This window comes from Siphateles boraxobius, unplaced genomic scaffold (assembly GCF_051911475.1).
Source record: "Siphateles boraxobius isolate OS27281-9 unplaced genomic scaffold, OSU_SipBor_1 66, whole genome shotgun sequence".
In the NCBI taxonomy this organism is placed as follows: Eukaryota; Metazoa; Chordata; class Actinopteri; order Cypriniformes; family Leuciscidae; genus Siphateles; species Siphateles boraxobius.
In genome coordinates this window covers 27,973,110-28,038,057 of record NW_027509193.1, presented here as the reverse complement: position 1 = coordinate 28,038,057, position 64,948 = coordinate 27,973,110, and the positions used below count along the sequence as shown (strand labels likewise).

At 39.0% G+C, this 64,948-nt stretch overlaps 1 protein-coding gene and 1 long non-coding RNA gene across 2 annotated transcripts; both read right to left on the bottom strand.

Moving 5' to 3' along the window:
- Window positions 1-21,783: 21,783 nt before the first annotated feature.
- LOC143722442 (uncharacterized) lies at window positions 21,784-32,974 on the bottom strand. Its single transcript, XM_077213842.1, has 5 exons — window positions 32,240-32,974; window positions 25,507-30,100; window positions 25,323-25,401; window positions 24,955-25,145; window positions 21,784-21,974 (listed from the first exon to the last, which is right to left on the bottom strand). The coding sequence occupies exons 1-5, from the start codon at window positions 32,972-32,974 to the stop codon at window positions 21,784-21,786; spliced, it is 5,790 nt and encodes a 1,929-aa protein (XP_077069957.1).
- Window positions 32,975-48,144: 15,170 nt separating this feature from the next.
- Window positions 48,145-48,780, bottom strand: LOC143721449 (uncharacterized). Its single transcript, XR_013196737.1, has 3 exons — window positions 48,681-48,780; window positions 48,484-48,594; window positions 48,145-48,264 (listed from the first exon to the last, which is right to left on the bottom strand). It is a non-coding gene; the product is annotated as an uncharacterized LOC143721449 (long non-coding RNA).
- Window positions 48,781-64,948: the final 16,168 nt, after the last annotated feature.

Here is a 64,948-nt window from a genome sequence, read left to right as displayed (position 1 = left end):
TTTTTTAGCCATTTGCCTAAATTCATCTTTAAATGTCTTTAATTTCTCCTTGCTGCTGTCGGTCTGAAACTTCCAGCCATGTTGGCATGTCTTGTCGTCTGCGTTTGCGCTTGGCCCCGGAATGGCTGCTTGCAGCTATATTTAGGGGCCAAGCACCGAAGGTGCGGAGGCACCTATTGTATCTGTTCCGGTTCTTATTATTATTATTATTCTTCTTCTTCTTCTTCTTCTTCTTCTTCTTCCGACTGGGCGTCTATGGCAGCCCATAGAACCGTGTCCGGGAAAGTTGTTTTGGTTTGACATTCTGATAGAGGACAGTCCCAACATCAATTGCACCAATTTTGGTGTCTCTAACTCATTGCCTCTAGCGCCACCACCTGTCCAAAGTTTCACTTTTATTATGCTAATAACTTTTGAACCGTTAGGCCTATCAACAAAATTATTTTTTCCTCTGATTCCTGAGCTCATGATGATTCGATCGCACCCTATGACGTCATTTTCCGTCATAAAAATATGGCCGCCATTTTGAATTGTCCAAAAAACCTACTTTTGCGAACTCGTCCTAGACGGTTTGTCCGATTCTCACCAAAATCGCACCAGATCATCTCCAGGCATTGGCGACAAAAAGTTATGGAATTCAAGTCGATTCGTCAAACCGCTTTCGATAAACGCGCAAACAAATTTTACGTAGCGCTTGCAAAAACAGACGTAAGGCTGTATCTCCGCAACGCTTAATCGTATTCAGACCAAACTTGGTACATGTCATCACAAGCATGACCTGAGGCTACATGCTGCGTTTCGGCGCAGCGCCACCTACTGGTCCGGAGATATGAAAAACGGCTATTTTCGCTCATAACTTCTGAACGGTTTGTCCAAAAATCATAAAAGTGGTCTCTGTAGATTCAGGGCGTCATGCCGAGTCGACTGATATCAAATTTTCCCAGATCGGCCATTTTGGCTGTCGGCCATTTTGAATTATGTGCTAAAATGCTGTATTTTTTGAACGCATGAACGAATTGTTACGAAACTCGGTATGGTTCATCGGTACGATGCCCTGAAGGAGCCTGAGAAGTTTCGAAACAGCGCCACCTAGTGGTAAAATTTATTTTTCAAATGCTTATAACTCTGGCTGTGGTTGACTTATTTTCACGGGAGTCATCTCGTTGAGGTCCTGAATCCTTGCCGAGTCCACAGATACCAAACATGCTAGGTTTCAACTTACGGTTTGTGTAGCGTTGTGATTTAGCGCTTAAAAAACATTTGCCGATATCTTCGAAACCGCTAGTCCGATCGAGACGAAACCACCGTCAGAAGTTTGGAACCATAGCTTGTTAACTATATGTGAGAGCCCAAATGCCAAAATATTGATGGTAAGGGGTAGTAAAATCAAATCAAAGTCACGTGTCAGTCATTTTTGATGCTTTTTTTCATATAAATGTCTAAAACTCCGAAGCGAATTGAGATATTTTCACCAAATTTGGCACACACATGTATGGGCTCATTCCAAGGACACATGAAAAAAAATTGTGAGATTTTGCCTCTTGGTGGCGCTATAATAGAACAAAACATGAAAATCCCATTGATTTCAATGCAGTTTTGTGATGTGAAATGCTATACTTAATGAACACATTGCTGTAACATTATGAAACTCAGAATTTGTTACCAGCACCTTGCCTTGAAGGTACTCAAAAGACTTCAAGACAGCGCCACCTGTTGGTCAAAAGTTAAAATTACATTTCCAAAAATGCTAATAACTTTTTTTAAAATGTGCTTATTGTAATGACACTGGTCTTAATAGATTCCTTGGGTCATGCCGAGAACATAGATACCAAGTTTGACGTATTTGGACGAACTTCCTGTCCGCCATCTTTATTTACTTTCAAAACCTTCTTTTTCGAACTTCTCCTAGACCATTCGTCCGATTTTCACCAAAATCGAATCGTGTCATCTCCATACCGTGCCGATTAAAAGTTATGGATTTCGTGTTGATAGACGAACCCTTTTTTTCGTATACCACAGCATCAAAGTTGAGGCATGCTGCCAAAATGACTATTCAGGCTTTATCTCTGCAATGCCTTGACATTTTGACACCAAACTTTGTATGTGTCATTGTCACCTCACTCTGACCACATCAAATCGATTTCGTAACTGCGCCACCTATTTGTTGAAAGTGATAAACCATTAAATCATCTTATAAGTTACTTTATATATGATTTTTCAGCCATTTTGCAAAAATTCTCTTAAAATGTCTTTAATTGCTCCTTGCTGCAGTTGGTCTGCCAATCCCACCCATGATGGCATCTGTTTCCGCTTCTTGCGCTTGGCCCCGGTAATGGCTGCTTGCAGCTATATTTATTATTATTATTCTTCTTCTTCTTCCGACTGGGCGTCTATGACAGCCCCTAGAACCGTGTCCGGGAAAGTTGTTCCGGTTTGACATTCTGATAGAGGACAGTCCCAACAGTAATTGCACCAATTTTGGTGTCTCTAACTCATTGCCTCTAGCGCCACCACCTGTCCAAAGTTTCACTTTTATTATGCTAATAACTTTTGAACCGTTAGGCCTATCAACAAAATTCTTTTTTCCTCTGATTCCTGAGCTCATGACGATTCGATCGCACCCTATGACGTCATTTTCCGTCATAAAAATATGTCCGCCATTTTGAATTGTCCAAAAAACCTACTTTTGCGAACTCGTCCTAGACGGTTTGTCCGATTCTCACCAAAATTGCACCAGATCATCTCCAGGCAGTGCCGACAAAAAGTTATGGAATTCAAGTTGATTCGTCAAACCGCTTTCGATAAACGCGCAAACAAATTTTACGTAGCGCTTGCGAAAACAGACGTAAGGCTGTATCTCCGCAACGCTTAATCGTATTCAGACCAAACTTGGTACATGTCATCACAAGCATGACCTGAGGCTACATGCTGCGTTTCGGCGCAGCGCCACCTACTGGTCCGGAGATATGAAAAACGGCTATTTTCGCTCATAACTTCTGAACGGTTTGTCCAAAAATCATAAAAGTGGTCTCTGTAGATTCAGGGCGTCATGCCGAGTCGACTGATATCGAATTTTCCCAGATCGGCCATTTTGGCTGTCGGCCATTTTGAATTATGTGCTAAAATGCTGTATTTTTTGAACGCATGAACGAATTGTTACGAAACTCGGTATGGGTCATCGGTACGATGCCCTGAAGGAGCCTGAGAAGTTTCGAAACAGCGCCACCTAGTGGTAACATTTATTTTTCAAATGCTTATAACTCTGGCTGTGGTTGACTTATTTTCACGGGAGTCATCTCGTTGAGGTCCTGAATCCTTGCCGAGTCCACAGATACCAAACATGCTAGGTTTTGACTTACGGTTTGTGTAGCGTTGTGATTTAGCGCTTAAAAAACATTTGCCGATATCTTCGAAACCGCTAGTCCGATCGAGACGAAACCACCGTCAGAAGTTTGAAACCATAGCTTGTTAACTATATGTGAGAGCCCAAATGCCAAAATATTGATGGTAAGGGGTAGTAAAATCAAATCAAAGTCACGTGTCAGTCATTTTTGATGCTTTTTTTCATATAAATGTCTAAAACTCCGAAGCGAATTGAGATATTTTCACCAAATTTGGCACACACATGTATGGGCTCATTCCAAGGACACATGAAAAAAAATTGTGAGATTTTGCCTCTTGGTGGCGCTATAATAGAACAAAACATGAAAATCCCATTGATTTCAATGCAGTTTTGTGATGTGAAATGCTATACTTAATGAACACATTGCTGTAACATTACGAAACTCAGAATTTGTTACCAGCACCTTGCCTTGAAGGTACTCAAAAGATTTCAAGACAGCGCCACCTGTTGGTCAAAAGTTAAAATTACATTTCCAAAAATGCTAATAACTTTTTTAAAAATGTGCTTATTGTAATGACACTGGTCTTAATAGATTCCTTGGGTCATGCCGAGAACATAGATACCAAGTTTGACTTATTTGGACGAACTTCCTGTCCGCCATCTTTATTTACTTTCAAAACCTTCTTTTTCGAACTTCTCCTAGACCATTCGTCCGATTTTCACCAAAATCGAATCGTGTCATCTCCATACCGTGCCGACTAAAAGTTATGGATTTCGTGACGATAGATGAAACAGTTTTCGTATACCGCAGCAGCAAAGTTGAGACATGCTGCCAAAATGACTATTAAGTCTTTATCTCTGCAATGCCTTGATATTTTGACACCAAACTTTGTATGTGTCATTGTCACCTCACTCTGACCACATCACATCGATTTTGTAACTGCGCCACCTATTGGTCGAAAGTGATAATCCATTAAATCATCTTAAAAGTTACTGTATATATGATTTTTTAGCCATTTGCCTAAATTCATCTTTAAATGTCTTTAATTGCTCCTTGCTGCTGTCGGTCTGAAACTTCCAGCCATGTTGGCATGTCTTGTCGTCTGCGTTTGCGCTTGGCCCCGGTAATGGCTGCTTGCAGCTATATTTATTAGGGGCCAAGCACCGAAGGTGCGGAGGCACCTATTGTATCTGTTCCGGTTCTTATTATTATTATTATTATTCTTCTTCTTCTTCCGACTGGGCGTCTATGGCAGCCCCTAGAACCGTGTCCGGGAAAGTTGTTCCGGTTTGACATTCTGATAGAGGACAGTCCCAACAGTAATTGCACCAATTTTGGTGTCTCTAACTCATTGCCTCTAGCGCCACCACCTGTCCAAAGTTTCACTTTTATTATGCTAATAACTTTTGAACCGTAAAGCCTATCAACAAAATTCTTTTTTCCACTATTTCCTGAGCTCACGCTGATTCGATTGCACCCTATGACGTCATTTTCCGTCATCAAAATATGGCCGCCATTTTGAATTGTCCAAAAAACCTACTTTTGCGAACTCGTCCTAGACGGTTTGTCCGATTCTCACCAAAATTGCACCAGATCATCTCCAGGCAGTGCCGACAAAAAGTTATGGAATTCAAGTTGATTCGTCAAACCGCTTTCGATAAACGCGCAAACAAATTTTACGTAGCGCTTACGAAAACAGACGTAAGGCTGTATCTCCGCAACGCTTAATCGTATTCAGACCAAACTTGGTACATGTCATCACAAGCATGACCTGAGGCTACATGCTGCGTTTCGGCGCAGCGCCACCTACTGGTCCGGAGATATGAAAAACGGCTATTTTCGCTCATAACTTCTGAACGGTTTGTCCAAAAATCATAAAAGTGGTCTCTGTAGATTCAGGGCGTCATGCCGAGTCGACTGATATCAAATTTTCCCAGATCGGCCATTTTGGCTGTCGGCCATTTTGAATTATGTGCTAAAATGCTGTATTTTTTGAACGCATGAACGAATTGTTACGAAACTCGGTATGGGTCATCGGTACGATGCCCTGAAGGAGCCTGAGAAGTTTCGAAACAGCGCCACCTAGTGGTAAATTTTTTTTTTCAAATGCTTATAACTCTGGCTGTGGTTGACTTATTTTCACGGGAGTCATCTCGTTGAGGTCCTGAATCCTTGCCGAGTCCACAGATACCAAACATGCTAGGTTTCAACTTACGGTTTGTGTAGCGTTGTGATTTAGCGCTTAAAAAACATTTGCCGATATCTTCGAAACCGCTAGTCCGATCGAGACGAAACCACCGTCAGAAGTTTGGAACCATAGCTTGTTAACTATATGTGAGAGCCCAAATGCCAAAATATTGATGGTAAGGGGTAGTAAAATCAAATCAAAGTCACGTGTCAGTCATTTTTGATGCTTTTTTTCATATAAATGTCTAAAACTCCGAAGCGAATTGAGATATTTTCACCAAATTTGGCACACACATGTATGGGCTCATTCCAAGGACACAAGAAAAAAATTGTGGGATTTTGCCTCTTGGTGGCGCTATAATAGAACAAAACATGAAAATCCCATTGATTTCAATGCAGTTTTGTGATGTGAAATGCTATACTTAATGAACACATTGCTGTAACATTATGAAACTCAGAATTTGTTACCAGCACCTTGCCTTGAAGGTACTCAAAAGATTTCAAGACAGCGCCACCTGTTGGTCAAAAGTAAAAATTACATTTCCAAAAATGCTAATAACTTTTTTTTAAATGTGCTTATTGTAATGACACTGGTCTTAATAGATTCCTTGGGTCATGCCGAGAACATAGATACCAAGTTTGACGTATTTGGACGAACTTCCTGTCCGCCATCTTTATTTACTTTCAAAACCTTCTTTTTCGAACTTCTCCTAGACCATTCGTCCGATTTTCACCAAAATCGAATCGTGTCATCTCCATACCGTGCCAACTAAAAGTTATGGATTTCGTGACGATAGACGAAACCGTTTTCGTATACCGCAGCAGCAAAGTTGAGACATGCTGCCAAAATGACTATTAAGTCTTTATCTCTGCAATGCCTTGATATTTTGACACCAAACTTTGTATGTGTCATTGTCACCTCACTCTGACCACATCACATCGATTTCGTAACTGCGCCACCTATTGGTCGAAAGTGATAATCCATTAAATCATCTTAAAAGTTACTGTATATATGATTTTTTAGCCATTTGCCTAAATTCATCTTTAAATGTCTTTAATTGCTCCTTGCTGCTGTCGGTCTGAAACTTCCAGCCATGTTGGCATGTCTTGTCGTCTGCGTTTGCGCTTGGCCCCGGAATGGCTGCTTGCAGCTATATTTATTATTATTCTTCTTCTTCTTCTTCTTCCGACTGGGCGTCTATGGCAGCCCCTAGAACCGTGTCCGGGAAAGTTGTTTTGGTTTGACATTCTGATAGAGGACAGTCCCAACATCAATTGCACCAATTTTGGTGTCTCTAACTCATTGCCTCTAGCGCCACCACCTGTCCAAAGTTTCACTTTTATTATGCTAATAACTTTTGAACCGTTTGGCCTATCAACAAAATTCTTTTTTCCTCTGATTCCTGAGCTCATGACGATTCGATCGCACCCTATGACGTCATTTTCCGTCATAAAAATATGGCCGCCATTTTGAATTGTCCAAAAAACCTACTTTTGCGAACTCGTCCTAGACGGTTTGTCCGATTCTCACCAAAATCGCACCAGATCATCTCCAGGCATTGGCGACAAAAAGTTATGGAATTCAAGTCGATTCGTGAAACCACTTTTGATAAACGCGCAAACAAATTTTACGTAGCGCTTGCGAAAACAGACGTAAGGCTGTATCTCCGCAACGCTTAATCGTATTCAGACCAAACTTGGTACATGTCATCACAAGCATGACCTGAGGCTACATGCTGCGTTTCGGCGCAGCGCCACCTACTGGTCTGGAGATATGAAAAACGGCTATTTTCACTCATAACTTCTGAACGGTTTGTCCAAAAATCATAAAAGTGGTCTCTGTAGATTCAGGGCGTCATGCCGAGTCGACTGATATCAAATTTTCCCAGATCGGCCATTTTGGCTGTCGGCCATTTTGAATTATGTGCTAAAATGCTGTATTTTTTGAACGCATGAACGAATTTTTACTAAACTCGGTATGGGTCATCGCTACGATGCCCTGAAGGAGCCTGAGAAGTTTCGAAACAGCGCCACCTAGTGGTAAAATTTATTTTTCAAATGCTTATAACTCTGGCTGTGGTTGACTTATTTTCACGGGAGTCATCTCGTTGAGGTCCTGAATCCTTGCCGAGTCCACAGATACCAAACATGCTAGGTTTCAACTTACGGTTTGTCTAGCGTTGTGATTTAGCGTTTAAAAAACATTTGCCGATATCTTCGAAACCGCTAGTCCGATCGAGACGAAACCACCGTCAGAAGTTTGGAACCATAGCTTGTTAACTATATGTGAGAGCCCAAATGCCAAAATATTGATGGTAAGGGGTAGTAAAATCAAATCAAAGTCACGTGTCAGTCATTTTTTATGCTTTTTTTCATATAAATGTCTAAAACTCCGAAGCGAATTGAGATATTTTCACCAAATTTGGCACACACATGTATGGGCTCATTCCAAGGACACATGAAAAAAAATTGTGAGATTTTGCCTCTTGGTGGCGCTATAATAGAACAAAACATGAAAATCCCATTGATTTCAATGCAGTTTTGTGATGTGAAATGCTATACTTAATGAACACATTGCTGTAACATTATGAAACTCAGAATTTGTTACCAGCACCTTGCCTTGAAGGTACTCAAAAGATTTCAAGACAGCGCCACCTGTTGGTCAAAAGTTAAAATTACATTTCCAAAAATGCTAATAACTTTTTTTAAAATGTGCTTATTGTAATGACACTGGTCTTAATAGATTCCTTGGGTCATGCCGAGAACATAGATACCAAGTTTGACGTATTTGGACGAACTTCCTGTCCGCCATCTTTATTTACTTTCAAAACCTTCTTTTTCGAACTTCTCCTAGACCATTCGTCCGATTTTCACCAAAATCGAATCGTGTCATCTCCATACCATGCCGACTAAAAGTTATGGATTTCGTGACGATAGACGAAACCGTTTTCGTATACCGCAGCAGCAAAGTTGAGACATGCTGCCAAAATGACTATTAAGTCTTTATCTCTGCAATGCCTTGATATTTTGACACCAAACTTTGTATGTGTCATTGTCACCTCACTCTGACCACATCACATCGATTTCGTAACTGCGCCACCTATTGGTCGAAAGTGATAATCCATTAAATCATCTTAAAAGTTACTGTATATATGATTTTTCAGCCATTTTGCAAAAATTCTCTTAAAATGTCTTTAATTGCTCCTTGCTGCAGTTGGTCTGCCAATCCCACCCATGATGGCATCTGTTTCCGCTTCTTGCGCTTGGCCCCGGTAATGGCTGCTTGCAGCTATATTTATTATTATTATTCTTCTTCTTCTTCCGACTGGGCGTCTATGGCAGCCCCTAGAACCGTGTCCGGGAAAGTTGTTCCGGTTTGACATTCTGATAGAGGACAGTCCCAACAGTAATTGCACCAATTTTGGTGTCTCTAACTCATTGCCTCTAGCGCCACCACCTGTCCAAAGTTTCACTTTTATTATGCTAATAACTTTTGAACCGTTAGGCCTATCAACAAAATTCTTTTTTCCTCTGATTCCTGAGCTTATGACGATTCGATCGCACCCTATGACGTCATTTTCCGTCATAAAAATATGGCCGCCATTTTGAATTGTCCAAAAAACCTACTTTTGCGAACTCGTCCTAGACGGTTTGTCCGATTCTCACCAAAATTGCACCAGATCATCTCCAGGCAGTGCCGACAAAAAGTTATGGAATTCAAGTTGATTCGTCAAACCGCTTTCGATAAACACGCAAACAAATTTTACGTAGCGCTTGCGAAAACAGACGTAAGGCTGTATCTCCGCAACGCTTAATCGTATTCAGACCAAACCTGGTACATGTCATCACAAGCATGACCTGAGGCTACATGCTGCGTTTCGGCGCAGCGCCACCTACTGGTCCGGAGATATGAAAAACTGCTATTTTCGCTCATAACTTCTGAACGGTTTGTCCAAAAATCATAAAAGTGGTCTCTGTAGATTCAGGGCGTCATGCCGAGTCGACTGATATCGAATTTTCCCAGATCGGCCATTTTGGCTGTCGGCCATTTTGAATTATGTGCTAAAATGCTGTATTTTTTGAACGCATGAACGAATTGTTACGAAACTCGGTATGGGTCATCGGTACGATGCCCTGAAGGAGCCTGAGAAGTTTCGAAACAGCGCCACCTAGTGGTAAAATTTATTTTTCAAATGCTTATAACTCTGGCTGTGGTTGACTTATTTTCACGGGAGTCATCTCGTTGAGGTCCTGAATCCTTGCCGAGTCCACAGATACCAAACATGCTAGGTTTCAACTTACGGTTTGTGTAGCGTTGTGATTTAGCGCTTAAAAAACATTTGCCGATATCTTCGAAACCGCTAGTCCGATCGAGACGAAACCACCGTCAGAAGTTTGGAACCATAGCTTGTTAACTATATGTGAGAGCCCAAATGCCAAAATATTGATGGTAAGGGGTAGTAAAATCAAATCAAAGTCACGTGTCAGTCATTTTTGATGCTTTTTTTCATATAAATGTCTAAAACTCCGAAGCGAATTGAGATATTTTCACCAAATTTGGCACACACATGTATGGGCTCATTCCAAGGACACATGAAAAAAATTGTGAGATTTTGCCTCTTGGTGGCGCTATAATAGAACAAAACATGAAAATCCCATTGATTTCAATGCAGTTTTGTGATGTGAAATGCTATACTTAATGAACACATTGCTGTAACATTATGAAACTCAGAATTTGTTACCAGCACCTTGCCTTGAAGGTACTCAAAAGATTTCAAGACAGCGCCACCTGTTGGTCAAAAGTTAAAATTACATTTCCAAAAATGCTAATAACTTTTTTTTTAAATGTGCTTATTGTAATGACACTGGTCTTAATAGATTCCTTGGGTCATGCCGAGAACATAGATACCAAGTTTGACGTATTTGGACGAACTTCCTGTCCGCCATCTTTATTTACTTTCAAAACCTTCTTTTTCGAACTTCTCCTAGACCATTCGTCCGATTTTCACCAAAATCGAATCGTGTCATCTCCATACCGTGCCGACTAAAAGTTATGGATTTCGTGACGATAGACGAAACCGTTTTCGTATACCGCAGCAGCAAAGTTGAGACATGCTGCCAAAATTACTATTAAGTCTTTATCTCTGCAATACCTTGATATTTTGACACCAAACTTTGTATGTGTCATTGTCACCTCACTCTGACCACATCACATCGATTTCGTAACTGCGCCACCTATTTGTTGAATGTGATAAACCATTAAATCATCTTATAAGTTACTTTATATATGATTTTTCAGCCATTTTGCAAAAATTCTCTTAAAATGTCTTTAATTGCTCCTTGCTGCAGTTGGTCTGCCAATCCCACCCATGATGGCATCTGTTTCCGCTTCTTGCGCTTGGCCCCGGTAATGGCTGCTTGCAGCTATATTTATTAGGGGCCAAGCACCGAAGGTGCGGAGGCACCTATTGTATCTGTTCCGGTTCTTATTATTAGGGGCCAAGCACCGAAGGTGCGGAGGCACCTATTGTATCTGTTCCGGTTCTTATTATTAGGGGCCAAGCACCGAAGGTGCGGAGGCACCTATTGTATCTGTTCCGGTTCTTATTATTATTATTATTCTTCTTCTTCTTCTTCTTCTTCCGACTGGGCGTCTATGGCAGCCCCTAGAACCGTGTCCGGGAAAGTTGTTCCGGTTTGACATTCTGATAGAGGACAGTCCCAACAGTAATTGCACCAATTTTGGTGTCTCTAACTCATTGCCTCTAGCGCCACCACCTGTCCAAAGTTTCACTTTTATTATGCTAATAACTTTTGAACCGTTAGGCCTATCAACAAAAATCTTTTTTCCTCTGATTCCTGAGCTCATGACGATTCGATCGCACCCTATGACGTCATTTTCCGTCATAAAAATATGGCCGCCATTTTGAATTGTCCAAAAAACCTACTTTTGCAAACTCGTCCTAGACGGTATGTCCGATTCTCACCAAAATTGCACCAGATCATCTCCAGGCAGTGCCGACAAAAAGTTATGGAATTCAAGTTGATTCGTCAAACCGCTTTCGATAAACGCGCAAACAAATTTTACGTAGCGCTTGCGAAAACAGACGTAAGGCTGTATCTCCGCAACGCTTAATCGTATTCAGACCAAACTTGGTACATGTCATCACAAGCATGACCTGAGGCTACATGCTGCGTTTCGGCGCAGCGCCACCTACTGGTCCGGAGATATGAAAAACGGCTATTTTTGCTCATAACTTCTGAACGGTTTGTCCAAAAATCATAAAAGTGGTCTCTGTAGATTCAGGGCGTCATGCCGAGTCGACTGATATCGAATTTTCCTAGATCGGCCATTTTGGCTGTCGGCCATTTTGAATTATGTGCTAAAATGCTGTATTTTTTGAACGCATGAACGAATTGTTACGAAACTCGGTATGGGTCATCGGTACGATGCCCTGAAGGAGCCTGAGAAGTTTCGAAACAGCGCCACCTAGTGGTAACATTTATTTTTCAAATGCTTATAACTCTGGCTGTGGTTGACTTATTTTCACGGGAGTCATCTCGTTGAGGTCCTGAATCCTTGCCGAGTCCACAGATACCAAACATGCTAGGTTTCGACTTACGGTTTGTGTAGCGTTGTGATTTAGCGCTTAAAAAACATTTGCCGATATCTTCGAAACCGCTAGTCCGATCGAGACGAAACCACCGTCAGAAGTTTGGAACCATAGCTTGTTAACTATATGTGAGAGCCCAAATGCCAAAATATTGATGGTAAGGGGTAGTAAAATCAAATCAAAGTCACGTGTCAGTCATTTTTGATGCTTTTTTTCATATAAATGTCTAAAACTCCGAAGCGAATTGAGATATTTTCACCAAATTTGGCACACATATGTATGGACTCATTCCAAGGACACATGAAAAAAAAAAGTGAGATTTTGCCTCTTGGTGGCGCTATAATAGAACAAAACATGAAAATCCCATTGATTTCAATGCAGTTTTGTGATGTGAAATGCTATACTTAATGAACACATTGCTGTAACATTATGAAACTCAGAATTTGTTACCAGCACCTTGCCTTGAAGGTACTCAAAAGATTTCAAGACAGCGCCACCTGTTGGTCAAAAGTAAAAATTACATTTCCAAAAATGCTAATAACTTTTTTTTAAATGTGCTTATTGTAATGACACTGGTCTTAATAGATTCCTTGGGTCATGCCGAGAACATAGATACCAAGTTTGACGTATTTGGACGAACTTCCTGTCCGCCATCTTTATTTACTTTCAAAACCTTCTTTTTCAAACTTCTCCTAGACCATTCGTCCGATTTTCACCAAAATCGAATCGTGTCATCTCCATACCGTGCCGACTAAAAGTTATGGATTTCGTGACGATAGACGAAACCGTTTTCGTATACCGCAGCAGCAAAGTTGAGACATGCTGCCAAAATGACTATTAAGTCTTTATCTCTGCAATGCCTTGATATTTTGACACCAAACTTTGTATGTGTCATTGTCACCTCACTCTGACCACATCACATCGATTTCGTAACTGCGCCACCTATTGGTCGAAAGTGATAATCCATTAAATCATCTTAAAAGTTACTGTATATATGATTTTTTAGCCATTTGCCTAAATTCATCTTTAAATGTCTTTAATTGCTCCTTGCTGCAGTTGGTCTGCCACTCCCACCCATGATGGCATCTGTTGCCGCTTCTTGCGCTTGGCCCCGGTAATGGCTGCTTGCAGCTATATTTATTATTATTATTCTTCTTCTTCTTCCGACTGGGCGTCTATGGCAGCCCCTAGAACCGTGTCCGGGAAAGTTGTTCCGGTTTGACATTCTGATAGAGGACAGTCCCAACAGTAATTGCACCAATTTTGGTGTCTCTAACTCATTGCCTCTAGCGCCACCACCTGTCCAAAGTTTCACTTTTATTATGCTAATAACTTTTGAACCGTTAGGCCTATCAACAAAATTCTTTTTTCCTCTGATTCCTGAGCTCATGACGATTCGATCGCACCCTATGACGTCATTTTCCGTCATAAAAATATGGCCACCATTTTGAATTGTCCAAAAAACCTACTTTTGCGAACTCGTCCTAGACGGTTTGTCCGATTCTCACCAAAATTGCACCAGATCATCTCCAGGCAGTGCCGACAAAAAGTTATGGAATTCAAGTTGATTCGTCAAACCACTTTCGATAAATGCGCAAACAAATTTTACGTAGCGCTTGCGAAAACAGACGTAAGGCTGTATCTCCGCAACGCTTAATCGTATTTAGACCAAACTTGGTACATGTCATCACAAGCATGACCTGAGGCTACATGCTGCGTTTCGGCGCAGCGCCACCTACTGGTCCGGAGATATGAAAAACGGCTATTTTCGCTCATAACTTCTGAACGGTTTGTCCAAAAATCATAAAAGTGGTCTCTGTAGATTCAGGGCGTCATGCCGAGTCGACTGATATCAAATTTTCCCAGATCGGCCATTTTGGCTGTCGGCCATTTTGAATTATGTGCTAAAATGCTGTATTTTTTGAACGCATGAACGAATTGTTACGAAACTCGGTATGGGTCATCAGTACGATGCCCTGAAGGAGCCTGAGAAGTTTCGAAACAGCGCCACCTAGTGGTAAAATGTATTTTTCAAATGCTTATAACTCTGGCTGTGGTTGACTTATTTTCACGGGAGTCATCTCGTTGAGGTCCTGAATCCTTGCCGAGTCCACAGATACCAAACATGCTAGGTTTCGACTTACGGTTTGTGTAGCGTTGTGATTTAGCGCTTAAAAAACATTTGCCGATATCTTCGAAACCGCTAGTCCGATCGAGACGAAACCACCGTCAGAAGTTTGGAACCATAGCTTGTTAACTATATGTGAGAGCCCAAATGCCAAAATATTGATGGTAAGGGGTAGTAAAATCAAATCAAAGTCACGTGTCAGTCATTTTTGATGCTTTTTTTCATATAAATGTCTAAAACTCCGAAGCGAATTGAGATATCTTCACCAAAATTGACACACATATGTATGGGCTCACTCTGAGGACACATGAAAAAAATTGTGGGATTTTGCCTCTTGGTGGCGCTATAATAGAACAAAACATGAAAATCCCATTGATTTCAATGCAGTTTTGTGATGTGAAATGCTATACTTAATGAACACATTGCTGTAACATTATGAAACTCAGAATTTGTTACCAGCACCTTGCTTTGAAGGTACTCAAAACATTTCAAGACAGCGCCACCTGTTGGTCAAAAGTTAAAATTACATTTCCAAAAATGCTAATAACTTTTTTTTAAATGTGCTTATTGTAATGACACTGGTCTTAATAGATTCCTTGGGTCATGCCGAGAACATAGATACCAAGTTTGACGTGTTTGGACGAACTTCCTGTCCGCCATCTTTATTTACTTTCAAAACCTTCTTTTTCGAACTTCTCCTAGACCATTCGTCCGATTTTCACCAAAATCGAATCGTGTCATCTCCATACCGTGCCGACTAAAAGTTATGGATTTCGTGACGATAGACGAAACCGTTTTCGTATACCGCAGCAGCAAAGTTGAGACATGCTGCCAAAATGACTATTAAGTCTTTATCTCTGCAATGCCTTGATATTTTGACACCAAACTTTGTATGTGTCATTGTCACCTCACTCTGACCACATCACATCGATTTCGTAACTGCGCCGCCTATTGGTCGAAAGTGATAATCCATTAAATCATCTTAAAAGTTACTGTATATATGATTTTTTAGCCATTTGCCTAAATTCATCTTTAAATGTCTTTAATTGCTCCTTGCTGCTGTCGGTCTGAAACTTCCAGCCATGTTGGCATGTCTTGTCGTCTGCGTTTGCGCTTGGCCCCGGAATGGCTGCTTGCAGCTATATTTATTATTATTATTCTTCTTCTTCTTCCGACTGGGCGTCTATGGCAGCCCCTAGAACCGTGTCCGGGAAAGTTGTTCCGGTTTGACATTCTGATAGAGGACAGTCCCAACAGTAATTGCACCAATTTTGGTGTCTCTAACTCATTGCCTCTAGCGCCACCACCTGTCCAAAGTTTCACTTTTATTATGCTAATAACTTTTGAACCGTTTGGCCTATCAACAAAATTCTTTTTTCCTCTGATTCCTGAGCTCATGACGATTCGATCGCACCCTATGACGTCATTTTCCGTCACAAAAATATGGCCGCCATTTTGAATTGTCCAAAAAACCTACTTTTGCGAACTCGTCCTAGACGGTTTGTCCGATTCTCACAAAATCGCACCAGATCATCTCCAGGCAGTGCCGACAAAAAGTTATGGAATTCAAGTCGATTCGTCAAACCGCTTTCGATAAACGCGCAAACAAATTTTACGTAGCGCTTGCGAAAACAGACGTAAGGCTGTATCTCCGCAACGCTTAATCGTATTCAGACCAAACTTGGTACATGTCATCACAAGCATGACCTGAGGCTACATGCTGCGTTTCGGCGCAGCGCCACCTACTGGTCCGGAGATATGAAAAACGGCTATTTTCGCTCATAACTTCTGAACGGTTTGTCCAAAAATCATAAAAGTGGTCTCTGTAGATTCAGGGCGTCATGCCGAGTCGACTGATATCGAATTTTCCCAGATCGGCCATTTTGGCTGTCGGCCATTTTGAATTATGTGCTAAAATGCTGTATTTTTTGAACGCATGAACGAATTGTTACGAAACTCGGTATGGGTCATCGGTACGATGCCCTGAAGGAGCCTGAGAAGTTTCGAAACAGCGCCACCTAGTGGTAAAATTTATTTTTCAAATGCTTATAACTCTGGCTGTGGTTGACTTATTTTCACGGGAGTCATCTCGTTGAGGTCCTGAATCCTTGCCGAGTCCACAGATACCAAACATGCTAGGTTTCGACATACGGTTTGTGTAGCGTTGTGATTTAGCGCTTAAAAAACATTTGCCGATATCTTCGAAACCGCTAGTCCGATCGAGACGAAACCACCGTCAGAAGTTTGGAACCATAGCTTGTTAACTATATGTGAGAGCCCAAATGCCGAAATATTGATGGTAAGGGGTAGTAAAATCAAATCAAAGTCACGTGTCAGTCACTTTTGATGCTTTTTTTCATATAAATGTCTAAAACTCCGAAGCGAATTGAGATATTTTCACCAAATTTGGCACACACATGTATGGGCTCATTCCAAGGACACATGAAAAAAAATTGTGAGATTTTGCCTCTTGGTGGCGCTATAATAGAACAAAACATGAAAATCCATTGATTTCAATGCAGTTTTGTGATGTGAAATGCTATACTTAATGAACACATTGCTGTAACATTGCGAAACTCAGAATGTGCCATCAGCTCCATCCCCTGAAGGTACTCAAAAGATTTCCAGACAGCGCCATCTTTTGGTCAAAAGTTTCAATTTAATTTCCAAAAATGCTAACAACTTTTCAATACATTTTCCTATTGTAATGACACTGGCCTTACTAGATTCCTCGGGTCATGCAGAGAACACAGATATCAAGTTTGCCGTATTTGGCTGAACTTCCGGTCCGCCATCCTGATTTTTATTCAATACCTACTTTTTCAAACTCCTCCTAGACCGTTTGTCTGATTTTTACCAAAATCGAATCGTGTCGTCTCCAGACCGTGGCGACTAAAAGTTATGGATTTCGTGACGATAGACAAAACCGTTTTTGTATACCACAGCATCAAAGTTGAGGCATGCTGCCAAAATTACTATTCAGGCTTTATCTATGCAATTCTTTCACATTTTTACACCAAACTTTGTATGTGTCATTGTCACCTCACTCTGATCACATCAGTTTTGTAACTGTGCCGCATATTGGTCGAAAGTGATAATCCAACGACTCATATTTTTAGTTACTGTATGTGATTTTTCAGCCATTTTTCAGCCAGTTGGTTTGATTCTACTTACAGTGTTTGTTTAACTCATTTAACATTTTGCCACTGCTGTGAATTTTGGATGTAACTTTAGAAATGTTGGTCTGGCTGATTTAAAATTTGGTGTTACTATTTGTACATTGTCTGCATTGTCATGTACTTTGAGAAACATAGCTGCTATACGTCAATTACATTTCAGCACTTATTGGACAGGGATAATAAAAGCTGAATAGAACAGTCATACTGTCTAGCATACTTTGTCTATCATGCAAAAAGTGACCCTGCATTACACAAAAAATAGACAATAATGAACAAAACACTATAGTGCCTACCTTGCAGACTTGCACTCCAAGTGAAGCACATGGATTAATTATTTTATTCTAAATATCTATGTTTTTCCAGCATGCATCAACGTCAAAATATATATTATAGGCTAGTCTCCTTTAATAAAAACTGCCAGTAGGTAGTAGCAATTTTTAATGAGTGAGTGATTGAATCATTCATTAAAATTGCTGATATTCAATGAAAACAGCATTCTTGTTCACGTGATAATGCTTTACTGTATCTTATGTTATTAATATAAAAGTCATTACTAGGGCATTTTTCCCACATAACTTTACATGTAGCCAAAAGAAAATTGTTTTTATAGAAAATGTATATTATAGAGACCAATACAATTGTATATTTATTTTAAATGGACAGCAATATATTTAATCATGTCAACTTGAAAAATATGAATATTGAAAAAATGTTTTATTGTTTTATTTTATTTATAAAGGTTTAACATCTAATTATTTTCCAGCATTTTATAGATTATATGAACACTAGTTATATAAAACAATGTTTTCAAGTTATACAAATTAATTAAATCTATGCATTTATTTCCATTTAAATGGACGTTAACTGGTTTAAAAAAAATGAACAAACATTGGGCTTAAAAGTTTCCTTATACTGGGGCTTCCTCTAGTGGGCAACATTAATACCACAGCCTTTATATTTTAGTTGGAATGGCTGATATTCATTAGGGATTAAATTCTCCCTTGGTGCATGGAACCCCCATTACAAAATATGTCTTAAATACAAAATATGTCAAAATATGTCTTAATACACCAAGACACTTACAGTTGTATTTTATACTGGTATTTGAGGATGGCAGTTGCCACACCCGGTATATGCATCCCTGCGGTTTACTAGCCTGCTGATTGTTCATATAAAGACTGTTTCATCTAGGTTACAATTCCAATATTATCAAAAAGAAGGCAAAAGTCATAACAGTGAAGGACATGAGTGTAGGAGGAGTTAATTGTTACAACCCTCAGAATTATAGTTCTTAAGGATTTTTGTTTGTTTATACCGTAGTCCAGTGGTTCCCATACTTTTTAGAGTGTATGGTATTTTTACCTTTATAAAATAAATTATATTTTAAATAAAAAATATTCAATGCAGAAATATGCAATGTATGATTTAAAAATGAAACTAAAAACAGTACGTGGCAGTAAGTCGCTATATTTATAATTGAGTCATCAAGTAGATGTAAAGTAATGTAACAAAGCAAGTGGCTGTATTAGTGAATGGTTCATTAAATCATTGACTCCAGGATTCTATCAATGTTTGGATTGTACTATTTTTTATGTTTTTGAAAGAAGCCTGTTATGCGCATCAAGGCTGCATTTATTTGACCTAAAATACAGAAATGTTTTTTTTTTAATGAATCCTGAAAAAAGTATCACAGGTTAAAAACAATGTTTCTAACATTGATAATAAATCAGCAAAATAGAATGATTTCTGAAAAAAATTCACGTGACTGTTTAAATTGGAATAATATTTTTTATCAAATAAATGCAGGCTTGATGCACATAAGAGACTTTCTTTTTTTTTTAAACATAAAAATAGTAATGTGTCCAAATTTTTTACCAGTAGAATGCTACTGTAGGCTACTATTGCTGCCTAATTATCTAAAATGTTAAAGTTCTTCAAGTCACCATTTCGCGTGTTGTTGTGGGCCTACACTTCACATAATAGGCCTGTAGGTGGCACCTGGGCTTCATTTAACCAACTATGATAGTTTGATCAAATGGGAAACGGTGTATCAATAAACATAGAATAAATAAAAAGTGACGTTAATACTACCATTAATGCGACTTTTGGTGCTGGTTTTGTGCAGAGCTTTGTAGTCAATTAACATCCTTTGATACCAACGACGTAGATCCAGATATCATAAATGTAAATTTGTCTGCCCATCTAATTTTCAAACGATTTATGAATGACTGGAAAATTACTGCTCCACTTCACATTTCAATTAAATTTGAACTTGAGCCAGGTGAAGATTGGTCGGTGTATTATAAATGGCAAACAGGCTTCAATTAATTATGTAATATTTTAAAACATATCATAAGTGGATTTTTTATTGAATCGACACACTACCTTTATATAAAAAAAATTGTTTGGTTTATTCCTTCCTGCCGTCGAGCCATAGGTCTACTCACTGAAATACCTATATATTTGGCTCGAGAGCATCGGTTCCCGAGCAGGCTGTGGAATACAACTAGCATTTTCATTTTAAAATGCATTACTTTTGCTACGGTTACGCCTGCCGTCCACACAAACTATTACGGAGTTTTGGACCATCGTCTGAAGCAAGACAGACGCAAGTTGACGCAAGTGACGCAAAATATAGCAACATGTTGTGGCAACACGAACAAAAAACGGACAATACTGTAGCGTGCGTGCTTGTGTAGATCCAGTCACTTTTTTTTTACCGCAAAATAAATTTGATGAAATGTCATATTATGGCATTTTGCCAGTTAGAAATACATAGTAAGTTTTAATGTTATATGGTGGATTAGAATTAAATGAATGGTAAAAATATAGTCTAGATTCTATGTGGAGATAATGATTTGATGTAAACAGCAATGCATGGTTTAAACAGTTTAATGTAGCTACCATCAGTTTAATTGATGTTATAAATGAATGTGCTGCCTTCACTGAAGCACACACACACAGTATATAGATAGTCACTGGATTTATGGCTGCAAATAAAACATTGAAGATCACAAAATAAATGCAAAGGCAAAAAACCCTCTTCATATAAATTATAATAAAAAATAATAGAATTCTTAGTATGCATTAACAATAAGTAGCATTTCTGAAATGAACATAATAATGAAAATACATACATTTGTATTATCAATCTGTAGAGCCATGAAAGTTTTAAGTACAATGTAGCTCTAAAAACTTGAAAAAAATGTTTTACATTTTAAAAAATGCATATTGTTAGTAGACTGCCAGTTTATGTTTTAAAGTAAAATCATTTTATAATGCACCGTTTCAAATACAAAACTCCTGTATCCAGCCATGTTTAAGTGCCTTGCTCAAGGATACTGTAAAATACAGGCTAGCAAGGGGACTAGATACTTACTAAACAGTAATTTTATTAATCCGATACACAACAGATGATTCAAAGTATAGGCAATAGAAACCTAACCAAAACAAAAAAGTTTAGCAAAGCTAAGACACTGATAATAAACAGGTGAAAAAATAGTATAAATACATATAGATAACAATGAATTGACCAGACACATGTGAGCACAATGGACAACAGATGAAACAAATGACGCTAGAAAATAGGCACCTCAGAAAACAGGAAATAAACATAAGTAAAAACTTTAAGTATAAACATAAGTATAATTTTTTTAAATCAAAATACCAGTCAGTCCTAGAAAAGAAAAAGAACATGACAATACATGCACTTCCGAAAGGCAGCTCTTCATGCCTAAATACAACAGCAGTATGGTGGTGGAGAGAAGAGACTAAGGTGCAGCAGACCGAGGAAGACGAAGAGCCCATGGGTGTGCAGTGGAGGAAAGACTAATGCAAAATCAATGGAGCTTGCCTCGGCAGAAATGTGCATAGTGAGATGCCTTGATGAAGGCGCAGGAATAGAGGCTCATGGTGGAGGTGGTGCAGACCAGTGCAGATCATATGGAAGACCAAGGCAAACTCAGGAAGGCTGGAGAACCAAGGTGATACCACTTGACTGGAGGACCAAGGTGGACGTAGAAGATCTGCAGATTGAGGTAGAGCTGGTGGGAGTGAAAAAGATGGTGGAGCTGGAAGGATGGACTACAGGAGCCAAATTATTGGAGGGTGCAGGCAGAGTCTGTTGTTTTAACTAGAATGTGACAGATGATGTCATAGTCCTACAACACAATAAAACAACATTTTGTTGTTTATTGCAGTTTTATACAGTGTTAAACAAATAGTATGCAAATTATATTATACTAATATATGCAAAACAGCAATTATAAATACTAAATATGCTCAGATCAAGTCATTTTAAAGATGTTTTTCAGTATGAATGACAGAGTGGGTTACCTTGATGGAGCCAGAGGGTTGGAGAACCAGTGTGATACCAGTGGACCAGTGGGCCAAGTGAAGACGGAAGATGTGCGGGACAAGGTGAAGCCGGTGGGAATGAGGATGATGGTGCAGCTGGAGGGATGAAGGTCCCCGGTGGAGCTGAAAGATGGGACGGTGCAGGCATCGCAGTAGGCCTGGAAGTCTGTTGTGGAACCAGGGGGATCTCAGACCAGGACAAAGTCTGAATGATGAGGGATATGTTGAACCAGAGGGACAACAGCCCATATAGTAGAGCCAATGGAGTGAGCAGCAAAGGTGCAGCCAAGTGAACATAAATCAAAACCAAACAACTTAGCCAACTAAAATAATCGCTACCAATAAACTGAAGAAACAGAGGAGTTTGAATAGAGATAATAATGAAAGAAAGAAAAAATAGACACAAGTAAGCATAATGTTTAACCAAGGAAACAAAATAAGAACACTACAAACCTAGGTAACACTGAAAACAGTATGTAAACAGGAACATTTGAACAAAATTAACATTAAAATAGGAGTCCTAAAACAGAAACAGAACAATACATATATAATGTTGATGTCTAGTGGCTTCCTTGACCTAACTTAAGCTTGAACCAGCAAGTTTTCAGTCCTACTTTTGAGCCTTGGCAATTATGCAAAACCACACGTATGGGAGTTGTCAATACATGTTAGGTACATTTGTAATTTAGTTAAAATAAATAGTATATACACTTGTAAGTGCAATATCATTTTGTTTACATTGTACAAAGTATACTACCAAATTATTTCTTAAGGCATTGAATATACGTTGTATTCACATTGTAATACAAAGTGTAATGAAAATGAGTTATTTCTGGTACTACTGTCCGGTTGTGAACAGTTTCTGCTGTGAATGGAAGTATCAATGTTGTCATGACTATGCCACATCTGCGTTTAATCTCGAAATGTCCTTATAGTATTCCTACAAATATAACAGATTTTTTTTTAATATGTTGTAACTTAAAAAAATTCTGAATATGCAAAAACTATAAATACTCACATGAATTCTGTATTTATGAGCATAGTTTTAGCGAACTGCAGTCTTGTTGTCTGCTGTGCATCAAATGAAGTAGGTTTTTTTCTCAAATAGATGAACAGATGGTCAGTTGTTTTAAACCAGAAGATGATGGTAGTGTCCTCATAGTCCTAAAAAACAATAAAACAAAATTTTGTTGTTTGATGTAGTTTTATGAAATATTAAGAAAATGTATGAATAATGAGGTTATGAAAAGCACATTCAAAACAGCATTTAATAAATAATAAATATACTCACATCAGGTCTCTCTGAAGATGATTCTTTGTTCAACTTTTGTTGTTTGTGTGATGGTAAGAGATGACATGTTCTTTTTTAACCGGAGTAGAGGTTGCTTGTTTAATTCAGATGAAGGATGACATGGTAACATTTTTGAATGAAAATTGGGAAGTTAAATTGTCCATAAACTCCAGATTGTGGCTTGAGAAATGTTTCTGCTACATAATATGAAAGTAACAGTACAGTTTTGGCATCTTTTTTTTAACACCATAATTTACTTAAATTAATAAATAAAATTAGCTGTACACAACATGTATAATGGTATTACACAATAGGGAAGGAAAACAGTGCTATAAGTAGAACCACACAACTTCAAAGTACTCAGCATAAAATGTGCTGTATAATGGCAACATTGAAGAAAAACACTTTAGCTAGTTCTGGAAAAATATTTGAATTTGATGTCAATTTATCTGACATGCCCATTTATTGTACAAAATATTAGACAATAAAAAATGACTACTGCAAGAAGTGGTTCTACTTACAAACTGAAAGAAAAAAATTACCACATGCAACTTTACAGTATGGACATAGCATTGAGAAAGCCATTCTGAATCTCTGTTCAGAACTGATGCAAAAAAGGCTGTTATTTAAAAAAAGTTTAATGTGTAAAATGTAGTACTACTAAAAGTACATATGTAATTTGAATCCTACAGACCTGAATACCTAATATGATGGTCTGGCCCCATAGTCAAAATCTCAAGCTACAACCATGCTATAAAGTGATAATACTAATGGGTGTGGTTTTGCATAATACCCTAAATTTGCTGATTAAATCTTAATACACGCTTAATAAATTTAAAAAACATTTAGTGAGCAGTAAAAAAAAAAAAGTAAAAAAAACAAAAGAGGAGACCTGGGTTGGCTGACACAATTATAAATAAAACTTTTAAATAATCTTGCCAAAAACAAAAGCAAACAAAAAAACAATATAAAATACAAATAATATATAAAAAATATACAATATATATATATATTAAATATACAAATTACCCATTGTACTGATTTCACAATAAACATCACAAAAAAATAATTGCCATTTTTAGACCGCTGCTTTACAGTCTTGTAAATGTAAAGTCTATAAATAAACATTTGCTATTAACATTTGCTATTACTACCATGATGTTCTGCCCCAATTCCTTCAACATTCCCTACTCAAAATCCACTAGCTATGTATTATGGGGTTGATTGGCACAGTTTTAAACCATAAAACAAATATCTAAAAAAATAAAACAAGTTAAACAATTTTGGAGTGGCCTTGTGACTTGACTCCTTGCCCCCGATGCGTTGGTGAATCTAGATAACCTTGGGCTGATCATCTTGTCAACAGTGGCAATGGCTTATTCAAATATCTGCTCTATAAACATTTAGTGGTAATTTACACACCATGGTGACCATGATAAGGGTGAATCAGAGTTTTTATTCTGAAGAGGGAGCTTGAGAAATAAGAAATTTATATCGAAGGAACATAGAAGCTTTTTTAAATTGATAAAAAAGGAAAAAAGTTTTGTTTAACCATAATTAAAAAGACATTCAGTAGTTTGATGAAAACTTAAAAACATTTAAAAATAAACCCTGTGCCAATCAACCCCTGTGCCAGCCAACCCGGTCTCCAGTACCTTCCCTTCCCTAGGGAGCCGCCTTGTCTCGTGTCTTTCCTCCCTACCCACCCCCTCCCCCATTGGCAGGCGGAATCTTTACCACAAATTTGATCACAGCAGTGAAATGAGTATTGCCTGGTGAAAACTATAGTAAGTTTGCACAACGTCGATACTTATACCTTCCATATCTTTAGTATAAACGTGATCTATTAATGTACCTTTTTCCGTTGTTGGAGTTTGTACATGTTGACTGTATCCATGGGTTTCCATTAATTTCACAACTGTAGATGAAGTAAGGATGTCTTCGTTAAAGTCTCCCATGATTATTTTCTGTCCTGGATGCTTTTCCACCTCTTCAAGAACCTGTAATAGCTGTTGTCGAAACATGTCAGTTTTATATGAGTTGGGTCTATACAAGAGAGCAGCAGTCAAATTGACATGTGGAACTGTAAAGTATAAACATTCTAAGTTCCAGTTCTCAGGAGTAAAGATGTTACACTCAATTTTGTCAGAACAATATATTCCAACTCCACCGCCTCTCTGATGTTTTATTTCAGTAAAAACAGCAGTACTGTTGTCATAACACTTAGCTCTTGGGTTGTGCTTGAACACAAAATCTGGTATTTGTTGTTCTTGTGCTTTGTCCTCAGCATTCAGCCATGTTTCTGTCAAACAAATACAATCAGCATTCATTAGAGCTTTATGCGCAATAACATCCTGAAAGTGAGCTTTCAGACTTTGTACATTAAGCAGCGCTATTCTGAATGTACCAACGGATTTAGTGGAACTGTACTCTTCCAAAGGGAATTTTGGCATATCTTTCAAGGCCAACTCAATTTTGTCATTACAAAATATAGCCGACTCTTTAAAGTCCTCAATTATTAACCCACTGAGAGATCTTACACGGCTCAATGCAACATATGCTTGCCCTGCTGTAAAGATTTTCTTAAGTGATACAACAGCTTTATCTACTGTGAGTCCTTGCACTTTGTGAACTGTACATGCCCATGCTAATCTGAGAGGAAACTGACGCCTAATACCACCATCATTTGTGACTTGGTCTTCTTGTACCTCAATTACTGTTGAATTTTGGGAGAATCTCTGGTGTCTTTTAGATCTCTGAATTTTACCGACATTTGGATTATCAAACTCCACATGAATGGCTGATGGGAAATCATCATCATTATTTCGACTTTCACTGACGTGGACCACGCTTCCAAAAGCTCCATTGACTAAACCGTCTGCAAGATCAATATTTTTTTTTAACATAACCTTTGCTCCAATACCCAGGGAAACACATGCAGACAAACATGAATTGAAAATGTTCCTATGAAATCCAACTTTACGTTCCATTCGTCCAGTTTTTGAATTTTTCACATAATCTTGAGCATGTATACTGATTGCGTCTGGGCAACATTCATTTAGTCTTTCAATGTTGTATTTATCAACTTCGGCATTCGTAGCAAATATGTGAAGATCATTACAATTCTCCCCTGTTTCACAGTTTCTCAACATAGCAATATCAGTAGTGGTAAGACATTCATTTTTCTTACGTACTCTGAGCCGATTTAACATTTCAGCAAAACTTGGATCTTGTTGTCGAACAACTTTAGTTAATTCAGCAAGTTCAAAGTTATTCTCCCATAGGTTTACTCCTTTTGCATCAGCATAGAGAGCCGTTCCTTTAACTGGCGGAAGCTGAAAATAATCTCCCACTGCAAGAATGTTCACTTTTCCAAAGAGAGAGTAGTCACCAGTTTGTTTTATTTGTCGCAGCCTTCCGTGAATATATGACAAAAGACGATGGTCAACCATAGACACTTCATCAATAATCAATATTTGCAAATTACCCAATTTTGTCCGTAAAGAATTAATTTTGTCATCACAAAGAGGCTGATATGGCAGTCTGACGTTTGCACCAATTGAAAATGTATGATGGATCGTTGAAGCTCCGATGCTATATGCGGCGACTCCGGTTGAAGCGGTCAAAAGTACAGTAATGTCATCAGGATTCTCAGACAGCTGAGATAACAGTCTGGAAGACTCATACTGTATTGCCTTAATAAGATGACTTTTTCCTGTGCCTGCTCCACCAGTAAGAAATAATCGAAATGGTTCAGGGTTTTGTCCAAGTATTTTCTGTAGACACCACTTTCGCACTTTGTAGAACACAGCAGATTGTTCCTCATTTAGTGACCTCAGTAAATGCAGTGCATCATCTCTTGGCATTGTAGTGTGGTTCGTTTCAATGGTACACGCAGTTTGAGGGTTTCCTGTAAGATCTGGAATAAGTTCCTGAGTGTCATCTTCATCAGGCAATAGTTTATCCTTCATCAGTTCTATGCATTCGTCGCGTTGTTTTTCTGTTTCAGGACAAATCTGGGCCCAAGCATCTTCTAAATCAATATCTTGCTCTAAAAGCTGTTTAGCTCGGTCTATTTTGTCACTTTCCCTTTCAAACAATTCTCTGTTGCCATCAACTATGGATTTCACTTGTTTGACTTCACAACCACTTTTTATTACACCACAGTTGTAGAACTCCTCATATGTGTCATAGTTGCTCGGCTTCAGATCACAGTCATCATAATATGGTAAGAAAAGCTGCAGCAATGAATGATAATATTTTTCTGGATCTTTAGTGGGTGAAAACCTTGGGTACCTCACTACTGCTGGTTCAGTTCGTGTCCTTCGTTTGACATGGCCATTGTTATTATTGAGTTTAATTATTTTATTTTTCCCTGTTTTGTTATGTGAGGAAACCTCTGATTTGGTCAGAACTCTGTACTCAGAACAAAAACTGGCAAGACATAGATTTTCTAGTGGTTCTTTCTCTGGTCTGTTTTTGTACCTGTCAATGAGACTTGTCATCCAAAAACTGCTTTCATCATCAGACTGGTCATTTTCCACTTTGTTTCGGAGCATATTCAAAGGCAAACTCATCTTTACTGGATTTTGTCCTATTGGAATAAATTGTACTTTACGAGAACATTCCTTCAAATGCATGCCTGTCAGTCTGTACACTGCCTCTTGAGCAGAAACTTCTCTGTTGTGCAGATAGACACTTCCCAACTGTTTTAATGATGCTTTAGCATCAACATTTCCATTCATTGATTCGTTTTGCGTGCGCTGTAGTAGCAGTCCCATTTCTTGTTCTGCTTTTGTGATGTAACTAATTATATAGACCACTACAGAAAAAGCATCTGTGACATACTGAATATCCATGTTCCCTTGCCAAGCACGCAGCAAATCTCTGTTATACTGGTTTACCCAAACATCTTTTGGATTTCTTTTCAAGACAATACTTTTCTTTTTGGTGCACCTGTTGTATGCTTTTTCAAAGATAGTTTGATTAATCCCAATAGATGAAAAAAAGGCATCAACCGAATCAAAATTGACATCAGAATTTAAAGCTGTTTTGACTTTCTTTATAATTACACTTGCTGTGTCATCTTCATCTTTTCCTTTCAACTCGTCTGCATTAGTTTGTCTTGTAATAAACGTACGACTGGATGGTGGTCGTGGAAAATTAAATCTACAAACTGTATTTTTCTTCCGACATGTTTTTGAATGTCTTGTACTGTGCTTCTGAACACTGTTCACTGTTTCGTAAAGTACAGTATCAGCTTCTGGTGGTGTCTCACAAGTGATGTAAGTGTCAATGAACTCAGCAACCAGACAATCATTTTCTGCATCATTATCATTGAGCTTTGGAGCATCTTCCACCCAGAACAGGCAGTGAACATGAGGAGAACCACGCTGTTGAAATTCAACACGGTAAAAGTAGTCTTTTATCTTGCCAATAGGCTGGGCTGGTGACATTATGACATTTTTTAGAAAGCAATGCCATCTGTGATCAAACATTCTTGCTACAGTGACAGGATTTCGTCTTATGAGTCCACATTTTTCAGACCAGTCAAGCTCATCAACATTTCTTTGTTTTCCCTCTTGTTTAATAATAGTGCTCATCATTTCAGGCCATCTCATATCAGCAGAACTAAAAGATGCAAAGAATGTTGGTATGCCTAGTTGTCTTATCAGGGCAAACAGATCTTTTTGCGCAGACATCCAATATGGAGGAGTTCCTCTTACTGGTCTTAAGAACTTATATCCTTCATCATAATTTAGTATTCTTTGCAAGGAATCAGAGTTTGTTAGCATATCTTGTGTTACCTTTAAACTATTTTTTTCACAACCTTTCCTCAGTGCAATTGATACATTAGACACAATTTGATCAACTTCTGATATATACTGTGCATAAAAAATGAAGTCTGTGCTGTGTGCAAAACGTCCATCTGCATTTAGTAATCTTGCATTTAGGTATCGTGTCAATGTAATTCTTTCCTGTCTTTCATCATGAAATGTTGGACCACCAGTAGGATAGAGAACAGGGAAACACTTTGCCTCATTGTCTTTATCAGTTAGCAGCCTAACAGGACTGTTACCTTCGCCTGGAGCAACATTTAGTACATCATGAAAATGTTGATCAATTATTTCTGAACCCAAATCAACAGGTTGTAGTGATGTGTCTGACAAAAGACCACTTTGTTCTTTAATATATGTTATATCTTCGTCTGGGTCATCTCCAGCTCCATTGTCATCATCATTTTTATCTGTAACATCTTGTTCCTCCATTTCAAAATCCTCAGCATCCTTGTCTGATTCATCAGTTGCATTCAAAGAGTTTACCCACTGTTCATTAAACTCCACATTATTATACCACTTATTATGTCTCATCAAATAAGACAGCGCATGTCTGACATGATCAGTGCTGACAAATTTATATTCATAATGGCCTTTGTATGTTAATTTCCGTTTCAGTTTTATTCTTATCATGTGGTCATCACATTCATTACGTGGGAGAATATTTGAAACATCTGTGGTATTAACAGGAACGCACACTACAGGTCCATGACAGCCATTCTGTTTTCCACGGGGAAGACAAAGCAACTTCATAAAAGGAATATTGCGTGCAATAAGATGTTCTTCTAAAGAGTTCAGACCTTTTAGTTCTTCTGGAACGTCCACCAAATGCATGTTGTTGGCAACACTCTCTTCAGGCAATTTCCCACCAAGGATTTTACGATGGCATGTAAAGCAAATCCACAATTTACATGTCGGATTAGCTGATAAATGGCATCTGTTCTCACATTCAGTATTGCATACATGTAAATACTTTAGTGTGATGCATCTTTCTGCCAGATCATTAATTTGTTGACCTCTGATTTTATAGCAATCTTTTCTACATTCAACAACCTGTTTTCTGAACATTAAACGATGACAAACACAGCAAACAAATTCAGGACCTGTACTGACTTCTTGATGAAACTGATTAACAGCGAAATCAATGTCTTTCTGTCTCTCCTTCTGTTTTGCAGAAATTTCCGATTTTTTATTTATTTTACTTATACGAAAGTTTTCATCATTGTGGTATTTCCTTTTAGAAGATTCACAAACAGTGGCTTTAAAGGCTGGGTTTGTGTGATACTTAATCTTTGAATATTTACACACGCTAGCTTTAAATGAGAGGTTTCTGCGATATTTACTCTTTGAATATTCACATACGCTCGCCTTAAATGCAGAGTTTTTGCAATACTTATTTCTTGAATATTCACATACGCTCGCCTTAAATGCAGAGTTTTTGCAATACTTATTTCTTGAATATTCACATACACTTCCTCTAAATGCTTTATTGCTTTTATACTTGGTCTGAGAATAGTGGCGAACAAGTTTTCGAAAATGAACATTTGTGGAATACTTTATCTTTGAATTTTCACGTTTTGACTGCCGTACATTAATATTGTTTTTATATTTATTTCGAAAATGTTCACGTTTTTTCTCTTTATAATCACTGTCTTCACAATATTTAGTTTTAAGGTTGTCAGTCTTTTTCTGTCTGTAATCACTGTCTTCACAATATTTAGTTTTAAGGTTGTCAAGCTTTTTCTGTCTGTAATCACTGTCTTCACAATATTTCGTTTTAGCATTCTTAATCTTTTTTTGCCTGAAATCGGTGTTGCTGTGGTATACCTCGCGTGCTCTTTTGCATTTAGAGTTCTCAACTGTGTCATTCAATTTCCTTTTTCGCAAATAACGATTTACTATTCTCTGATCGTCCACTTCAACGTTACATGCTTGTGCACAAACATTTTCTTGATTTTTATGTTTAACACATGTAACAACTTCATAATGATTTCCATTGCAGTGCTTCAAATAGATTGCATTATCTGTAAATGACTGTTCAGTAGGGGCGTGTGCATTCCATCTGTCATCATTAAAGGTCATTACATTTGTTTTTAAAAAGTCAGCTAGACCAAATAATTCCAGATGACTTCCCCATGTTTCTGAAAAATACATGTTAGATTGTGTCAAATAATCTTTCACTGATCTGTACTCTTCTCTTAAGTATCTCACAAATTTAGAACTGTTAGCTTCAAGATGTTTCACAACTGCACGTCTGATTTTCAGGTGTTTCTCTTGATTGCCGCATACTGCATGTGCTATTGATCTAAACAAGCAGTTACCATCTCCGTTAATGCTTTTCGTTTTGCACGGTATTCCTATAGAGCACACATTTGTGGCTTGAACAGCAACACTTTCATTAGTCAGTTGTAAGCGTGTACACAAAGCATCCTGATCTGCAGATGTTAAAGGTTTGAAACTGAACTCAGTATTTACTGTAGGACCAATAATGACATCATCATCCATTAATAAATCGTTTAACTTGCTCATATGTGGGAGTTTTGACTTTTCCTGCACACGTTTATTTTTCTTACTTGAATCCACACCGCTCTCAACCGATTTGCACATAGTTGCTGGTTTGTCTGCACGCGTTTGTTTACCAGGGTCTTTGGCACACTTACTCTGCTTTGCTGCTTTTGTGGGGGAAACATGTGTGACGCTGCTTTTTTTACCAGACTTACATGAACTTGTCTCAGCTGTTAAAGGTTTGAAACTTATTTCAGCATTTACTGAAGGTCCAATAACATCACCCATCAATAAACTGTCATGCAACTTGCTTACATGTGTAACTTCCGACTTAGTCTGCACACGTTTATCTTTCTTACTTGAATCTAGAGGCGTTTCAGCCGGTTTGCCTACACGTGTTTGTTTACCACCGTCACACTTAATCTCTGCGGCGCTCATAGTTGAAACCTGTGTGATTTTGCATTGTTGACCAGACTGAATTGAACTTGTGCCAGCAGATGTGGCCTTACCAATTACTGTTGCGGTTACACCCGTCACTTCAAATAATTTCCCCTGACCATTCAGTAATATACCAAGGTTAACAACATGATTAAATAACATGTAAATGTCATCATAAAAAACTACTACACTTGTGCCTGTACTAGATACCATACCTTTACCATCACGTGAATGGGAATCGACTACAACAAATATTGACCCCACCTTTATAACTGCACAAATGTAGCCACCAAGGTTTAACAGACATGCATCAGACTGGAACAGGGCCCTCTGAAGTGCATCTTCTATAGACATGCTCACATCTCGCAATGCTCCATCATATTGATCAACACCAAAAACACCACTCAGAGATTCTGACATCTTTATTGAAAATGTTGTGTTGAAGAGTGTGTGCACGGTTGGCAATTCTGGAACAGCAACATAACCACGCCTTGATCGATCATTGATCTTCCCCTGCAAGTCCATTGAGGTGTACAGCTTATCTCCATGCAACAGAACAGCATCCAGGTCCTCTGTTGTCCAGCTCAGCACATCCTTCAGCACACTCATCATGACAGCTGTGACACTGTTTGCTGCACACTGTCTGCCACCGTTGAAACCAAAGCGCGAATCACCCTGATGGAAGGAACCCTGTATGACTTTCAGTGGAAAAAGATCAGAGTTATTGACAGGCAAAGCACTGGTAATATCACTCCAGCTTTTTGTAGACATGAGAAGACTTGTGGCAGACTTTGGAACACTTGTGGCAGACTTTGGAACACTTGTGGTAGACTTTGGAACACTTGTGGTAACACTTGTGACAGATTTTGAAACATTTTTGAAAGCCTTATGACAAGTTTTTTGATAATTCTTTGTGTGAAATTTCATGTCTGAGTTTTTCATGTCAACACTCTCTTGTAAAGAGCTGTTAGAAACTGCCTTTTTTTGGAGAGGAGGCACAACCTCTTCTAATTCTATGAAGGAACTGAGCGAATGACGCTCAGCATTCCTCCTTCTGGCCGCCTGGGACCGGCGGAAACCCTTTCCGCGTGGCATCTGCAATTACATAAAAACACACACACAGAACAACAAGTTTATTACAGTGCTTACTAAATTGAATTAAAGTTAATTCAAATAATAGAGTTGTTTAACTTAAAGGTTCCCTAGAATGTTTTTTTTTTTTTTATATATATATTTTCTGGGTTGCCCTTTTAATGTTAGTAAGTTTTTTAGATCAAAAATAGTCATAATTTCAAAATAAAAAGCGTTTTTCTTAGCCTGATTTTAGCCTCTGATTTGAACGCTCTGTTTGAAGGGGCGTGTCTGCTGTGGGATTCAGTGTAGCCAACCACTGCTGTGATTGGCTGACATGCTTGCATATGAAATAGCTATTACACGCGAAACTTTCTCGAATACTTTTACTACAGTTATTATACGTTTTTACTATTATAGCTATCGAGATTAACAAATCGTGAGATGTTTTTAAAGTATTTAGATCTATTCCCATCACATAAAATGTTGCCCAGATGAGCATTGAGCAGATGAGTCTGTTGATCGCGAGAAAGAAGATCTTATCATTGCAACGCAATTTCTGCTCTCTCTCTAATGCTTTCACCGATGCAAACACGATGATGTAAATACAGTAAGAGCTTCGTTGTGCAGTGTAACGTGCATCGATTTCATAACGAGTTGGCAAGTGTCCAGAATCAGATAAAAGTCACGCTGTGGAAAGTTCTTTTATCGGTTTCTGTATATAATTTATTCACAATTTAAATAAGGTTTTTTTCATCCTGCTAAAAGAAACGATGTGAAGTTGATGTTTTAGTCACTGGCTTGACTTACTGATGCATTTACTATTGAACGATTTTGAGAGAAAGATTACCTGTCTGAACTTAAACAATTACACATCAGGAAGTGTTGCTTGGTAGCTCGATCGATTTATTTCCAGACGTTCATCGAGGCCAGCTCTGTACTGGCCCAAGTTGAGGAAACAGTTGTCGGTGAAATGTTTGGAAATTTCCAGAGAAAATAAAATTAACCCATTCTTTCTTCAGAGGCTCGGATGAAGGAACTAAAAAATACTTCTGTGTTCATGCATGTCTACATCCAAACACTGAGCAACTGCCATGCTTCGGCTGCACAGTTCCGCCTGGCATTGAACATGGTCTGGCATATGCAAATTTTTGGAGTCGTACATATTAATGACCCCGACTGTTGCGTCACAGTCGGTGTTATGTGGAGATTCGCCTATTTTTCAGGGCTGTTTTTCAAAAACGAGATATAAGTAAGAAGGAGAAAACAATGGTGTTTGAGACTCACTGTGTGTCATGTCCATGTACTGAACTCGTTATTTCACTATGGCAAAATAAATTTAATTTCACATTCTACGGCACCTTTAAACTTAAACAATAACAAGCAATAGTTTACCATGACTTACCTTAGATTAGTTCTGAAAGTTTTCTGAAAAACAAGGAAAAAGATCAAATTCAGTTCACAGAACATTGATAGGCAATTACAGTCATCAATAATTATAACCAATTTCAATGATTATCAGTATATTTCATTAAAATGGAATCATTCATAATAATTTCACATATATAAGGGCTGCACGATTTGGGTAAAATGTCATATTGCCATCATTGAGGTCAATATTGTGATTACGATATGCGATTGCGAAATAATAAACAAATTGTAGCACGGTGTAGGCAACACCGATTTTTGTCGTTGTTCTCTGTACTGACAGCACTCCAAATTTACAAAAAAATGAGCTCAATGTTAAAATTGACCGGAGTTCTCCTTTAACTCCAAACATCTTTACCACAGATCTTATCACATCATTTCATTGTCATTGTCCAAAGCACACGTTACAATCTTGTTTAACACACATATGTATCGGTTAGACTATAAAGGGTCTGTATATAATGAAAAGTAGTAGAATGAAGTACATAAATGATTACAAATAATAATCAGTAAACAAGCTGTTTCCTTGCAGTAATGAAACAAAACACATCCATATAAATCAACAAATGTCAACATCCCAATCAACAATTAAATTAAAAAAAGAATTGCACATGTATTGTAAATATTTAACCATTACAATACACATGTATGGGTGGACAATATACCAAAAATACCATATCACGATTAACGTGATTTTATCACAGTTCTTTTTTCCATGTTGGTTTAACCATTTTGCAAGTAACTGAGAATAATAGCCAAAGTAATATCACTATTTTAAAAACAAAACATTACAAGTTAACAAAATATAACAAAATAAAATAATGTCAGACATTTAGGCCAAAGTGGGAAAAAACAAATATTTTCATTATTTTCTTTGTTATTAAAAATGAACAAAGATACACTACACATTTTTCAGCTACAGTAGGTGTTTAACAGTAGTATTTTTTTTTAACTACATAGACTTTACTGTATTATTTTATAGATTGATTAATATTAAAGGCACTATTCAAGTTCTCCGTAAGGAGCAGTAATTTATTTTCTTCTAGTCCCCATTGACTTCCATTGTATATTTTTTCCTACTATGCAAGTCAAAAGAGATCAGCAAGTGTTTGGATAAACAATAACTTATTTTGTGTTCAGCACAATAAAGAAATTAATACAGGTTTGGAACAACTTTAGAGTGAGTAAACAATGACAGAATTTTCATTTTTGTGAGAACTATTTCTTTAAGGACAAGATGCAGCTTGTTTACTATTAGGTTGCTCTGTCACTTTAAGACCTACACGCGACGCGTCTTTATACAACCATTACACGCACCCAATTTTCTCCCAAATGTTTACTTGCTTTCACTTTAGTCATAACTCAAGTGTGTTTACATCAATCTTTTATTGACAGTATTAGCTCAATAAGACTCAAAGATAGTCCAGTAACCAAGACGCTGTTTGACAGGCTTTTAATGCATGCGCTTCGGGTTTAATGCGTTCAGAAACGCGCATCAGCACGCGAACGAAATGTTTAACCGTACAAATGCAACTAATAAACTTTAGGGAATTGCAATGCAGTGACCCATAAGTGTAACTAACTTCCTTTACGTTAACATGAGATGTGAATATACGTCGCGTTGTACACAATGTTGAGACACAGCCGAAGGCGCCAGAACTGAGCTGAATATGTGCTGCAGCACGATACTACGACATTTCTTCAAAAGTAGATCGTGCAGACATTTTAAATCTGAATTTACTTCGATTGATTAATCTGAATCCGAACGCTAAACTTGATCGAAGAGCATTCGCACAAACGACAACCGACATACCTCACAGAAGAATATGCAATTTACTGTCATATTTTGTATTGTGATTTTTATGAATCATGATATCTCAAAATAGCACAAATAATATGCACATTTCCTACACGTAGCCTACTGAACTGACGCTTATTATTTCAACCAGCACGGGATTCCAACATTCGAGTAACATATTTCTGGCAAATAATTTATATGTTTCTCCCCAAACCGTATCATATACCTTCAAAACACCTACAGCACACGTCATATAGGATTACTTTAGAATACATGCTATTTTATTAAGGTTATGGCTTTGACAACACGGTGAGCAGGCCTCATTAAAATTAAACAGCACCTAGCGCTTTTTTGTAAAAAATAAACATATCACCTAATATACAAATACTTGAACCTATATTCGATATATTATGAATGAGCAGTAATTAAATACAGATTAATAAGATAATATAGACTAAACAAGAAAACACGTTCTTACCGTCTCAGAGATGAAGACAAAATGGCTTCCGACCAACCGGAAATATGATCTCTGACAACAGTCGCAGCTCCTCTAGTGGTTGGGAGTAAATAATAATTTACCCTCCTTGCACATATGTAGCATTACTTTTATTTTATTATATTAACATAACTCACAATTTATTCACCAGGACACTTTCTATTCTTATACTATTATTGCAACAGTAAATCAATGTTGTATTTACTGCTATGCAAAACCAAAATCAGAACTCGTCCTTTTTGAGTAAAAATAAGTTAATAACCACATAAGACAGGCAGGATGGTTTTTATTTTTTCCCCAAATGTTTAAAAAAATAAAATAATTAAAGGCCATTAAACTATAACTCATTAATAACTATTGCACATATTTTTACTCATTGTTTACTTCAGTTATGAAAGAAAAAAAAACAATTGTTAATGATTTTTTTTCATGAAGTAAACAATCACAGTGAAAATATGTGAAATACTGCCATTTTAATCTCACTGCATTAAACTCACATTTCTTCCAGTTTGACAAGGACATAGTGCTATACACATAGGCTACATCAATTAATTTGATAGCATAATACCAAACTGGCTTTATCTCTGCAAAACGTTTTAACCCAAAACTCAAACGTAATAGCCTACATACAATTCCACCGTTATATTTAGCAATACAACATAACTCTCTGACACAAAAGGTTGTGCTTTATCTTTTTTTGTACAATGATCAATTGCGTATTAATCAATATCACCTGCTGCCTCTAACCCGAACCCTAAGACCAGTATACTGAAAGTATACTATATTAGGCCTAATCCTCCAATATTAGTTCACATAGTTGAAAAGTTAGTTCACATAGTTGAAAAGTTACGTACATAATTAGTAAGATCTCTAAAGTGGACTATATAAAGTGTAACCCTATTGTACTGCCTACAAGATTAAGTAGTCACTTTTTTGTATTTCCAAAAAATCAAAAATATAATTTTAAATAGAAAGTAAGAAAAAGACAAATCAATATTAATTTAAAGCAAAATGTTTTTTGTATGTATAGGCTACAGCCTAACTATGAGCCTGTCCTAACAATGTCACACATTTCAATGTTATCCAGAACTATTCACATAGCTATTCTGCCCTATAAAGGCAAAAGACCTTAACTCGCTACAGTGTGGAACTGAGAAAAATGACTTTAAAGATTTTAGTTGTCCCGCCAAATTAATTAAGGTAGGACACTGAAAATCTGGCAATTAGATGTTTAAGTAATGAAAATGATCTACATAACAAAATTTTGAGCTCAAACTTGACTTTTGACTACTATTTTCAAGTTACTGTAGGCTACTCTGCCTTTGTATTGTCAGCAAAGAGTGAGAAGTCATGCCAAGGCAAAAGGCAGTAACTTCCACATTATCAATATTTGGTTGCTGATCACCATTAACAAAATCATTATAGCCTACTAACACCTGTATAAAATCTAGTGATGGCATTTATTTTGTATGATTTACAATTACCTAGCCTTCTTGTGCTTTGGTTGCATTCTGGTGGCCGTATTAATACATTAGACATGACAAAATACCTTATAGCGGTAAAGACTAAAGAGTATCTTCAAGTGGTACCGAGTGGCATAAGACTTGCTAAACTCGCGTTTAAAATGATCACGATAAAACAGATCCTCGCGCACATTCGACCCGGAGACTGGTTTATAGCGGTGCATCTGAAAGACGCATACTTTCACAGGCGTTTAGCGAGATTCGTGTTCGAAGGTGTCACGCTCCGTTCACGAAAAGTAGCCTATGCTTTACCCCTTAGGACTCAGTAGGGACTAGGGAGCGACTAATGCATTTATAGCACAACCGTATGTGTTCTGCGTCTTTTCAGTATGCGTTGATTTCAGCTGTCTGCCCTATTATTGTGCGTGCACTTATTCACTCGTCCTGCGGATTTATTCCAGACGCTGTGTTTTCTATGCATGCTTTTAACTGATGTTGTATGCACCAGCACTTCTTACTTCATTATGTTGTATGCGCCAATACCCTTGTTGCTTCATTATTATCACTCTGTGATATATTAGTCCCACGTCGGCTCGACCGTGTTCAGGGCGCGGAGCTGAAGGCGCCGGCGATGTTTTGGCACTCTGCCAGCTAGATGCATGATTGTTTCAACTAGGTCCGGTACCCGAACTGGGTGAAGCGGGGCTTTAGTTCTTTGTTGTATTCACCTGCTTCGGCATGTGTAAAATGTTTCTGTCAACTCTGCATATCCTTCGCGATCGATATCGCACGTTTGTCGATGGAGCGGGTTAAGAGCATAGGCTACTAGCATGTTCTGACCGCATTAGTGCAGGACAAAGCTCTGAGGACATCAGAAGTTACAGGGACGGATGGTAGGTGTACAAAGTACACAGGCTACATCGTAATTTCAATTTTAATGGAGAGTAAAACAAAAGCAAAACACCGTATAATCTGATAGGTTGCATTATTTGATAGAACGCCAGCACAGTAACTTCATATTGACTCAAGATACTTATCCACATAATAAAGGAGGTCTTGAATGTGCCAAAAATATCAATAACTCATTTTCGACCAAAAACGAAGTTACGGTCTTTTGCCTTTGCACGGCAGTATTTTCAATGCATATTAGGGACATATTAGACTACTTAAAATAATAATTTTATATTAATAAACAAAAAATATTAATAGACTCCATTTCAGCCCTATTGCAAGCCTCATAGGGTACTGTAGGTGATACTGAAACAATAATTCAGCTTGAAAGTCCTGAGACACTATATTTTAACAAAGTGTAGGCTTAAGACATTGGCAACGCCATTCTGACTGTTAAACATAACCTTTGAAACACCCAGGCCTAAAAAATATTGCAACAACATACATTAAAATTAAACATGGAAATTAGCGATCTTTACTGCTCAGCGTACAGCGGATAGCTGCAGTGCCTGCCCAGCTCAGAACATGTCTGACCATTTATAATTCATTTTATTAAAAAGATTCACCCATTTCAACACATAGCCTATACCGAATTTATATGCTGCCATAAAATGATGTAGCCTAAGCATGAATATAGTAATTTAGCAATAGGCCTTTAAAAATTGACCTATTAAACCTCCTACAGAAAATACAATTGAAAACTTTGACTCACACTCAAAACCCATTTTCCCAAGGATTATTGATTATTCACATTTTTACATTATAAATATTCAAATTTAAATCCCTTTCTCAAATAAAATAAGCAAACAAAACCAATATAATTACATGAAAAAATAAATATTTATTATGGACATACAGAAAGCTTCAAGTGAAACCAGAGCACATGTTACTGTAAAAATAAAAAATAAATCTTAACGAATCTGAACTCGAAAACATCTCTTCTTTCAACCACCAAACAGACACCGCGTTGCCTTCCGCCGTTAGCTGTGCCCCGCCTTACTCTGCAACACTGTCCCGCCGGTCTTCCGTGCCGAGAGCAGGAGCCGCTGCCTCTGACGAGTCTACTTCACGAGCACGAGCTGCCTCGATAGACAGTAGGAAACCGTCCAGGTTTACTTTCAGGTCGAAGGCGAGGGACTGTAGTAAGTGATCCTCGATCGCGTCGTTCAATAAACCGCTGAGGCCGGCGACGCACAGATAGGTGGACAGCGCCGAGCTGGTCAGCAACACGCTCTCATCGCCGGTGGGAGTGGAGACGATAGCTTTCCCTCCAAAAGAGGCGGAGAAACAGACGGACGCCTGCTTCAGCTTGCAGCCCTCGCACCTGTGCATCACCGCCTTCTCCACGAACTCCCTCTGCTTGAACTGGCACTTCCGTTGAATAGCCACCTCAATGCCCTTTATTGTGGCGCTTAAAAGTGCCGTTGATTGCTCTGCTTCCTCGCCGCCTTCTCCCTCCTCCACCTCCAGATCAGCGATCTGTTCTATGGTGCTGGACGGACCGGTACAAAGGCAAACGCACCCGTCTCTCTCTCGCGTTGACAGGTTCTTGAAAGCGTACGATTTGCCGCCCTCCGCCGAGTTTACGAAGCTGTCCGACAGCGTCACCTTTATCTCGCCCGTCCCGTCGAAGATCCGCACCTCCTTAAGCTCACACTCCGAGCCTTTAACGGTCACCACTCTGCTCACAGATCCGGGAAGCTGGACCTTTCCGCGGAGCTCTCCCACCTAAACACACCACAAACACCAGATTAGTTTTCTATCAATTGCGGCCACAAACAGGAGCGGTCAGGAAAAGTCAGCTCTGCGATACACACCTTCTGCCTCGGATCGAGCGCTTTCACCTCCTGTCATGGTTCATCCCGGCGCCGGGCACGGCAAAAACGACCACTTACTACTACGACCACTCTCCTGCCCTGCGCTTTGAATGACGGCGGTGAAGAACGGACAACTGTGCCTAGCCTGCCTTCTGGGTGACACGTTAAATCCTTCCAACGTCTTCACCCTCTTCTTCGGACCTTTGCAGGACTAGCCATCCCACCTCTTCTTTATTGGTGACAGATGCCGTGTTCTCTGGAGGTCCAAATTTGCTGTCTTGGACAAATAACATAATATGCCACCAGAGAACTATTTATCCCTGTGATATGCAAATTAAGATGAGACTGATGATTGGCCATTTCTAGAGAGGGGCGAGCACAATCATTTCGATCATTCAATGCTGTTTGTAACATTTAAAACTTAAACCTTTTGTCTTCAAATCTGCCTCTCTTTATAGCCTACTTCGGAAAAAAATAAAATAAAAACAAATAATTTGCAACAGGCAATTCTCACACCATGAAAAACAACTAAATTTAGGCAATAGGGGCAATCTGAAGCTCCAGCGCTGTTAGGCAATATTTTCAATCTATCCAAATAATTAATTCACGACTTACATTTCCTTTATTAAAAAATAAATATCTATAGGCTACTCTTCCAAAAGACAGACACTAGTTTAAGCACGCCTTTTCTTTTACAGCTCGAACGAAAAACCAGATTGAGTTATTATAACGGCCTAATTTAGCCTATCTAGCCTACAAGATGTAGCCTATGTATCGAATATTTGTAAAACTTACACTTAAATCGTCACATTTCATTCAGAACATTACATGACTGGAAATAAACTTGATAAGTATGTCTTGGCTTATGAAACGCGGACCAGTGAGTCCAATACATTGCAAAAACAGACAACTACACAAACAAAGAAAACAAATTTATTTAAAAACTTTAAATCCGCGATTAGCACTGACCCGAGACGAGAGAGAATATTATTTGTATCTTTACTGAAAGAAATGTATGACGTAGAGTCGTAGGCTACATTCCAAAGTAGTGATTTATTATCAGCGTCGGCGGTGATCCCACGCACTCATGCGCACTTTGCAAAACACACCACTAAAAACTTCGTTACTGAATAGAAATAAAAGCAGAATAAGAGCAACAGAAATATAAAATGGCCTTGCACGCATACATGCCATGATCACAGCTCGCGCTTCTCACCGACTCCACTGAGTGAGGGAGTAACTGCGTAAAGACACAGTACCTTCCTACTGCCTACAACTATTATTTCTCTCAAGTCTTTTCTAAATTTAACTATATTAAAGAGACTCTAAAATCCACTCGAATATCGTATAATTTATATAAACAAATTAAAATAGATTAACCTACTTTGAGAACTTAAATTAATAGAAAACACTTCTTCCCATGGCTTATTGATCTTTTAGGCCTAAAGCTATTATTATTTCTTTTTTACATTATCTATATACCATATTTAACAATACTTTTATTAATAAATATTACATATAAAATAATTTGTCCCGGTGAAATAAGCAGACAATACAAATTGGATTAAATGAAAAAGGAAACATTTATTAAACATTTGTTGAACATGCAAAACACCTGTAGTTAAAAAAGAAACAATATAACAATAACGAAGCTGAACTCGACATCTCTACTTCAAGCCTCCGAACCAGCAGACACCGCGTTGCCTTCCGCCGTGAGCTGTGCCCCACCTTCCTCTGCAACACTGTCCCGCCGCTCTTCCGCGCCGAGAGCAGGAGCAGCTGCCTCTGACGAGCCTACTTCACGAGCTGCCTCGATAGACAGTAGGAAACCGTCCAGGTTCACTTTCAGGTCGAAGGCGAGGGACTGCAGAAAGTGATCCTCGATAGCCTCCGCGTCGTTGAATAAACTGCTGAGGCCGGCGCCGCGCAGATAGGTGGACAGCGCCGAGCTGGTCAGCAACACGCTCTCATCGCCGGTGGGAGTGGAGACGATAGCTTTCCCTCCAAAAGAGGCGGAGAAACAGAGGGACGCCTGCTTCAGCTTGCAGCCCTCGCACCTGTGCATCACCGCCTTCTCCACGAACTCCCTCTGCTTGAACTGGCAGCTCGGACACTTCCGTTGAATAGCCACCTCAACGCCCTTTATTGTGGCGCTTAAAAGTGCCGTTGATTGCTCTGCTTCCTCGCCGCCTTCTCCCTCCTCCACCTCCAGATCAGCGATCTGTTCTATGGTGCTGGACGGACCGGTACAAAGGCAAACGCACCCGTCTCTCTCTCGCGTTGACAGGTTCTTGAAAGCGTACGATTTGCCGCCCTCCGCCGAGTTTACGAAGCTGTCCCACAGCGTCACCTTTATCTCGCCCGTCCCGTCGCAGATCCGCACCTCCTTAAGCTCACAGTCCGAGCCGTTAACGGTTACCACTCTGCTCACAGATCCGTGAAGCTGGACCTTTCCGCGGAGCTCTCCCACCTAAACACACCACAAAGACCAGATTAGTTTTCTATCAATTACGGCCACAAACAAGAGCGGTCAGGAAAAGTTAGCTCTGCGATACACACCTTCTGCCTCGGACCGAGCGCTTTCACCTCCGCTATTTTCATTTCTTTGCAGCTCGGCGGCGCACACCGCAAAAACGGCAGACTGGTCACCTCCACGCTCGTCCCACGAGAGCACAATACGTCGAAGCCGTCTGGATCAGAGAAGCCTATAGGAACAAGCAAAATAGTTTTATCAAAACTGAGACCACTGGCGATCCAGCACTGAACCACAACCCATCAGTGAGGCTGTTCTGTAAAAATAACTAGGCTGCTTACTTATACTGCGCCTGACGTTGCGCAGCCTCACTGCGTTGCCGTTCTTTTCGGCTTGACCGAAGGTGGCTTGCTTCTCCATGGAGAAAACGACCACTTTGTGGTACTCCTGCCTGGCGCTCTGAATAACGGCGGTGAAGAACGGAGAACTGTTCCGGCTCTGCCTTCTAGGTGACACGTTGTATATGAATCCTTCGACCGCGTCTTCAGCCTCCTTTAGGACCTTTGCAGGACTCGCCATCCCTTCTTCTTTATTGATGTCAGATGCAATGTTATCTTGGAACACCAATTTTGCTGTCTCAGACAATTGACAAAATATGCCATCAGATAACGCCTATTTATACCTATGATATGCAAATTAAGCTTAGACTGATGATTGGCTCTTCTAGCGAGGGGCGAGCACAATCATTTCGATCATTCAATGCCATATAAAACATTTACTTAAAAGGTAAACTGTTTGCCTTTAAACCTGATACTATACCTTCGTACTATAGGCTACTGTGCTACACAAAAAACGGATAAAACTACAATCACTGTAACTCACGAAAACGACTAATTAGCCTATTTCTCGTAAATTGAAAGGAATAAAGACTTTTTGCATTCCCTCCGCAAAGTAATATAAAAAGTTCATCTCAATGTCTCTTTCTACAATTTCATACACTCCTTAATAAAGCACGTAGCCTACTGGAGGGTAGATTTGGGTGCTGGAGCCCCTGTCCTGTACTAAAATTAATCAAAAAGTGCCCTTCTCAAACAAATATCAATGATATTATTGTGGCCATTACAACAAAATGCATTTCATTATAATCAATTATTAATGATAATTTCATTTATTTTTACATTTCTGTCAGCCTGAGGTGTCGTTGACATAACGTGTCAAATTGCGTTATGGGTCGCGTCAAATTGCTTGAGGGTCTAAAACTCTGCACTAGTGTGTCTGTGTGTGTGTTTCTGTGTGGACGGCAGGCGTAACCGTAGCAAAAGTTGCGTTTTAAAATTAAATTGCACTATTGTAAACACAGGCAGCCTATTTCACAGTCTGCTCGACAACCGATGCTCTCAAGCTAGCTATTTCAGTGATGCTCCACGGCAGGAAGGAATAAAACACATTTTAAACGGTTTTTTTTCTCCAATGGTTTTGTGTCGATTCAATAAAAAAATCCACATATTTCAAAATATTACATAATTCATTGTCATACCGACATCGTTATCTGACACAAGTTCAAATTTCTTTGGAACAGTTGATGCAAATTGAGCACTGCAAAAAAACTAGCACCAAAAGTGGCTTTGATAAGTAAAATTAAAATCACTTTTTATTCAGTCTGATGTAGACTATATTGATACACCGTTTACCATTGGATCAATCTATCATAATTGGCCTTGTGTGAAATGTAGGCGAACAACAACGCGCCAAATGGTGAGGTAAGGACATTTTTCATTATTATGCAGCAATAATATAATAGTAAAGTAGGCTATTACTAAGAGGTGTTAGTGGGGCCAGTATGGTGCTCACCACATAGTATGGACACTGAAAATCTGGCAATTAGATGTTTAAGTAATGAAAACTATCTACATAACAACATTTTTAGCTCAAACTTGACTTTTCACCACTATTTTAAAGTGAGCCTACTATACTCTGCCTTTGTTTTGACAGCAAAACTGTGAGAAGTCATGCAAAAGCCAGTAACTTCCACATTATCAATATTTGGTTGCTGATCACCATTAACAAAATCGTTATAGTAGGCTAACACCTGTATAAAATCTAGTGATCATGGCATTTATTTTGTATAATTTACAATTACCTATACCCTTCTACTTATTGTGCTTTGGTTGCATTCTGGTGGCCCTAATACAGACATGACAAAATACCTCCATAGCGGTAAAGACTAAAGAGTATCTTCAAGTGGTACCGAGTGGCATAAGACTTGCTAAACTCGCGTTCAAAATGATCACGATAAAACAGATCCTCGCGCACATTCGACCCGGAGACTGGTTTATAGCGGTGGATCTGAAAGACGCATATACTTTCACAGGCGTTACCGAGATTCGTGTTGGAAGGTGTCAAGCTCCGTTCACGAAAATAAGCCTACGCAGTGCTTTACCCCTTAGAACTCAGTAGGCAGCGCGTTCTGGACTTCCTAGACGACTAATGCATTTATAGCACAACCGTATGTGTTCTGCGTCTTTTCAGTATGCGTTGGTTTCAGCTGTCTGCCCTATTATTGTGCGTGGACTTCGCTCGTCCCGCGGATTTATTATGGACGATGTGTTTTGTATGCATGTTTTAATAGCTGTTATGATGTTGTATGTAGCAGCACTTCTTGCTTCATTATGTTGTATGCGCCAATACCCTTGTTGCTTCATTATTATCACTCCCTATGATATATTAGTCCCGCGTCGGCTCGACCGTGTTCAGGGCGGAGCTGAAGGCGCAGGCGATGTTTTGGCACTCTGCCAGCTAGATGCATGATTGTTTCAACTAGGTCCGGTACCAGAACTGGGTGAGGCGGGGCTTTAGTTCTTTCTTGTGTTCACCTACTACGGCATGAATAACATTTTTCTGTCAACTCTGCATATATCCTTCGCGATCGATATCGCACGTTTGTCGATGGATACACACCTACATCGTAATTTCAATTTTAATGGAGAGTAAAACAAAGGCAAAACATAATATAATCTGATAGGTTGTATTATTTGATAGAACGCCAGCACAGTAACTTCATATTGAATTGACTCAATATAGTACTACTTATCCACATGATAAAGGAGGTCTTGAATGTGCCAAAATATCAATAACTAATTTTCGACCAAAAACGAAGTTACGGTCTTTTGCCTTTGCACGGCAGAATGATTGTCAATTTCAATATAATTACAACCTTTGATACTTTTTTCAGGATTTTCAGTTAAAAAAAAATCATTTATTACAAATAGAATTGAATAGAATATAATTGACAAACCACCACAGTTTATTATCACTCTTCCAATAACTTAGAAATGATGTTAAAACTTGAGAAAACCACTGATTAAACTATAGATTTAAAATCTACTTTTATTAAAGTCACTGAAACAATATAACCCTATAGCCCACATTTTATAGGCCTATACTTTCCCAATTCGAAGGCAGACTCAACAACCGCCCATGGAGACAGGCTTTCTGATTATACAGCTCTATAGAGCTGACTACCGTCTCTACACACGCACGCGATGGGGCATTAGTCAACACTTAAGTGAAAACGCTTTACTTTACTAAAGGCAAAATTAAAAGGATTATCTAGAGAAAAGCAAAGCTCAATGCAAAGGAACGTACTTAAATTAAGTTATGGTATACTCTGCCTTTGTTTATCTATACGTCAATATGAATTTACCAAAACAATGCAATTGTAGGACGGTGTTCTGCTTCTGTTTAACTGTCCTGTCCATTAAAATTTGCCGCATGTAAATTACGGAGTAGCCTGTGTGCACAGCTGCCATCAGTCCCTAACCTCTGAAATCAAAGGTCCTCAGAGGGATAGTTGTGTCCTGCACAAACCCGTCAAAACACTGTATGATCCCTCTCCATCGACAAACGTGCAATATCTATCATGAACACAATACACATGCCATACCAAGTGAATACGGCAAAGATGCCCCGCGTCCCCAACTCGGGTATCGGACCTAGTTGAAACACCCATTCATCTAGCTGGCAGAATGCCCAAACTGCGTCGGCACCTTGCACATGTATCGCCGCAGCCCGGAAACCTGCAGGTGGTAGGAGCTTACGCCGCAAGTGGGAGGGGCTTATGCCGCAAGTAGGAGGGATTTTAAAAATGTGCAAGTAGGAGGACTTTACCCCGCAAATGGTAGGAGCTTATGCGAAAATCCCCAAGCTGTCATTGCCGAGGATGGCGGTGAATGAGTATGGCAGGAAATTGCGACAGTAATGAAAATAAATGATCAAACATTACGTTCCTAATCAGTCTGATTTCTTACAGCTTTGTTATTATTGTGTGTGTCCAATACCACTCACTGTCAATGATGAAGTCACGTCTTTACACCATTTACCATACTTAAAGTGATGGTGTTTAAAATTTATCACGCTGTAGGCCTTATTCAAGCATATTTCTGAATATTAGCTACATATTCTATAGTATCAAGTAAATTAACATATTAAAATGTGATGCAATTGGACTCAGTGAAGTGAATGTGTAAATACATGAAAAACATTTGGCTAATGTAAAAAAACAAAAAAGTTACCATCCATCATTACTGCATTTTTTTTTTATGATAGCAGACTAATGTTCTTCTGAACGTGTTACAGATATATTACATTTAAATCTCAGGGTGGATAAATTATTTTTTTTCAATGAATAAAATCAAGTACAAGTCACTCAGAAGTGATTGCAAAAGTGTTTATTTTGTTTTATTATTTTTAGTATTTTTTGGTTATTTGTAAGGACACTATATCAGCTCATTAGAACTGATCTGCATGCAGTGAAAACTACAAAATCCAGGGTGCAATGTTTCTGAATAAATGCCCTGGAGCTCGCCTCGCTTTCCCTTCCCAGCATAACCTGGTGGATACACAAGGAGCACAATAAGAACTAGGGTATAGTTGACATTGAAGATTTACAAACATTACAAATAATTTCTCAGCTCTGTAGGTCCATGCCATGCAAGTAAATGGTCTCCAGAACTTTTAAACTTCAAGGGATGACATAAGTAAATTAGATTTTTAGGTTTCCTTTAGACTAACAACTAGTTTATTTATCACCAATTTACAGAAAAAGTACCACGTGTGCAGCATTTGTACTCAAACCCACACTCCAAACAAGTGGACATTGAGTACATCCTCCAGAAGAGCTGTTTGTAGTAAGACGACTTATTTTTCCAGCATGCAACACCTGAGGTGAAAAAAAAATGAACATAACATTTAACATTATCAATGATGTTCTTGTTATGCGTTTTACTTTTTAATGTCAATATTTACTTTCTAGCCATAAGAAGTGTGCCTGATTCTTAAAATTGTCATCCCCAACTATGTCCCTGAACCTTGAGCAAGCCAATGACAGGGGCATGTAGGCAGCATCTCCTTCTTGAAAAAGAACTTCAAGAAGTATGTTCATCAGCAACGCTCCTGATAACTCAAAAGATAGCAACAGTTAGCACAGACCGTTAAAAAATGTTAAAAAGCACAATATATAACATTATTCAACTACCTTGAAGATTAAGCATGATGGAGGGTCATCGTCTTTTAACAGCTCATCCTTAAAGAAAAAATATAAGTGGATGCAAATTGTTCTATGATACACATATAAATCATCATTAAAATTGATTATGCATACCTTACTAAAAACAGAGGGCACAACTGGGATTTGGTCTGCTAAAATGAAGTAATTTAAAATTAGCTGACCAATATTATAGTTACATAAAACCCAGCATAGTATATGTATTTTGTTTCATATCAAAGTTCTTTCTTTTATATGCAAGTTCAGTTTTTTTCTTCCCATAGGTTTCAGGGATTGCAGAGCATTCTTCTTCTTCTGAAAGAGGATTAAAAACAAAAAAAGTGATAAAAATTATCCATTCATTTTTAATTTGACAAAAAAATATCAGCAAAAATATAAAAAGCTGACAATACCAGCAACAACAGCTCATTTTCTCTTTCTCCCATATCTTCCACAATTTGAATGTCAAGCAACAAAAACAAATAAAGTAAGCAATAGAACAAGTACAATATCAAACTTAATTGAATGCAAGGATGCATTACATTAATCACAAATTACAGTAAAGAATTGTGTAAAGACAAAAAAATATATAATTAATGGTCCAATTTTAAATATTAAAAAAAAACTTATTCACCAATGAATACAACATTTCAAAATCTTGCAAACCCCTAATAGTATTAATAAAGATATTAAAGGAGTTTGATAGAGCAAGTAGTGTTTACTGATTTTCATCATCACTGAAACACTTTGCTACTACTTTTCACTCAAAGGGACTGCAGAATATATTATTACTGAAATAGTGTTATGAGCGAGTCACTAAATCATTCCGTTCCATGACTTCCCAAAACAGTTTACAGAGTGAACAAGATTTCTTCACTTCTTTAAGACTTTCTTAAAAACACCACGTGTTAAAACTACAGCTAATTTTTTCACACTTACTGTAAAGACAAATTTTCAAGCAAGATGGCACACCACCATTTTCTTATGTTCTTCATGTTTAGCTGTATACATAAAGCAATGAATTAGTATAATTCTCAATTATATTAAAATGCATATAGCTACAAAAAATAAATACTTACTTCAGTGAAATCAAACTTTAGTCCCAGAACAACATACGGTGCATATTATAATATGCAACGAAACACAAAAAAAGTTAAATCGGTAACAGCAATTGATTACGATTGGATACGATCTCCTATTCATAGTGAATATAACAATAATATTTTGGTCAACTTACACCCATGTACTACCACCCAAGATAAATGGGACTGAAGATGGCCTGTTGCCTGGAAGTTCTCATCAAATTTTATATTGTCCTTAGGACAAAGCGGACAGTGAAATTTTGTGCACTTGAGTCACTGGTATGCCTCAAGAGTGTCCTGCACATCTTTCACTGATAAGTGAACCTAAAAGACAATAACATGACTGAGCCTCTTGGTGGCACTATAATAGAACAAAACGTAAAATTGCCATTGAATTCAATACAGTTTTCTGATTTAAATGCTATACTTAACAAATGCATTGGTGTAACATTACGAAACTCAGTGTGTGCCATAAGCAGCATGCCCTGAAGGTACTCAAAAGATTTTGAGACAGCGCCACCTTTTGGTCAAAAGTTATGATTAATTTCCGAAAATGCTAGTAACTTTTGAATACATTTGCCTATTGTAATAGGCACTGATCTTAATAGATTCCTTGGGTTATGCCGAAAACATATATACCAGGTTTGCCATAATCAAACAAACTTCCTGTCCGCCATCTTTATTATTTTTTTAAACCTTCTTTTTCGAACTTCTCCTAGACCGTTGGTCTGATTTTCACCAAAATCGAATCGTGTCATCTCCAGACCGTGCCGACTAAAAGTTATGGATTTCATGACGATAGACGAAACCGTTTTCGTATACCGCAGCAGCAAAGTTGAGACATGCTGCCAAAATGACTATTAAGTCTTTATCTCTACAATGCCTTGATATTTTGACACCAAACTTTGTATGTGTCATTGTCACCTCACTCTGATCACAATGCATTGATTTCATAACTGCGCCACCTAATGGTCAAAAGTGATAAACCATTAAATCATTTTATAAGTTACTGTATATATGATTTAAGCCATTTGCCTAAATTCATCTTTAAAAGTCTTTAATTGCTCCTTGCTGCTGTCGGTCTGAAACTTCCAGCCATGTTGGCATGTCTTGTCGTCTGCGTTTGCGCTTGGCCCCGGAATGGCTGCTTGCAGCTATATTTATTCTTCTTCTTCTTCTTCTTCTTCTTCTTCTTCTTCCGACTGGGCGTCTATGGCAGCCCATAGAACCGTGTCCGGGAAAGTTGTTTTGGTTTGACATTCTGATAGAGGACAGTCCCAACATCAATTGCACCAATTTTGGTGTCTCTAACTCATTGCCTCTAGCGCCACCACCTGTCCAAAGTTTCACTTTTATTATGCTAATAACTTTTGAACCGTTTGGCCTATCAACAAAATTCTTTTTTCCTCTGATTCCTGAGCTCATGACGATTCGATCGCACCCTATGACGTCATTTTCCGTCATAAAAATATGGCCGCCATTTTGAATTGTCCAAAAAACCTACTTTTGCGAACTCGTCCTAGGCGGTTTGTCCGATTCTCACCAAAATTGCACCAGATCATCTCCAGGCAGTTCCGACAAAAAGTTATGGAATTCAAGTTGATTCGTCAAACCACTTTCGATAAACGCGCAAACAAATTTTACGTAGCGCTTGCGAAAACAGACGTAAGGCTGTATCTCTGCAACGCTTAATCGTATTTAGACCAAACTTGGTAGATGTCATCACAAGCATGACCTGAGGCTACATGCTGCGTTTCGGCGCAGCGCCACCTACTGGTCCGGAGATATGAAAAACGGCTATTTTCGCTTATAACTTCTGAACGGTTTGTCCAAAAATCATAAAAGTGGTCTCTGTAGATTCAGGGCGTCATGCCGAGTCGACTGATATCGAATTTTCCCAGATCGGCCATTTTGGCTGTCGGCCATTTTGAATTATGTGCTAAAATGCTGTATTATTTGAACGCATGAACGAATTGTTACGAAACTCGGTATGGGTCATCGGTACGATGCCCTGAAGGAGCCTGAGAAGTTTCGAAACAGCGCCACCTAGTGGTAAAATTTATTTTTCAAATGCTTATAACTCTGGCTGTGGTTGATTTATTTTCACGGGAGTCATCTCGTTGAGGTCCTGAATCCTTGCCGAGTCCAGAGATACCAAATATGCTAGGTTTCGACTTATGGTTTGTGTAGCGTTGTGATTTAGCGCTTAAAAAACATTTGCCGATATCTTCGAAACCGTTAGTCCGATCGAGACGAAACCACCGTCAGAAGTTTGGAACCATAGCTTGTTAACTAGATATGAGAGCCCAAATGCCAAAATATTGATGCTAAGGGGTAGTAAAATCAAATCAAAGTCACTAGTCAGTCATTTTTGATGCTTTTTTTCATATAAATGTCTAAAACTCCGAAGGGAATTGAGATATTTTCACCAAATTTGGCACACACATGTATGGGCTCATTCCAAGGACACATGAAAAAAAATTGTGAGATTTTGCCTCTTGGTGGCGCTATAATAGAACAAAACATGAAAATCCCATTGATTTCAATGCAGTTTTGTGATGTGAAATGCTATACTTAATGAACACATTGCTGTAACATTATGAAACTCAGAATTTGTTACCAGCACCTTGCCTTGAAGGTACTCAAAAGATTTCAAGACAGCGCCACCTGTTGGTCAAAAGTTAAAATTACATTTCCAAAAATGCTAATAACTTTTTTTAAAATGTGCTTATTGTAATGACACTGGTCTTAATAGATTCCTTGGGTCATGCCGAGAACATAGATACCAAGTTCGACGTATTTGGACGAACTTCCTGTCCGCCATCTTTATTTACTTTCAAAACCTTCTTTTTCGAACTTCTCCTAGACCATTCGTCCGATTTTCACCAAAATCGAATCGTGTCATCTCCATACCGTGCCGACTAAAAGTTATAGATTTCGTGACGATAGACGAAACCGTTTTCGTATACCGCAGCAGCAAATTTGAGACATGCTGCCAAAATGACTATTAAGTCTTTATCTCTGCAATGCCTTGATATTTTGACACCAAACTTTGTATGTGTCATTGTCACCTCACTCTGACCACATCACATCGATTTCGTAACTGCGCCACATATTGGTCGAAAGTCATAATCCATTAAATCATCTTAAAAGTTACTGTATATATGATTTTTTAGCCATTTGCCTAAATTCATCTTTAAATGTCTTTAATTGCTCCTTGCTGCTGTCGGTCTGAAACTTCCAGCCATGTTGGCATGTCTTGTCGTCTGCGTTTGCGCTTGGCCCCGGAATGGCTGCTTGTTATTCTTCTTCTTCTTCTTCTTCTTCTTCTTCCGACTGGGCGTCTATGGCAGCCCCTAGAACCGTGTCCGGGAAAGTTGTTCCGGTTTGACATTCTGATAGAGGACAGTCCCAACAGTAATTGCACCAATTTTGGTGTCTCTAACTCATTGCCTCTAGCGCCACCACCTGTCCAAAGTTTCACTTTTATTATGCTAATAACTTTTGAACCGTTAGGCCTATCAACAAAATTCTTTTTTCCTCTGATTCCTGAGCTCATGACGATTCGATCGCACCCTATGACGTCATTTTCCGTCATAAAAATATGGCCGCCATTTTGAATTGTCCAAAAAACCTACTTTTGCGAACTCGTCCTAGACGGTTTGTCCGATTCTCACCAAAATCGCACCAGATCATCTCCAGGCAGTGCCGACAAAAAGTTATGGAATTCAAGTCGATTCGTCAAACCACTTTCGATAAACGCGCAAACAAATTTTACGTAGCGCTTGCGAAAACAGACGTAAGGCTGTATCTCCGCAACGCTTAATCGTATTCAGACCAAACTTGGTACATGTCATCACAAGCATGACCTGAGGCTACATGCTGCGTTTCGGCGCAGCGCCACCTACTGGTCCGGAGATATGAAAAACGGCTATTTTCGCTCATAACTTCTGAACGGTTTGTCCAAAAATCATAAAAGTGGTCTCTGTAGATTCAGGGCGTCATGCCGAGTCGACTGATATCGAATTTTCCCAGATCGGCCATTTTGGCTGTCGGCCATTTTGAATTATGTGCTAAAATGCTGTATTTTTTGAACGCATGAACGAATTGTTACGAAACTCGGTATGGGTCATCGGTACGATGCCCTGAAGGAGCCTGAGAAGTTTCGAAACAGCGCCACCTAGTGGTAACATTTATTTTTCAAATGCTTATAACTCTGGCTGTGGTTGACTTATTTTCACGGGAGTCATCTCGTTGAGGTCCTGAATCCTTGCCGAGTCCACAGATACCAAACATGCTAGGTTTCAACTTACGGTTTGTGTAGCGTTGTGATTTAGCGCTTAAAAAACATTTGCCGATATCTTCGAAACCGCTAGTCCGATCGAGACGAAACCACCGTCAGAAGTTTGGAACCATAGCTTGTTAACTATATGTGAGAGCCCAAATGCCAAAATATTGATGGTAAGGGGTAGTAAAATCAAATCAAAGTCACGTGTCAGTCATTTTTGATGCTTTTTTTCATATAAATGTCTAAAACTCCGAAGCGAATTGAGATATTTTCACCAAATTTGGCACACACATGTATGGGCTCATTCCAAGGACACATGAAAAAAAATTGTGAGATTTTGCCTCTTGGTGGCGCTATAATAGAACAAAACATGAAAATCCCATTGATTTCAATGCAGTTTTGTGATGTGAAATGCTATACTTAATGAACACATTGCTGTAACATTATGAAACTCAGAATTTGTTACCAGCACCTTGCCTTGAAGGTACTCAAAAGATTTCAAGACAGCGCCACCTGTTGGTCAAAAGTTAAAATTACATTTCCAAAAATGCTAATAACTTTTTTTTAAATGTGCTTATTGTAATGACACTGGTCTTAATAGATTCCTTGGGTCATGCCGAGAACATAGATACCAAGTTTGACGTATTTGGACGAACTTCCTGTCCGCCATCTTTATTTACTTTCAAAACCTTCTTTTTCGAACTTCTCCTAGACCATTCGTCCGATTTTCACCAAAATCGAATCGTGTCATCTCCATACCGTGCCGATTAAAAGTTATGGATTTCGTGTTGATAGACGAACCCTTTTTTTTGTATACCACAGCATCAAAGTTGAGGCATGCTGCCAAAATGACTATTCAGGCTTTATCTCTGCAATGCCTTGACATTTTGACACCAAACTTTGTATGTGTCATTGTCACCTCACTCTGACCACATCAAATCGATTTCGTAACTGCGCCACCTATTTGTTGAAAGTGATAAACCATTAAATCATCTTATAAGTTACTTTATATATGATTTTTCAGCCATTTTGCAAAAATTCTCTTAAAATGTCTTTAATTGCTCCTTGCTGCAGTTGGTCTGCCAATCCCACCCATGATGGCATCTGTTTCCGCTTCTTGCGCTTGGCCCCGGTAATGGCTGCTTGCAGCTATATTTAGGGGCCAAGCACCGAAGGTGCGGAGGCACCTATTGTATCTGTTCCGGTTCTTATTATTAGGGGCCAAGCACCGAAGGTGCGGAGGCACCTATTGTATCTGTTCCGGTTCTTATTATTATTAGGGGCCAAGCACCGAAGGTGCGGAGGCACCTATTGTATCTGTTCCGGTTCTTATTATTATTATTATTATTCTTCTTCTTCTTCCGACTGGGCGTCTATGACAGCCCCTAGAACCGTGTCCGGGAAAGTTGTTCCGGTTTGACATTCTGATAGAGGACAGTCCCAACAGTAATTGCACCAATTTTGGTGTCTCTAACTCATTGCCTCTAGCGCCACCACCTGTCCAAAGTTTCACTTTTATTATGCTAATAACTTTTGAACCGTTAGGCCTATCAACAAAATTCTTTTTTCCTCTGATTCCTGAGCTCATGACGATTCGATCGCACCCTATGACGTCATTTTCCGTCATAAAAATATGTCCGCCATTTTGAATTGTCCAAAAAACCTACTTTTGCGAACTCGTCCTAGACGGTTTGTCCGATTCTCACCAAAATTGCACCAGATCATCTCCAGGCAGTGCCGACAAAAAGTTATGGAATTCAAGTTGATTCGTCAAACCGCTTTCGATAAACGCGCAAACAAATTTTACGTAGCGCTTGCGAAAACAGACGTAAGGCTGTATCTCCGCAACGCTTAATCGTATTCAGACCAAACTTGGTACATGTCATCACAAGCATGACCTGAGGCTACATGCTGCGTTTCGGCGCAGCGCCACCTACTGGTCCGGAGATATGAAAAACGGCTATTTTCGCTCATAACTTCTGAACGGTTTGTCCAAAAATCATAAAAGTGGTCTCTGTAGATTCAGGGCGTCATGCCGAGTCGACTGATATCCAATTTTCCCAGATCGGCCATTTTGGCTGTCGGCCATTTTGAATTATGTGCTAAAATGCTGTATTTTTTGAACGCATGAACGAATTGTTACGAAACTCGGTATGGGTCATCGGTACGATGCCCTGAAGGAGCCTGAGAAGTTTCGAAACAGCGCCACCTAGTGGTAACATTTATTTTTCAAATGCTTATAACTCTGGCTGTGGTTGACTTATTTTCACGGGAGTCATCTCGTTGAGGTCCTGAATCCTTGCCGAGTCCACAGATACCAAACATGCTAGGTTTCGACTTACGGTTTGTGTAGCGTTGTGATTTAGCGCTTAAAAAACATTTGCCGATATCTTCGAAACCGCTAGTCCGATCGAGACGAAACCACCGTCAGAAGTTTGGAACCATAGCTTGTTAACTATATGTGAGAGCCCAAATGCCAAAATATTGATGGTAAGGGGTAGTAAAATCAAATCAAAGTCACGTGTCAGTCATTTTTGATGCTTTTTTTCATATAAATGTCTAAAACTCCGAAGCGAATTGAGATATTTTCACCAAATTTGGCACACATATGTATGGGCTCATTCCAAGGACACGTGAAAAAAAATGTGAGATTTTGCCTCTTGGTGGCGCTATAATAGAACAAAACATGAAAATCCCATTGATTTCTATGCAGTTTTGTGATGTGAAATGCTATACTTAATGAACACATTGCTGTAACATTATGAAACTCAGAATTTGTTACCAGCACCTTGCCTTGAAGGTACTCAAAAGATTTCAAGACAGCGCCACCTGTTGGTCAAAAGTTAAAATAACATTTCCAAAAATGCTAATAACTTTTTTTAAAATGTGCATATTGTAATGACACTGGTCTTAATAGATTCCTTGGGTCATGCCGAGAACATAGATACCAAGTTTGACGTATTTGGACGAACTTCCTGTCCGCCATCTTTATTTACTTTCAAAACCTTCTTTTTCGAACTTCTCCTAGACCATTCGTCCGATTTTCACCAAAATCGAATCGTGTCATCTCCATACCGCGCCGACTAAAAGTTATGGATTTTGTGACGATAGACGAAACCGTTTTCGTATACCGCAGCAGCAAAGTTGAGACATGCTGCCAAAATGACTATTAAGTCTTTATCTCTGCAATGCCTTGATATTTTGACACCAAACTTTGTATGTGTCATTGTCACCTCACTCTGACCACATCACATCGATTTCGTAACTGCGCCACCTATTGGTCGAAAGTCATAATCCATTAAATCATCTTAAAAGTTACTGTATATATGATTTTTTAGCCATTTGCCTAAATTCATCTTTAAATGTCTTTAATTGCTCCTTGCTGCTGTCGGTCTGAAACTTCCAGCCATGTTGGCATGTCTTGTCGTCTGCGTTTGCGCTTGGCCCCGGAATGGCTGCTTGCAGCTATATTTATTATTATTCTTCTTCTTCTTCTTCTTCTTCTTCCGACTGGGCGTCTATGGCAGCCCCTAGAACCGTGTCCGGGAAAGTTGTTCCGGTTTGACATTCTGATAGAGGACAGTCCCAACAGTAATTGCACCAATTTTGGTGTCTCTAACTCATTGCCTCTAGCGCCACCACCTGTCCAAAGTTTCACTTTTATTATGCTAATAACTTTTGAACCGTTAGGCCTATCAACAAAATTCTTTTTTCCTCTGATTCCTGAGCTCATGACAATTCGATCGCACCATATGACGTCATTTTACGTCATAAAAATATGGCCGCCATTTTGAATTGTCCAAAAAACCTACTTTTGCGAACTCGTCCTAGACGGTTTGTCCGATTCTCACAAAAATTGCACCAGATCATCTCCAGGCAGTGCCGACAAAAAGTTATGGAATTCAAGTTGATTCGTCAAACCACTTTCGATAAACGCGCAAACAAATTTTACGTAGCGCTTGCGAAAACAGACGTAAGGCTGTATCTCCGCAACGCTTAATCGTATTCAGACCAAACTTGGTACATGTCATCACAAGCATGACCTGAGGCTACATGCTGCGTTTCGGCGCAGCGCCACCTACTGGTCCGGAGATATGAAAAACGGCTATTTTTGCTCATAACTTCTGAACGGTTTGTCCAAAAATCATAAAAGTGGTCTCTGTAGATTCAGGGCGTCATGCCGAGTCGACTGATATCGAATTTTCCCAGATCGGCCATTTTGGCTGTCGGCCATTTTGAATTATGTCCTAAAATGCTGTATTTTTTGAACGCATGAACGAATTGTTACGAAACTCGGTATGGGTCATCGGTACGATGCCCTGAAGGAGCCTGAGAAGTTTCGAAACAGCGCCACCTAGTGGTAAAATTTATTTTTCAAATGCTTATAACTCTGGCTGTGGTTGACTTATTTTCACGGGAGTCATCTCGTTGAGGTCCTGAATCCTTGCCGAGTCCACAGATACCAAACATGCTAGGTTTCAACTTACGGTTTGTGTAGCGTTGTGATTTAGCGCTTAAAAAACATTTGCCGATATCTTCGAAACCGCTAGTCCGATCGAGACGAAACCACCGTCAGAAGTTTGGAACCATAGCTTGTTAACTAAATGTGAGAGCCCAAATGCCAAAATATTGATGGTAAGGGGTAGTAAAATCAAATCAAAGTCACGTGTCAGTCATTTTTGATGCTTTTTTTCATATAAATGTCTAAAACTCCGAAGCGAATTGAGATATTTTCACCAAATTTGGCACACACATGTATGGGCTCATTCCAAGGACACAAGAAAAAAATTGTGGGATTTTGCCTCTTGGTGGCGCTATAATAGAACAAAACATGAAAATCCCATTGATTTCAATGCAGTTTTGTGATGTGAAATGCTATACTTAATGAACACATTGATGTAACATTATGAAACTCAGAATTTGTTACCAGCACCTTGCCTTGAAGGTACTCAAAAGATTTCAAGACAGCGCCACCTGTTGGTCAAAAGTTAAAATTACATTTCCAAAAATGCTAATAACTTTTTTTTAAATGTGCTTATTGTAATGACACTGGTCTTAATAGATTCCTTGGGTCATGCCGAGAACATAGATACCAAGTTTGACGTATTTGGACGAACTTCCTGTCCGCCATCTTTATTTACTTTCAAAACCTTCTTTTTCGAACTTCTCCTAGACCATTCGTCCGATTTTCACCAAAATCGAATCGTGTCATCTCCATACCGTGCCGACTAAAAGTTATGGATTTCGTGACGATAGACGAAACCGTTTTCGTATACCGCAGCAGCAAAGTTGAGACATGCTGCCAAAATGACTATTAAGTCTTTATCTCTGCAATGCCTTGATATTTTGACACCAAACTTTGTATGTGTCATTGTCACCTCACTCTGACCACATCACATCGATTTCGTAACTGCGCCACCTATTTGTCGAAAGGTATAATCCATTAAATCATCTTAAAAGTTACTGTATATATGATTTTTTAGCCATTTGCCTAAATTCTTCTTCAAATGTCTTTAATTGCTCCTTACTGCAGTTGGTCTGCCACTCCCACCCATGATGGCATCTGTTGCCGCTTCTTGCGCTTGGCCCCGGTAATGGCTGCTTGCAGCTATATTTATTATTATTATTCTTCTTCTTCTTCCGACTGGGCGTCTATGACAGCCCCTAGAACCGTGTCCGGGAAAGTTGTTCCGGTTTGACATTCTGATAGAGGACAGTCCCAACAGTAATTGCACCAATTTTGGTGTCTCTAACTCATTGCCTCTAGCGCCACCACCTGTCCAAAGTTTCACTTTTATTATGCTAATAACTTTTGAACCGTTAGGCCTATCAACAAAATTCTTTTTTCCTCTGATTCCTGAGCTCATGACGATTCGATCGCACCCTATGACGTCATTTTCCGTCATAAAAATATGTCCGCCATTTTGAATTGTCCAAAAAACCTACTTTTGCGAACTCGTCCTAGACGGTTTGTCCGATTCTCACCAAAATTGCACCAGATCATCTCCAGGCAGTGCCGACAAAAAGTTATGGAATTCAAGTTGATTCGTCAAACCGCTTTCGATAAACGCGCAAACAAATTTTACGTAGCGCTTGCGAAAACAGACGTAAGGCTGTATCTCCGCAACGCTTAATCGTATTCAGACCAAACTTGGTACATGTCATCACAAGCATGACCTGAGGCTACATGCTGCGTTTCGGCGCAGCGCCACCTACTGGTCCGGAGATATGAAAAACGGCTATTTTCGCTCATAACTTCTGAACGGTTTGTCCAAAAATCATAAAAGTGGTCTCTGTAGATTCAGGGCGTCATGCCGAGTCGACTGATATCCAATTTTCCCAGATCGGCCATTTTGGCTGTCGGCCATTTTGAATTATGTGCTAAAATGCTGTATTTTTTGAACGCATGAACGAATTGTTACGAAACTCGGTATGGGTCATCGGTACGATGCCCTGAAGGAGCCTGAGAAGTTTCGAAACAGCGCCACCTAGTGGTAAAATTTATTTTTCAAATGCTTATAACTCTGGCTGTGGTTGACTTATTTTCACGGGAGTCATCTCGTTGAGGTCCTGAATCCTTGCCGAGTCCACAGATACCAAACATGCTAGGTTTCGACTTACGGTTTGTGTAGCGTTGTGATTTAGCGCTTAAAAAACATTTGCCGATATCTTCGAAACCGCTAGTCCGATCGAGACGAAACCACCGTCAGAAGTTTGGAACCATAGCTTGTTAACTATATGTGAGAGCCCAAATGCCAAAATATTGATGGTAAGGGGTAGTAAAATCAAATCAAAGTCACGTGTCAGTCATTTTTGATGCTTTTTTTCATATAAATGTCTAAAACTCCGAAGCGAATTGAGATATTTTCACCAAATTTGGCACACATATGTATGGGCTCATTCCAAGGACACGTGAAAAAAAATGTGAGATTTTGCCTCTTGGTGGCGCTATAATAGAACAAAACATGAAAATCCCATTGATTTCTATGCAGTTTTGTGATGTGAAATGCTATACTTAATGAACACATTGCTGTAACATTATGAAACTCAGAATTTGTTACCAGCACCTTGCCTTGAAGGTACTCAAAAGATTTCAAGACAGCGCCACCTGTTGGTCAAAAGTTAAAATAACATTTCCAAAAATGCTAATAACTTTTTTTAAAATGTGCATATTGTAATGACACTGGTCTTAATAGATTCCTTGGGTCATGCCGAGAACATAGATACCAAGTTTGACGTATTTGGACGAACTTCCTGTCCGCCATCTTTATTTACTTTCAAAACCTTCTTTTTCGAACTTCTCCTAGACCATTCGTCCGATTTTCACCAAAATCGAATCGTGTCATCTCCATACCGCGCCGACTAAAAGTTATGGATTTTGTGACGATAGACGAAACCGTTTTCGTATACCGCAGCAGCAAAGTTGAGACATGCTGCCAAAATGACTATTAAGTCTTTATCTCTGCAATGCCTTGATATTTTGACACCAAACTTTGTATGTGTCATTGTCACCTCACTCTGACCACATCACATCGATTTCGTAACTGCGCCACCTATTGGTCGAAAGTCATAATCCATTAAATCATCTTAAAAGTTACTGTATATATGATTTTTTAGCCATTTGCCTAAATTCATCTTTAAATGTCTTTAATTGCTCCTTGCTGCTGTCGGTCTGAAACTTCCAGCCATGTTGGCATGTCTTGTCGTCTGCGTTTGCGCTTGGCCCCGGAATGGCTGCTTGCAGCTATATTTATTATTATTCTTCTTCTTCTTCTTCTTCTTCTTCCGACTGGGCGTCTATGGCAGCCCCTAGAACCGTGTCCGGGAAAGTTGTTCCGGTTTGACATTCTGATAGAGGACAGTCCCAACAGTAATTGCACCAATTTTGGTGTCTCTAACTCATTGCCTCTAGCGCCACCACCTGTCCAAAGTTTCACTTTTATTATGCTAATAACTTTTGAACCGTTAGGCCTATCAACAAAATTATTTTTTCCTCTGATTCCTGAGCTCATGACGATTCGATCGCACCCTATGACGTCATTTTCCGTCATAAAAATATGGCCGCCATTTTGAATTGTCCAAAAAACCTACTTTTGCGAACTCGTCCTAGACGGTTTGTCCGATTCTCACCAAAATTGCACCAGATCATCTCCAGGCAGTGCCGACAAAAAGTTATGGAATTCAAGTCGATTCGTCAAACCACTTTCGATAAACACGCAAACAAATTTTACGTAGCGCTTGCGAAAACAGACGTAAGGCTGTATCTCCGCAACGCTTAATCGTATTCAGACCAAACTTGGTACATGTCATCACAAGCATGACCTGAGGCTACATGCTGCGTTTCGGCGCAGCGCCACCTACTGGTCCGGAGATATGAAAAACGGCTATTTTCGCTCATAACTTCTGAACGGTTTGTCCAAAAATCATAAAAGTGGTCTCTGTAGATTCAGGGCGTCATGCCGAGTCGACTGATATCAAATTTTCCCAGATCGGCCATTTTGGCTGTCGGCCATTTTGAATTATGTGCTAAAATGCTGTATTTTTTGAACGCATGAAAGAATTGTTACGAAACTCGGTATGGTTCATCGGTACGATGCCCTGAAGGAGCCTGAGAAGTTTCGAAACAGCGCCACCTAGTGGTAAAATTTATTTTCCAAATGCTTATAACTCTGGCTGTGGTTGACTTATTTTCACGGGAGTCATCTCGTTGAGGTCCTGAATCCTTGCCGAGTCCACAGATACCAAACATGCTAGGTTTCGACTTACGGTTTGTGTAGCGTTGTGATTTAGCGCTTAAAAAACATTTGCCGATATCTTCGAAACCGCTAGTCCGATCGAGACGAAACCACCGTCAGAAGTTTGGAACCATAGCTTGTTAACTATATGTGAGAGCCCAAATGCCAAAATATTGATGGTAAGGGGTAGTAAAATCAAATCAAAGTCACGTGTCAGTCATTTTTGATGCTTTTTTTCATATAAATGTCTAAAACTCCGAAGCGAATTGAGATATTTTCACCAAATTTGGCACACACATGTATGGGCTCATTCCAAGGACACATGAAAAACAATTGTGGGATTTTGCCTCTTAGTGGCGCTATAATAGAACAAAACATGAAAATCCCATTGATTTCAATGCAGTTTTGTGATGTGAAATGCTATACTTAATGAACACATTGCTGTAACATTATGAAACTCAGAATTTGTTACCAGCACCTTGCCTTGAAGGTACTCAAAAGATTTCAAGACAGCGCCACCTGTTGGTCAAAAGTTAAAATTACATTTCCAAAAATGCTAATAACTTTTTTTTTAAATGTGCTTATTGTAATGACACTGGTCTTAATAGATTCCTTGGGTCATGCCGAGAACATAGATACCAAGTTTGACGTATTTGGACGAACTTCCTGTCCGCCATCTTTATTTACTTTCAAAACCTTCTTTTTCGAACTTCTCCTAGACCATTCGTCCGATTTTCACCAAAATCGAATCGTGTCATCTCCATACCGTGCCGACTAAAAGTTATGGATTTCGTGACGATAGACGAAACCGTTTTCGTATACCGCAGCAGCAAAGTTGAGACATGCTGCCAAAATGACTATTAAGTCTTTATCTCTGCAATGCCTTGATATTTTGACACCAAACTTTGTATGTGTCATTGTCACCTCACTCTGACCACATCACATCGATTTCGTAACTGCGCCACCTATTTGTTGAATGTGATAAACCATTAAATCATCTTATAAGTTACTTTATATATGATTTTTCAGCCATTTTGCAAAAATTCTCTTAAAATGTCTTTAATTGCTCCTTGCTGCAGTTGGTCTGCCAATCCCACCCATGATGGCATCTGTTTCCGCTTCTTGCGCTTGGCCCCGGTAATGGCTGCTTGCAGCTATATTTATTATTATTATTCTTCTTCTTCTTCTTCTTCTTCCGACTGGGCGTCTATGGCAGCCCCTAGAACCGTGTCCGGGAAAGTTGTTCCGGTTTGACATTCTGATAGAGGACAGTCCCAACAGTAATTGCACCAATTTTGGTGTCTCTAACTCATTGCCTCTAGCGCCACCACCTGTCCAAAGTTTCACTTTTATTATGCTAATAACTTTTGAACCGTTAGGCCTATCAACAAAATTATTTTTTCCTCTGATTCCTGAGCTCATGACGATTCGATCGCACCCTATGACGTCATTTTCCGTCATAAAAATATGGCCGCCATTTTGAATTGTCCAAAAAACCTACTTTTGCGAACTCGTCCTAGACGGTTTGTCCGATTCTCACCAAAATTGCACCAGATCATCTCCAGGCAGTGCCGACAAAAAGTTATGGAATTCAAGTCGATTCGTCAAACCACTTTCGATAAACACGCAAACAAATTTTACGTAGCGCTTGCGAAAACAGACGTAAGGCTGTATCTCCGCAACGCTTAATCGTATTCAGACCAAACTTGGTACATGTCATCACAAGCATGACCTGAGGCTACATGCTGCGTTTCGGCGCAGCGCCACCTACTGGTCCGGAGATATGAAAAACGGCTATTTTCGCTCATAACTTCTGAACGGTTTGTCCAAAAATCATAAAAGTGGTCTCTGTAGATTCAGGGCGTCATGCCGAGTCGACTGATATCAAATTTTCCCAGATCGGCCATTTTGGCTGTCGGCCATTT

What these genes read in the sequence shown, in the direction of transcription:
- LOC143722442 (XM_077213842.1), bottom strand. Translation starts at nt 32,974, where the DNA reads ATGCCACGCGGAAAGGGTTTCCGCCGGTCCCAGGCGGCCAGAAGGAGG. An exon ending in ATGATGGAGCATTGCGAGAT is followed by an intron (nt 30,101 to 32,239) that starts GTGAGCATGTCT and finishes TCTGCAAAACAG; the next exon opens with AAGGAGAGACAGAAAGACAT. An exon ending in AACTCCAACAACGGAAAAAG is followed by an intron (nt 21,975 to 24,954) that starts GTACATTAATAG and finishes GTTCCACAACAG; the next exon opens with ACTTCCAGGCCTACTGCGAT.